General features: G+C 36.3%; 2 protein-coding genes across 2 annotated transcripts; both read left to right on the top strand.

Moving 5' to 3' along the window:
* Nucleotides 1-16814: 16814 nt before the first annotated feature.
* Nucleotides 16815-36541, top strand: LOC113412740 (pancreatic lipase-related protein 2-like). Its single transcript, XM_026668538.2, has 11 exons — nt 16815-16967; nt 17723-17848; nt 18355-18489; nt 19261-19390; nt 26253-26366; nt 26873-26980; nt 28544-28662; nt 30353-30482; nt 34299-34410; nt 35331-35498; nt 36215-36541. Exons 1-11 carry the CDS (start codon nt 16917-16919, stop codon nt 36276-36278), a joined length of 1257 nt encoding a protein of 418 aa, XP_026524323.1. The 5' UTR covers nt 16815-16916; the 3' UTR covers nt 36279-36541.
* A 5511-nt stretch (nt 36542-42052) lies between these two features.
* LOC113412008 (inactive pancreatic lipase-related protein 1-like) lies at nt 42053-69558 on the top strand. Its single transcript, XM_087962579.1, has 14 exons — nt 42053-42165; nt 44380-44447; nt 45924-46078; nt 52880-53005; nt 54733-54867; nt 57172-57280; nt 58612-58731; nt 58823-58942; nt 63075-63190; nt 63394-63399; nt 64482-64611; nt 66149-66260; nt 67874-68041; nt 69495-69558. The coding sequence occupies exons 1-14, from the start codon at nt 42053-42055 to the stop codon at nt 69556-69558; spliced, it is 1542 nt and encodes a 513-aa protein (XP_087818705.1).
* The last annotated feature ends 2531 nt before the right edge of the window (nt 69559-72089 follow it).

Genomic DNA, 72089 nt, shown 5'->3' with positions numbered 1-72089 from the left:
ACTATTTGAAAATGCCAAAACAAGATATGATTTGTCTATAAGAAATTGAAGAAGAACAAGAAATTTGTCTATAGAATATAAGGAAGAAGATATAAAATACGTAAGTCACAAAATTAAAATATTTATGTCACAAAAATCTGGGAGAAAAAATATTTCAGCAGGATTGAAAAAAAAAATCCTTTCTAGGAGGGAGTGGGATTTACTCTTATGTTTGTAAACCATTAGTTTGCCTATCAGCTTTTGTGGGAATGTTCTTGGTTGCTGTTTACTTTTAGTTTGTTTGTCTGTGTTGGTAATTCCTTGATTGGGGTATTGTTTACTTCTTGATGGTTGGTCTAGTGTTAATCTTGGTGTTAATCTCTGCTCATGTGGGTGTTGATTGCTGGTGAGGAGATGTTATGGTCTTTTTTTTTTCCTTTTGGGCTTTTTGCCTCTTTTGAGTAGTTTGTAGATATTGCCTCCAGGAATTCTCTGAGGTTTTTGGACTTGGCTTGATCTATTCTAGGATGTTCACAGTTCTTAGTTGAAACTATGGTTGAGTTTCCTTGAGTCTGTTGTGGTCTTTTTGTTTCCTTTTGGGTTTTTTGGGGGGTCTGTTTTGAATGGCATGTAGATATTGTTTAACTCTATATGGCTGCTAATTGCTAATTTTGTCAGAGTGCCATGGCTTCCAGGAATTCTCTGAGGTTTTTGGATTTGACTTGATCTAGGATGTTAATGTTTCCCAGTTAAAACTATGATTGAGTATATCCTTGTGTTGTGAAATTAAGGAATTTTCATCATGTTTGCTGACAGTTGGTGTTCATGGATGTGCTCTGCTAGTCTTCTGTCTGTTAATAGTTGTTACAGTCCTTACGCTGTATGTGTTGATGACTCCTGTTTTTTTCTTCTGGGGCTGCTGGGTGATTTAGGATATTTTGGAGGCTTTAGTAGGTTTGTGTTCTACAGTGATGCCATGTGATTGTAATAGTCTGTTGGTGGTTTCTGAAATGTTTTTGATGTAATGGAAGTGTTATTCTTTTCACAGCTTTTTTTGTTATGTTATGGTAGGTTGAATGGTCAGGTGCTTTTTGATAATGATTTTGTTGGACGATATTGTAAATCATCTTGGTTTCTTTTTTCTTTTTTTTTGAAAACAATTTTATTAGTTTTTAAAGACAAACAAAACAAACAAAACATAAAAACATCCAGCTTTCTTTCATAAATATACAAACAGTGTGTCGGTTGGTTTACCAGTTTTTGTGCATTCATTTTGTAGTCTCAATTACAGTTACATTACATAATAACTCATATTATCAATCAAAAATTATATACCCTAGTATCACTATTAAACAATCATTTGACTATGATTTTATTCATTCATACTTTGAGAGATAACTATAATTTACTTAATTTATTTTATAACAAATCATATAATCATACCAAATCTATCCTGAAGACATTTTATAAATGTGATATCAAATAAAAAAGAAAAAAAATCTCTTTATATATTCATTATTATCTAAAATTCTAAATATTCTATTATTGTATTTTATCATCCAACCATTGATAGAAAAGGTCCCAAATTTTATAAAATTGTTTATCCTCTTGTTCTCTAATTTCAAATGTCAATCTACTCATTTCAGCACATTCCAATATTTTCTTAATAATTTCTTCCTGCAATGGTATTTTCTCATTTTTCCAGTTTTTAGCAAATACAATCCTAGCCGCTGTTAATACATTTACAATCAGGTATTTCAAATCTTTATTATATGTATCAGGTAAGATTCCCAATAAAAAGATCTCTGGTTTCAAATCTATGTGTTTCTTTGTCATTTTTTCCAACCACATGTGAATTTTAGTCCAGTATTTTCTAGCATCCTCGCAAGTCCACCACATATGGTAATATGAGCCAGGTATCTGATGACATTTCCAGCATATTTCAGATTTATTCTTGAACATTCTTGCTATTCTTGTCAGGGGAAAGTGCCACCTGTAAAACATCTTATACAAATTTTCTTTATAAGCTGTTGACATAGTCATTTTATAATTTTGAGACCACAATTTTTGCCATTTCTCTAAATCAATCCCATATCCAAAATTCTTCCCCCAAGCAATCATAGTTTCTTTGACTTGTTCTTCCTCTAATTTAATTTCCAGTAAATCACCGTATAATTTTTAATCACCTTTTCATCAGTACCTGTCAAGATCTTATCTTAATCAGTCAATTTATCATAAAATCCCTCTGTTTTAAAATCTTCATCATACCTTGAATGTATTTGCACATATGAAAACCAATTCATCTTTATACCTTGTTCCTCTAAGTTTTGCATTGATTTAAGTTCACCCTTTTCATCCAGTATTTCCCCATATCTAACTGTTTGTTCCTTCTTATAAATTATAGGATAGGAAAATGCTTCAATGGTCGATAACCAAACTGGAATTTTCAAATAACATTGTCTTTTGATTTTCTCGATCTTGGTTTCTTTTTTCTGATGTTCATGGTTGCTACATGTATTTGTGCTCATTTAAATAGAGTTCTTATAAAAATTTTCTTGTGGGAAATTGGGTTGTTACTTTGCTAGTAGAGCACTTGGTTGGTGTGGATAGTTTTACGGTAGACTTCTGTTTCTAATTTACTATCACTATCTCTGATGATGTTGTTATCAAGGAAAGGAAATTGAATGTTGTTTTCTTCTTTCTTCATGAAATTTATTCCTTTGAAGATGTTGTTAATAGTTTTGTGTGCTTTCTCTAGTTGGTCCTTTTTTATTATGATAAAGGTTTCATCCATGTACCAGATCTTTGTAGGTGTGGGAGTTTTAGATTCCAGTTGCATTACAGTCTCAGCTATGAGTCCTGAAAATGGTGCTCCCATGGGTATTCCTTTGATTTGTTGATGTATTTGTCCATTCTGAAAGTATGTGGTGAATCACAGGTTGATAAGGTCCATGATTCTGGGTATTTCAGTTTTGGTGTATTTGGTTATGTCAGTGTTCTGTGTAGTTGTGCTGCCATGGATTATTTTGCTAGTTCTGGATCTAAAGATGTGAAGAGTGCTGTGACATCAAATGAGACTATGATTTCATCTGTATCTATGGTCAGGTCTTTGATTCTTTGGAGGCACTGTAGTGGATGTTGATGGAATATTCACTTCTTTCTGTGAGGTATCCAAGCTTATTTGTCAGTTCTTTAGCATTGTTATAGTTTGGAGGGAATAAGCATCTTGCTGAAATACATTTGGTCATCCTTTGAATCAAGAAGTCTTAAAGTACCACCTGAGTTTCCTTCAATCCTTAGCAAAATAAATTTTAGCTACAAATTTTGGAACTTAATTTTTCTTGTTGGAGTAAACAGCAAAAGGGCGATTAAAACTTTGATTAAAGAAAGCTATAAACAGACTAAGGGTCCAGGTAAATTAGAAATAAGATGTTTACATTAATTATAAAGAATCCTTCCCATGAGCTTTTAATTTTTTTAAAAACTAAGGTTTTAAAAATTGGACATTAGAGGAAACTAGAGGGAACTAAAATTACAATTAAAGTTTAAGAACACTAAAACTCAGCTGATAAGTACAGAATGAAACAATATATTTAACATTGCACATATTGAACAATATTTGAATATTTAAAAAATGAATCCAGAAACTAATTTTAATAGGATCTAACTCTATAGATTTATTTATTAAATGTATATTTATGATACATAGTTGGGCCATTATATATTAACTATATAGCTGCCTTTATCGCACATAGCTGACATAGATAGACTGTGTCTAAAAGATATGGAAAAGAAACAAGTTCCACTGGCAAAACTGGAATTGACATAGAAAAAGATGCTACACTGGACATAGAAAAGAAACAATTAAAAGATACATACAAACAACAAACTAAGAGAATGACTGGACAATCTTCTATATGAGATTTACAAAATAATCTTATTAAAGTTTTGAAGATTTTTGTGAAAAAAGACAGACAACAAAGGAAGATAAATCAAGTTCTACGACTTTATTTTAAGGGAATATAAAATCAAGATTGTTAGAAGTAAGAACAAGGTTAAAATAGATATATTATCTCTAACAACCATTAACTGACTTTTTCCAACATCAGAACTGAAATGACTTGTGGATTATAGTTAAGAGATAGGATGTGGGTAGGAGAGATTATTTGTTGTATTTTAATAGAAGGTGATTAGTTATTAAAATTGTTTGCACTTGTGATAAAGGTGGAAAGTCAATTTTTTATATATATATTTTTGTTCTTTCTTTCTGAAATTTCTAATCTTTGTTTTATTCTAATATATATATATATATATATATATATATATATATATATATATATATATATATATATATAGAGTATATATTATATATATATATATCTCATCTGCCATCATCAGGCTTCGTATTGATGATGATGGCAGATGAGATTCTGGAAAGTACAACTTTAAAAGAACAACGTGACGGGAAAATGGAAGAACAACAATACACTAAGTACCTAAACTTAAGAAAATATATATATATATATATATATATATATATGGATCTTGTTTCGGCCGAGATTGGAAGTATCTAGGCCAGATACTTCCAATCTTACGCGGAGAAAACCCGAATAACCAAAGATCCACATACAAATACCATGAGAACCTCAGAAAAAAATATATATATATATATATATATATATATATATATATATATATATATATATATAATATATATATATATATATATATATATAAATTTTAATCTTTAATAAAGTTATTATACTGTTGAATCCATGTATGGGAAGGACTCATTGAATGCACAGGAGGGGGAAAAGTGAATTTTGAAGGTTTTGTTCTTGGTCTTAGGTTTCTTACTGAATAAAGAAAAGCTTCTGGATTGTTTTTACTATTATTAGTCTAAAGTTGGAACAGGTTTTCCCTGATAAGGCAGTCCTTTGTATTTCACAAGGAGCTCATCAACTAACCATCAATTTATTTATATGCATATGCATATACTGGTGAGGCAATATTTACATAACTGGAGTTTAGGTTTGTAGATATGTTATAATTAATTAGGTGGGGTAAAAGAGTTCTGAACTGTTGCATTATCCAGAAAGTTGCTCAGAAAACCCAGAAGCAGTTACAAAATTCTTGTACTACAATTTTCTAATGTACCAACAAAATACTGAAATGGAAATGGAGAATGCTTTCCCTATTCTATCCCCAAAGTACACTCTAAGCTGATTAATTCTTTTGGACTTTGGAATCAGGTATTAGTTAATGAAAGCTACATGAGAAACATGTTCTTTGGTCTTGTAGCTAGACTGAACATCAAACAAATACTAGAATTATAAAAGTACTACAAATAGTAGAAGACCTATATAGGTTCCATTTGATAATATTTTGAATCTCTCTCCCTCCCTCCCCCACCTCTTCACTTTATAAGTATTCTATAAGTGCAACCAATATTTTGAATAAATAAAATAAAACACTTTCATAAGACTAATTAATTCCAGCTAACCTTTAGTTCTGAGTACCTGCTTCTCTTTTTTCCCACATTGCTAATTAAGTTTTATGAGAGCCACTTTGGCCTACTAGCTAACTTAGGGGTTCCCAAACTTAGAACCTGTTTGCTGGCTGGAGAATTCTGGGAGTTGAAGTCCACAAGTCTTAAAGTTGCCAAGTTTGGAGACCTCTGAACTAACTTATCAGGCTAGAAACTGGGAGACCATTAGTTCTAGTCTCACCTTAGGCTCATAGCCAACTAGATGACTCTTGGTCAGTCACTCTGTTTCAGCCCACACTGTTTTGGGAAAAAGGTAATGGCAAGCCACTTCTGAAAAACCTTGGCAAGAAAACTTCAGGAACCTGTCCAGACAATAGTGAGGGAGAGGGACAGGGACAGGGAGAGGGGGAGAATAGAATAGAATAGAATAGAATAGAATAGAATAGAATAGAATAGAATAGAATAGAATAGAATAGAATAGAATAGAATAGAATAGAATAGTTTATTGGCCAAGTGTGATTGGACACACAAGGAATTTGTCTTGGTGTAAATACTCTCAGTATACATAAAAGAAAAGATACATTCGTCAGGAGTCGATAATCATAAGCTATGACACTTAATGATAGTCAGAGGGTACAATAAGCAATCAATCTTTTTGGGATAAAGTTTGATCACAAAGTTCTCTTTAAAATATATCTTTAGGAGATCTTATTGCTGTTTAATAGCTCTTTAAAATTAGCTCTTTAAAGTTTTAGGCAGTCTTCTCCTTATTTTCAGGTTGCTCCAATTTTTATTTTTTTTCCCTCTCCCTTCCCATTCACAAATCTTCTTTTTTTTTTTCCCCTTTGAATATTCAGAAATCCTTGCTCCTTCAATATTCATTTACCTCCAGAACAGATTCCCGGATTTCTCTTATGGTTCCACTGCTGTCACGTTAGGGAGGAAAGTGAAAGGCAAGAAAAGAAAAAAAACTTACTCTTTTGAAATGTTCGCTGCTTGTATCTCTTTCTTGAAACAAAGTATCCTTAGCAGCCTTCGAGGTTACAGGAACTTACTCTTAACTTACTCTTAACTTTATCCCAGTCAGAAGCAACTTCCACAGCTCTTCCCTCTTCCTCCAGCACAAATCTTACCTGGCTGCTGGCTTCTTTGAGGCGGCCATTGCTGACCGCCGCTCATCCACCTCAGGAAAAAGGGGTTATTCCGGCTGGAAAGGGGGTCTGCGTTACCCCCAAACCTCTGTCCGGATCCCCTCTCTCTTCGACTGCCTCTACAAGGCAGCCATAGCCCCCAGACCTATTTAGATTGGGGGCACCTTGGCAGCGAACGCGGCAGGGATCGCAGAGGCGCGAATTCCTGCCGCTACCAAAGCCGCGCAAAAAGAGAAAGTGGAAAAAGAGAAAGTATTAAAAAGAATCAGCTGATTGGACTGTTTGATGACTTTGGATTTTATGAGAATTATCTCAGACTAAAAGCACTTGGGTGGTTGTTTTGAAAAAAAATTTCTCTGTACAATGGCATCAGTTGTGGATGAACTAGAACTTATACATCAAAAATATGAAAGAGAAAAGCAAGAAGGGAAAGATGTTTTTGGCACTCTTTTTCAGTTTATAGAAATGGCGGTCTGTGCTTATGTAAAATCGTATGAGCAGGATAAAGAAGAAGCCATTTTTGAAGAACATGTGACTTTGGTTGGAGAAGAAAAGAAGGAGGAGAAAAAGGAGGAGAAGACTTTAAGACCTGGGAAAACAATCCAAAAAGAGAAGAATAAGGTGAAAAGAGGATATCGTGTTAGGAAACAACAGAAAGAGGGAAAACAGGATAAAAGGGAGGTGGAGAGACAAAGGGGTAAAGAGGATAAGGAGAAGAAGAAGCAAGGGAGAAATGAAGGAATGAGAAGCTTTAATGGTGGGGAGCAAAATGCAAAAAAACAAAAGTTTTTAGAGATAATGGATAGATTTTATTGGAAAAGGGATTCTAGAAGGGTACATAAGATTGCATTTTTATATTTGTATTTAAAAATAATTATAGAAGATTGGAAATAATATGTAATTTAAAATGTGATAAATATTTAGTATAATTTAGTGAAATTTTTGTTAAGAGAGGGGAGTACTTTAATGAAATAATGATTTAAGATCGGTGATGTGGGGGGGAATAATTTTGGAAAGTATAAGAAGTGTTCCCATAAAGGTATGATAATTAATTGAAATGTGTAAAATGTCGAAAGATATAAATGATTGTTAATACCAATGATTAGGCTATGTTATAATAGTGAAACTATTCGTGAAATGAGAGGTTTGAAGAAGGAGAGGGGAACATGTAATGTAATAATGATTCATAATATGTGATGTGGGGGATGGAATTAATATGGCAAATAGGTGCTCCCATAGAAATATGTGATCTAATTGATAAGAAATATGCTAGATGCTTAAGATATGAATAAATATTAATATTAATGAATAGATTTGTATTGGTTTTGATGATATTGTATAATGTTAGAATGTACCAGACAGAATCCCAACGTAAGTTATGTACTTTAAATCAAGTATTATAAATATAGGGGAAAGAGACATAGGCGTCACACTCCAATCAGTGTACAGGAGAAGGTTTTTCTTTTTTTTTTCTTTTAAGAAGAAAGATAAACGGATAGTTGGAAATAGAACAGACAAAGAATAAATATTATGATTTGAATTGAGAGGAGATAAATAAAATAAAATTGAGAAAATTTAAAAGAAAGGAGAAGCTATATAGAAAAATGAAAATGTAATAAGATATGGAATGGTATGTAAAATGAATATGAATTTGAATGTGTGTCTGTACCAATAGTTTTGACCCGGGATTAAGCAACTTTCAGAAAAGAGATTTTTTATGTTTTTATGTCTTGAATTTTTGTATGTTTTGTATGTCTTTAAAAGTTAATAAAAATTTGTTTAAAAAAAAAGCAATCAATCATACCAGGAAACAGTCAATATAAATCATAAGGATACAAGTGACAAAGTTATAGTCACACAGTCACAAGTGGGAGGGGATGTGTGGTAAGGAGTGATGAGAAGATTAACAGTAATAGTAGTGCAGACTTTGTAAATAGTTGGACAGTGTTGAGGGAATAATTTGTTTAGGCAGAGTGATGGCATTCAGGAAAAAACTGTCCTTGTGTCTAGTTGTTCTGGTGCGCAGTGCTCTATAGTGTTGTTTTGAGGGTAGAAGTTGAAACAGTTTATGTCAGGATGTGAAGGGTCTGTAAATATTTTCACAGCCCTCTTTTTGACTTGTGCAGTATATAGGTCTTCGATTGAAGGCAGGTTGGTAGTAATTGTTTTTTTCTGCAGTCCTAATTATCCTCTGAAGTCTGTGTCTGTGTTGTGGAGAGGGGGAGAGAGGGAGTGAGGGATGGGGAGAGAGAGAGAGAGAGAGAGAGAAGGAGAGAGAGAGAGAGAGAGAGATTTAAAAATAAGCAGGATCCAGCCAAAGTCTGCAGAAGACAAAAATCCAGGAAGAATTTTTATCAGGAAAACACACTTGTAGGGGCTTAGATTGCATCTCCACTCTAATCTTCCCTCCTCTTTCTTTCCTGATCAGAAGACTTTATTTTCATAGGGTGGGGAGTGTTTCAGAATTGAGTGACACATATGCAACATTTACACATTTCTAAAAGTTAGAGCAGTCAAATCCTTTTATTACATGAAAATGTATTCTTGTAGTTATGACAGTATTAACATTTAAGTGTGAGTTTAAAATGTTAAACAGCACATAGATGGATGGATAAATTGCTTTGGCACAAAAACTTTGTCAAGCATAAAATCATGATGGTGGGGGAGAGAAGAACTGTTATTTGAATTGTTCATGACTGAAATATTATGACAGGACTATATAAAAGAGAACTTAAAACTGTTAAATTCAATGGCACAATTATTGTGCTGCATGGCTGAGTCTGTTGAAAAGTAACAAATAATGAAACTTCAGTGGGAGTCAGTCAGAGTAAAATCCATGAAGATAATGATAGCAGGAAATATCCAAATGCAAATCTTGCAAATCGCCAGCCCAGCCCACACACAAAAAACCTGCTTGATTAAAATTCACGGACAGAATGCACACCTGCGCATCAATCAAACTCCACTTCCCTAAAAAGTCATCTTACTGCATCTCTTATTCAGAAATGTGCCGAGCAAAGTAAGGGAGGAATAGCACAGTATTAAAGGAGAATATTCTGAATGGAAAACTTCACTGCATTAAGAAATCTTAGAATGGTAAGTGGCTAATAATATAGACAATAGGGATGGGAGGGCAGAATGGACTATTGACTGTAAGAAAATAGAAAAGCTACTGTTTAAGATGCTACTGTTTGGCATGGGGATTGGAAGGAAAGAAACATTGGGGATAAAGACTTTTATCATGTATTTCCAAAAGGAAATGCAAGAAACCATGCATCCTTAATAGGAAAAGGAAAAGTTGGAAATCACCAGAGAGGGTTAGAGAGCAGCTCCCTACATTCATCTAGGAACAGATAAATCCTTTTCTTTCATATGCAACTCTTTAAAAACTCAGATCCTTCCCATCTTTCCATATAAATGTTAAAGATAAGAAACCTTCAGGAAAAAGCAGCAGACATAATTTAGATGGTTATGAATCCATAATCAATTGAATCCAGTTTTTAAAGCTAAATAGTCACAGAGTTGTGCCTGGTTGATCAAATCTGTCTGGTTTCTATAATCTGTGCTGGTTTTCTCCCTCTTTGGGAAGAAAACTGCAAATGCTACTATGTTAATTAATTTAATTAAAAATGAACTAAATGAACTTCTTATTGATCCATAGTTATAGCTTCCATCTAGATTTGGTTTTTATAAAAAAAATTAATTCCCATCTCCTTCCCATTTTATTCTTCTTTACTTCTAGTCAGGTTCAGTTCAGAAATGCACTCCCATAATTTTAAAAGTTGTAAATTGCAACTGCTTATTTGATGCTACCTGCCATTGTGATAGATTGGTTGAGTTTTACAAGTTCAAATCCTTTTGCAACACAAGCGTGAAATTAAAAAAAAATTAAATAGAATAAATGCATTTGAACATCTTTTTCATGTAGTAGAAAGGAAATGAGCAAAAACAGGATATTGAAAGGTATATACAGAGTAGGAAGGGGGGGAAATAATCAGTACCTTTGAATGACACATGAGTAATTAATTTGTTTCTCTCTGCTAAGTTATTCCACAGCCTCACTCAAGAAAACAATAATTTTGTAAGACAACACTTTATTCCAAAGACCCAAATGCACAACCAGATATAAAAAGAAGAAAAACAATCTGAATAACATTTTTTTGTTTTTTTATTTACAAAATTGCTAAGAGATGGTGGTTATCTGTGAAGTGGCAAGAATGAATGATTTTAGTAATTACTGAAACAATATAAGAATTAAAGTTTACAATCATATGACTGATTTTTTTAAAATTGATTTTTATGTCCTGTTCATTTGGTGCAAACATTTGGTAACCATATAAATAGATTTTTATCCTTGATGATCTATCCCTAACCTGGTCTACAGGTCTTCCAATGGTGTACCAGTCTTCCCCAAGCTGTTAATGATGGATGTATTTCCTCCACCCTTGTCTAGTTAAAGGCATTTTCTAATTAATTTCTATTCCATCTGCGGGCCTGAACCCTGACAGCACAGTATCCAGATAATCCATTTTCTCTAGAATATTTGATTCACCACCTTTGTCCCAATAGTTATGCTCAGGTAGATTCACTCCTTGACCACCTCCACAAGCACTCTGGATGTCACATCTGCCAGTTCATCTCCTGCAAGCTCCCAGTAAACCAAATACCATCTAAGATTGGCTCACTGAAAGAAGCTACTGCCCAGAAGGGTTGAGTCCCAAGGTTTTTTGTTTTGTTTTGTTTTGTTTATTCAGAAGCAATAACTATGCAGAATGAACATTTAGGGCTTTATTCCAAAGCAGTATAAGGAAATAAAATAATAACATAACATGAGATAACATTTTAAGAATATTCAGAAATTCTGAGGAATATAACAGGTCAATAATCAAATAGTACTGAAGAAAAATGAAGGCTATACTTTCATCTTTGATTCATTCATTCAAATATATAGAGTCAATCTGTTGGAAAACTGCCAGGCAGGAAAGGATCAAGTGGGGAATTAGCCTTGAGTCATTGCATAGCTGCAAGAGATCTAGGACTGACTACCACCACTCAAATTCCATGGGACATTACCTATTTGTTCCCAAGAGAACAGAAGCAGTCTGGGGATATTCCTGTATCATAGGTAGATTACAATAAAGTAGTCAACTTGAACCTTTCCCATGTCAATCTGGTTGCTTGTGCCTGATACAACCTCACATTTGTGACTAAGACAGCTATCAAAGAACATTCGAGAATATTGAACAACACATTCATACATTCCTTCTATCAGTCAGGGAATCTAAGATATGAAGTTGGGAAGAGCCTTTCAAAACCAGCAAACATGCAACACCATCCCAGTTAGGTCTACATTAAAGTTCCATTCTGTGGAAATTTTGATTAAGTTATACTGGCTCTGAACCACCGTTACTCACACTCCTTTTTGATGATCTCATCTCACTGGAGTTTGCCAAGGAGAAGTTCTTAATAGTTCTTGGAATGCTACTTGGTTGGAATGTTATATCTAGGTCTGCTAAAAATGAGACATTGAAGTTAAGAAAGACTGAATGCATGTGGCCATCTATTTTTTTAAAAGTTTTTGGATTGACAATACAAAACAATGATTTTTCTTTATACAGATGATCCACAAAGGGCAAACCAAAGTATAACTTAACTGTTTAATGACTTAAACAAATGTTTATTTAATTCTATATTACATACTCAACCATTACAAGGGAATATAAAGTTCTATGTACCATGTACCTAAAGGAATCCAATTCATCTTCCTCCCCAGTCTTCATTTGAACATTACAAGGTTATTCCAGAATGACAACAGGAAATCAGGGTTTCAACAGATTCACCTGCCAGATTGTCAGGAAACTGCAAGCACCATCAGAAACCATTGGAATACGTGAGGCAAATCATTTGATTAGATCCAGCCCTAGGAACAACTCAGAAGAAAGTCAATTGCACTTGGACCAGGAAATGATCCAACCATTGCAAAGGAACAATAGTAAAGTTCCACATATCCAGATCACATAAACCTTATTTTTTAAGAAAGGCAAAGTCCAAAGTGTGTTCCACATGCGTTGGACCCAAGAACACCTAAGCCCATGGTAGCCAAGAAAGTCATTAACTTCTGGGCCTAATTGATCCTCAGTCATGGAGATTGAAGTCCTCCAACACCAAAAGACAAGTTCAGCAAGTTCACCAGCAAGTTCACCAGCAGTTCAGCAACTAGGACCAGAGGCCAAGGGAAGAACCCTATTGATATCAAAGAAGCCAATATGCCAATAGGCTCCAACTTGTTTCTACAGCCCAACTTAACACATAAGCATTCTCTCCTTGCCACTGCTGGAACAGAAACAGTGGTAATTGGTAAGTGCTACCCCCATCTCAGTCCTAGTCTCTAGGCTGAAGAGGACCCAAAACCCAGCCAAGCAGATTTCAGAGGCAGTAATACCACTATCATTACCTAGTTGGATCTCAGTAATACATACCAGGTCTCCCTGCTCAACCATCCTAAAATCATGGAGGCGGTTATATGGAGTTCTCCGTATAATTTGATAAAATACAAGAAGATTAATGTTGATCAGTTGATCAGCTCATATTATTTATTAAACATCAGAGTTAAATCCCTTTAATATGACCATTATTTGCAATTATACTAGGCAGGTTTTTCAAAAACAAGTCTATCTCTTCAATGAGATGTAATGCACACAGTATTAAAATTTTTAGAAAAATTATTGAGTGAGAACTAAAATCTAAAACTGGCTGACTTAACTCAAATATTGGCTATTTCAAGGTTTTGTGCAAATTATTTTCTTTCAATTCATAAAAATGATTTGCTTTAACTATGGGCACATAGTTACAAAATTCTTTATAGATCAATCAAAAGTATAAAATATGGCAAACACCTGTAAATTTCACTTTCTCCTTATAAAGCCTTAAACTGTATCTTCAGCTACTTGGGACAAGATACTGTACAGCACCTTGAGTACTGAACAAGAATTTAATATCTATGAGATACATAGCTTTCATACAGCTGAGTAAAAATAAGATGTCTGGACTTTTAAGTTCATACATGTACCTAATAATAATCTACCTTGTTGCCATTCAATTGTGTCATGTGGCATGACAGTCTTAAAGATATTATTCCTATGTTGTGGAAGCTTATCACGAAAATTCCAATCTGTGGACTGATAGTGACAGAGGAGCCACAGTTTGTGTTTTGGAGTGTTACATAAGACATTTGTGTTATCAGTTATTTAATATGTAAATGCTGTGTCCTGAATACTCATATTAATGTTCATTCATTTTAATTCTGCATGAATAATTATGATCCAATGTATGAAGTGCTTTTGAAGTTGCTCACAGAAACCAATTGTAAAGTCAAACAAACTGATCTGGTTTAGCTACATTTCTTCGGAGACTGAATGAGGTAGCATTATGTGAATATTTTTTCTCATTCACTATAAATATGAATTTTAAAGAAGTTCTTTGAAGTTTAAAGCAATATCCTCTGTAGAACTATGTTTTTATACCTAACTTCAACCAGATAGAACAAGAGAAAGTGTTGTTGGAAACTAGGCATGATGTAGATATTATTTCACCAGCTCATACCTATCCTAACTTAAAATGAAAGACGGGCACTTTATGGTTATGACACTGATGAAAACAACATGTAGAACAAGATTTAAAAAGTAGTTATGATTACATTTAACTAAAATCAATGAGATAGGCATAACTCATTTGAATTTGATACAAGGTTAGATAACACTTAGATTAAATTGTTTAAGCAAATGTTTGAAGAAAATGAATTCAATTGGAATGAAGTGCTAATGAGCTTTAGCGAGACTTAATCTATTTATTTAAATTTATTATAGAGTAACCTAATTTGGATTGTTGTGTACTTCCTACTTGGCACAGCAGAAGGTAAGGCAATTTACCATGCTTTATATTTTGCTTCAGAACAATTTCATGTTTACTTTAACAAGGAAGTAGATAATAATACTCTTCATTTTTCACATTTTATATTGATTAATATAAATGAATTTCATTAATTCATATACAATTTTTTTCAGCTATACCAGCAAGTAAATACAACAGCTAAACCTAATGATAGTGTGTGTATTTTGTACGGTTTTAATATGAGTGCAATCATGATGTCATGTATTCGTGTATGGATATGTATGTTTCATTACTGTACGGTTTTAATATGAGTGCAATCATGATGTCATGTATTCGTGTATGGATATGTATGTTTCATTACTGTCTACAAGAATGGCAGAGCTCTTCAATTTTTAGAGACTTCAGATCTTTTCTTCATTTGTGCTTGCTGAAGCACAAATTGTCTTTCTCCAACCACTATAGTAAAAGTTGATGGTATTTTCTCAAAGAGAAATGAATATTGATGGAGCTATGATTTGGCTTCATTGAATTTTAAATTTCCAAGGTTACTCTTGGAAAGAGAATTTTTTGTCTTAACTAGTTGTCAACCACTTAAAATCTTATTGTAAGTTATATAATGTGTGATAAAATTTAATTATCTTATAAATGTGATAAATTGTTGTCCTTCTTCAGTTTGTGGACTAAGTTCATGGTTGTCCCAGATATACTTTTTCAAAAGACAATTGGACTTCCTTTGTTTGTGCTTAAAGACATTTTGCTTCTCATCCAAGAAGCCTCTGCAGTTCTGAACTTATAGTTGGATGAGAGACGAAACATCTTCAAACAAAAACAAAGAAAGTCCAGTTGTCTTTTGAAAAAGCACTTTTGGAACACCTGGATCAGAGCCAAATTTTAGAGGAGTAACATAAAGATATAAGTAGTCCTCATATAGCAACTGCAATTGGTTTCAGTGACTGGGTCATTAAGTGAAGTCATCACTAAAATGAAAATCAGGTGACTGTGCTTACAATTTTATTTCAGCTTTGCTTTGCTTTGCAGTGTCAGAATGATACAACCGCAAAGAACTGGGTAAGCCCAAATGGCAAGAAAGTTTCTGAAATTCAACCCACAAGGAAGTTGAATAAAAGGGCAATCTTATAGTGTTTCCCCCCACACACACACACACACTAGTGGGAATGTTCAGTCCAGAGCCAGGATAATTAGCAAGAAGAAAATTATCTGAATTCATTTTAGCAGAAGAGATTACAAGCGAGTAAGCAGACAAAGAATGGGGAATTCAGATTGAAAGAAGTGTGCCAGTGCCAGTTGTTTCCTGCCTAGGAACAAGCAAAAGCCATCAGCATAAAACTGATTAGAGTATTACCATTTTCAGGTAGCAGTGCCACCGGGCCAGAGGGATCTAATCAGCTAATGAAGGTTAAGCTTGTTAACTCACAGCATTTTTTAGGGATGCACTGCATTGCATATAAAAGCAATTCAGGAAGAGATAGCTTGTTTAAGCAACCTCTTTGCTCTGGGGGATAAGGAGAAAACAGATGAGGCACGGGACAATGCAATACAAGTAGTTGTTGTTTACCAACTGCCTCATTTAACAAGTATTTGTTGTTTACCAACTGCCTCATTTAACAATCATTCCAAGTTACAACAGAATAATAATAATAAAAAGCTTTTCAGCCCTTGCACTTAGGATTATCACAGTATCCCCTAATCATGATTGCCATTCAGACCTTTCACAACCAATGTGCATTTATGACTACTGCAGTGTCCCACGGTGAAGTGATTACCATTTGTGTGCTTCATAACTGATGTGAAGAAGCAGTGATAAGCAAGCTTGTTAGAGAAGGTGGAGTTAGAACCGTAAGTCGTAGTACTGTGGTGTTTCACTTACTGACTGTGGTGTTTCTCTTAACAACTGAAAGGGAAGTGAGATCATATGCCATTACAGTCCATGATGTTTTGCTTAATGACCATAGTACTTAGTGACAGTCCCAATTGTGGTTGCTAAGGAAGGATTGCTATGAATACGTGACACACACACTATACAACATTCGTAAATTATACGTTCATCACCATTGTAATTGAAATGATCATTGTTTGAAACCTGTAGTTGGTTCAATTTATCTGGAAGGCAATATATTAGGGAAGGCTGGTATGAACATTTAAAATATTTTAAGATGAGCTGCCCTAAAGTTATCTGCAGTAAAATATTTATACCTACAAATACCTTAAATGAATGAATTTGGGGGGGGGGGGAAATATGAATGAAATTAATTGTTTTCAGACTTTGCTTTGTATACCCTCTAGCCAAAGAAGTCTGTTATGAAACAATTGGCTGCTTTTCTGATAAACCCCCATGGTCAGGAATACCTGGGAGACAGCTGTTTGGCTTACCAGCATCTCCAGAAAAGATGAATATCTCTTTCTCACTTTTCACAAAAGAAACTGGAAATCTCTCACAAGTATGATTATTATTATTAATATGATTATAATTTAGTTACTTTGCAAATATCTATTTTTCCCCTTTCATATAATCCAGTAACAGGTGGATTTATTTTTTAGACTCTGGATAATTAGATGTATAAAAATGCAGACTGAATAAAGAATTTTAAAATGCTAGTTGTAGATCAATGCAATTAAAGTTATTAGGACAGACATTGTCTGAGTTAATATTATTCAATGCACTGTTACCTAAAATATCAAAATTGGCTAAAAATATTTGCAACTGAGAATAAGAAAAAAGCTAACTTTTTAATAGATTGCCTGCAAGATCTGACCACATGACCTGATGACTGAGGCAAATCAGTGTTTTTTGTTGTTTTCTTGAATTCTGGATAACAGCAATAGAGTGATAGACTTGTTCCATGTGTTAGTCAGAGAAACTGTGAAGTTGATTGGTAAGTTGTCAATGGAAGAAGTCAGAAACATCTCTTTCTAATAGAGTCTATAGTTCAAGATACAGTTCATGTAGCTAAAAGATATATAGTATGTTGCTTCAGACTTTAAGACACAGCTTTTAGCAATGCCTAGACTTGGGAATGAATGGGCAAAACTATTGAGCCACTCATATATATTTATTTCTCATTAAAAATATGGAAGCTAGTTAATTTCGGCTTATGAAATATTAGAACCAAAAAAATATGTTACGTTCTTTGGTTTGAAAATGTTCGACCTTTGAAAGAATTTGTTATATCATTATCTTTAAATTCCCCTGCAGAAAATATTGTACAATGAAATATCAAGTCTCCAAAATTATAGCTTCTCCCCATTGAGGAAAACCCGCTTTGTTATCCATGGATATACAAGCACTGGAAAATATGGCTGGGTTGTGGAGCTGTGTTTGGTATGAGATTTCCTTATTCTGGGGGGGAAAGCAGGCAAAATTTTAATATGCGTCTTTTGCTTAACAAATATATGGTTTAAGTCATGGGGTGGCAAACCAGAGTCCTTCAGGGGACTGCTGTTATTCCAAACAACCCTCCAATGTTTTCATTGGTTGCTGTAAAATAACCATATTTATTTATAGTAATGCCCTTGGATCATTTGCTGGGTTTTATTGTTTTTCTTCCCTTTATGCAACTGGAGTGTTTTTATTTTCATGAGTCATAAGTTTTCAGTAGGCATATCTTACAGATCAGTTGTTGCCTACTCATAAAGCACTATGATGTTTATTATATGTGCTGATTTGCAGGAAATTGGTAGATGAGCCAGGACTGTGTGACTCGGGGCTGAATTACAAATCACTGTGGAACTTAAGAACTCAGTGACCAGGTATTTTTTTTAAAGATCTATTTTGTTGACATTAATCATCCAAATATATATTTTTTATATATCTCTTTGGTGCTATAGCTTCTGGTGGATGTGGAAGACATTAACTGTTTTGTTGTTGACTGGGAAGATGGAGCTAAATGCACCTATTTCATTGCTGGCAGCAATATCCGTGTTCTTGGAGCAGTGATAGCTAAATTTATCATTACTATGATGGTGAGATTTTAAGTTAAATATATTACAAAACATCAAAGGCAGAAATGACATACTATCAATCTATTTACCAATGTATCTGAATCAATTGTACAAAATAACTTAAAGTCATTTTATATATTAAAATAGGAATGTTTAGATCAAGCTCTAAGCCACGAGTCCCCAGCCTTGGCAAATTTAAGATTTGTGGACTTCAACTCCCAGAATTCCACAAGTCCACAAGTCTCAAAATTGCCATGGTTGAATAGCACAATGCATCTTTTCAGATGTTCAAATCTAGAATAAAACGAATGCTAATTTTTAAATGTTTCCCCACATTTATGTAGTGCAATTTTCTGCACTAATACCCTTCTTAAACATTTTGGAAATATTTAAGCACTAAAACTTCTCAAGAATATTTATATAAAAAAAATAAGCCAACAATATCAGTACTCCAAACCAAAGTCTAGTTCTAGCTGAAATTAGAAGCAAACCAATCAGCTACATCCTGGAACGAATATGTAGCTTATTCAATTGGTTTGAGGGCTTTTAAAAAGTCATTTTTGATACACCAGATTTAACTATGATTGAAAAGAAAAAAAAGTGGGTCAAAGTCTGGTTTGTGTATACTTTGAAGCTGAGTAGCTATAGAGAATTGTGATCAATGTAATCAACATCATTATGGTCCTAAAAATAGGTCACTATTATTACAATACATAAAAAATGCTGCTTCATCTGCAAATTGTAAGAATGCTATTTTAATTGCTAATCATTCTCCCCTTTTTGAATTATTAGAAAATCTATCGGTATCGTCCTTCCAACGTCCACCTCATTGGCCATAGTCTTGGTGCTCATACTGCTGGAGAGGCAGGAAGACGACTTCAATATGTTCGCAAAAAATCTCCTGCCATTGGAAGAATAAGTGGTATGCTACCAGAGTTATCACACATTGCAATCTTGATTGAAAGACAGGAAACCTTGAAGCAGAAGTCAATCAATCTGTGGAACTAAATCAGGTTAAAGGTAAAATAAGGATTCTGATGAGTCTCAGACTTCCTGTGACATGTGTAAAGTTTGGAGAATAATGGAGACCAGACATCTGACCAGTGACTTCAACTCTTTAATAACAGTAGATAGAACAGAACAGAGCAAGGCTATGGGCAGCAGTAACCCTTTTATAGGGTTGGCTGCTACCTTATTAACCAATAATATGTGCAACAAGTTCAACTAATACCCAATAAGAAGTGTCCTAATATGGGCCAATCAGGAACTTGCTATGGACCAATCCTTGTTCGTTGTTTAAGGACCAATCAGGTGTGCAGGCTTTCAAAACCCACTTTGCATTTGGGCTTAGTTCTTTTATTGATTCACAACACCCCTCCCCCTTGGGCTCCGTTTGAGGGGAGCTGTAACAAAATCCTCGAGATAGACAGGCCGTTTGGTCTGTCTGGATGATTTCCGTGGTTCCACCGGGTTTGGCCTAAAGTCCGGTTCCGGTGGAGCATTTGGATGATCTCTGTTAAGCTCCGTTTCGCTGCACGGAAATTCCGTGTTGCTTTCGTTGTGGTTGTCCCCACCAATCAGTGTTTCTTCGGGGGTTCGCAGTTCGGTTTCCCCCGTGTTCACGTTCCATGGGAAATTCAACTCCCTCCCTGCTTCGATTCCCGGTACTTCGCTGGGCCGTAGGGTTTCCGTTGGCCTGCTATCTGTCATATCGAAGTCAATTTCCTCGATATTTCCTCCCCCCTCAGTTGGCAAACCCGGGGAGCCATGGGCGCTGGGTGGTAATCTCGAACGGAGTTGGTCTATGTGGCGTTTCCACACCCTCCCATCGTCTGTTAGCAGGCGGTAAGATCTAGGCCCTGTGAGGTGGGTGACGGTTGCGGGTATCCATAAAGGGTTGCCGGAGAAGTTTTTTGCAAAGATTAAATCACCTACCTTAAATTCCCAGCATTTGCTGCTGGAGCCGAAAGGCTTTTCGGGTGCGTATGCGGGGTGGAGCCGGTCAAGGTGCGATCGTAGTTTCCCCCCCATGAGAAGTTCAGCGGGCGTTTTGTTGGTAACGCTGTGGGGCGTGATGTGCTGCAACAATAAAATTCGATTGATTTTTTCATTGATGGCGCCGAATTCCATTTTGTGGAGGGTCTTTTTTACAAACTGTACCATGCGCTCTGCACGTCCGTTCGCCGCAGGGTGCGCGGGCGAGGTTAGCGCATGGCGGATGCCCCGGTCAGCAAGATATTGTTCAAATGGTAATGCTGTGAACTGTGGGCCATTATCCGAGACGAGAACGTCCGGAAAACCATGTGTGGCAAATAACCTGTTTAATTTGTTGATAACTGAGTCCGTTGTAGTTGTGTTCATTCGATGGATCTCGAGCCAATTTGAATAGGCGTCGACTGTAATAAGGAAAGTGTGCCCTTTTGTAGGCCCCGCAAAGTCAATATGAATACGGGACCATGGTCCCCTCGGAGTTTCCCATTCGGTTGGGCTTGCTTTAGGTGGGGCGTTGCTGACGTCCTGGCAACGTTGGCAAGTAGCGATCCAGGCCTTGATTCTTTTGTCGATTCCCGGCCACCAGGCGTAGCTCCGTGCGAGTGCTTTCATCCGCACGATGCCCGGATGTCCGTCGTGCAATACCGCTAAAACAGTTCGTTGCAGTTTGCCCGGGATTACGACTCTATCGCCCCACAAGATGCAGCCCTTTTGGGAAAACAGTTCGGTTTGGCGGGCTTTGAAAGGCGCCCATTCAGGTGATAGTTGTTCTGTTGGCCAACCACGTTCAACCCAGCGTAGGATGTGTTGCAGGACCGGATCTCGTTTTGTTTCGAGGGCAATGTCTCTCGCCGTCAATGGCGGCGCGTGTAGAGTCTCAATTTGTAGCGTTGTGATGGTTGGGGCTGGATCTTCAACCGATTCTGGGAGCGGTGTTCTGCTCAATGCATCAGCGTGGAGAATTGATTTCCCCGGGCGGTGTTGCAAGGTGTAGTTGTACACCGCCAAGAATTCAGACCAGCGGGTCATTCTGGGGGACAATATATACGGGGTTGGTTTATTACCCGCAATAATCCCCAGTAGTGGTTTATGATCAGTAATTATTGTAAACGCACACCCATACACATATTCATGAAATCGTTTAACTGCAGCCACAATAGCTAAAGCTTCTTTATCCAGCTGACTATAATTTCTTTCAGCTTTAGCTAAGGTTCGCGAAAAAAACGCGACGGGAGCTTCTGCTCCGTTCGGTAAGACGTGGGCCAGGATTGCTCCAACCCCAAAAGGTGAGGCGTCACAAGTAATAGTTAACGGCAGAGTTTCGTTGTACTGCATAAGTACAGAATCAGAAGTTAGCAATTTCTTTACTTGTTGGAAAGCGTATTGTTCACGTTGTCCCCAAACCCACGTTGCTTTTTTGTCTAAGAGTCTATGTAATGGTTCAGCTACCGTTGCTTTATTGGGTAAAAAGACGTTATAAAAATTGATAAGTCCAAGGAACGCCTGTAGATCTGCCTTGTTCCTTGGAGTGGGGGCCTTCTTAATTGCCTTTAATTTGTCCTCAGTGGGATGGATTCCTTGACTGTCCAGGAGGTATCCCAAAAACTCTACCCTTTCGGTACATAACTGGCATTTATTTTTTTTGACTTTGAGGCCGGCGCTTTGGAACCTTTGTAAGACTATTCGGAGTCGTTTTTCTAGAATGTCTCTGTTAGGGGCGGCGATGAGTACATCATCGAAATATGGTACGACCCCTCTTATTCCTTGTAACAGCCTTTCCATTAAACTCTGAAAGATTCCTGGAGCGACGCTCACCCCAAACTGGAGCCGGTTGCATTTAAATGCGCCCCTATGCGTGACGATAGTTTGCGCCTCCGCGGTGGCTGGATCTACAGGCAATTGTTGATACGCCTGCGCTAGGTCTAATTTAGCGAAAACTTTCCCGCCGCCCAGGGAATGGAGCAGGTGTTGCACTACCGGCACTGGATATGCACTTTGCTGAAGTGCGTGGTTTAGGGTGGCCTGGTAGTCTCCGCAAATTCTCAGTGACCCATCAGGTTTGATAGGCGTCACTATTGGGGTTTCCCACCGGGCGTGGTCGGTGGGTTCCAGCATGCCCTGTGCTATTAGTTTATCGAGTTGTTCGTCGATTTTAGGTTTTAGGGCGAACGGCACCCGACGCGGCTTAAGGAGGATGGGTGCTACCTCAGGGTTCAGGTTAAATGAGATCGGGGTCCCCTTGTACTTGCCTAGTCCGTTCGCGAAAACGTCTTGGAATTCTTGCACGAGGGCTTCTTCCCAATCATTGCTCTCGGCACGGTGGACTCTGGCTACAGTGATTCCGAGCGGTCTGAACCATTGCAGGCCTAAAAGACTAGGCCGGTCATGGTCAACGACAGTCAGTGGCAGTGCGACGGTGCGGTCCTTGAAAGAGACTTGGAATCGGCGGGACCCGACAACGGGAATTCGGTTACCCTGGTAATCTTTGAGTATAACCCTTTGAGGGTTGAGGTCTTGGCGGCGAATCGTCGGAACGAGCTGTTGGAGCGTCTTCCAGGACACCATCGAGAGAGATGATCCTGAGTCCACCTCCATTACACAAGGTTTGTTTTCGATAGCGACCTTCACTCTGATTTTCCCGGCATCTAGGGATGTAGCGTGGCCTATGGTAATCGTCTGGTGGGTCTCTTCCCGCCTGGTTTCTTCCCGCCTGGTGGAAGTGGTGGACGGTTTGTTTCTGTAGGAGTGGCTTCCCCATTGGTGATTCAGTTTGTCTCGGGGTGTGCCGTTTAACCCTGAAGACTGGCATTCGGCCTGTCGGGGTTTGGAGTTGGAGTTTTGTTTGCTTCTGCAAACCTTTGCGATGTGACCTCTTTTCCCGCAAACGCGGCAGAGTGCGTCGAGGAATTTGCAGCTGGATCGTGGGTGATTCACTCCACATCCTGCACAAGGTCGAAGTGAGCGTTGTGTGAACTGGTCTCGTTCAGTTCGGAGTCGGTTGACCTCTTCCTCATCACTATCTGACGGGGACTCTAGGTCTTCGTGGTGAGTCGATACCGGTTGTCTCTCTGAGCGAGGCGAGGTATCATTGGCGAGTTGACGTAGCGGTGCGCTGGTGCGGCGCATTCGGGCTGCCGACTTCTTAGTTGCTTCTGCTGCAGTGGCTTCTTTAAGGGCATCGGTGAGGCTGATGTCCCCCTTAGCCGTGATTTTGCTCTGGATCGTGCAGTCTTCTAGGCCCAAAACTAGGCGGTCTCGGAGGGCTTCTTCTAAGTTAGAGAATCCGCAGAGGCCTCCAAGGTTTCGGAGGTCTGCGATGTAGTTGGCAAGGCTTTCGCCTTTCCGCTGGACCCTCTGGTAAAATTCATGCCTTCTGACTAAGGTTGGCACGGTGGGCACGTAGTGGGCCCGTAGCAAAGGCTCGAGGACGTCCCAGTCCATCGCTTTTACTTCGGCTGGCTTGGCAAGTGATTTTGCCATTTTAAACACGGTAGGCCCGCAGTGGGTTAGAAATACAGCTCTTTTTTTGCTGGCTGTTGCATCTTTCAAGTTGTTGGTCTCCAGAAACATCTGGAACCTATCCATGTACGACTCCCAGTCTTCGGTTTCTGGGTCGAATGGAGCGGGTGGTACGGCACCGCTGGCCATGTTGCCGTTGATAGTGCGTGTTCGACCACGTGCTCTGTTGGTTGCTCTGTAGATCAGTCAGCTCTTCGGTCTCCGCATCCCATCCTCGTCGCCAGTGTAAAGTTTGGAGAATAATGGAGACCAGACATCTGACCAGTGACTTCAACTCTTTAATAACAGTAGATAGAACAGAACAGAGCAAGGCTATGGGCAGCAGTAACCCTTTTATAGGGTTGGCTGCTACCTTATTAACCAATAATATGTGCAACAAGTTCAACTAATACCCAATAAGAAGTGTCCTAATATGGGCCAATCAGGAACTTGCTATGGACCAATCCTTGTTCGTTGTTTAAGGACCAATCAGGTGTGCAGGCTTTCAAAACCCGCTTTGCATTTGGGCTTAGTTCTTTTATTGATTCACAACAACATGCATTAAGCATCCTGCTTAAGAAATGCTGCTAATGTTTTCATAATCATATTTTCCATTATCCATTTTTTATATGTTTATAATGTGCCTTTTGAAATTGGGCATGTTGGTTGCAATTAATGCTGTCATGTGTGTGTTTGCACACACACATATACATATGCATACATATATATATATATATATATATATATATATATATATATATATATATATATATATATATATAATACAGATACATATACAACAGCATTAATCGCTGTTGTGGTTTGCCAGTGGCCTATGCAGATGGCAGCAGAATTGGACAGTGGGGAAGAACGGGAACCAGTCCAGAAGTCTGGCGAGGATTTGGATGAGGGTCCTGCATCAGATGCAGAGATGGAGGCAGGACCATCTGGAAGTGGTGTGCTGACTCCAGAGCCTCCAGAATCTGGCAGCAGCGAGGCAGAGGAACAAGGGGAGCCTGTTCCCAGTGCGCGTATGTGCAGAGCTGCTAGAAGGCAAGTGTAACTGAGACATAAGGGGTGACTCAGGAGTAAGGCTTGAAGGTGATTGTCCCTCCCATAAGGTATAAAAGACATGCAAAGGTAAAGAAACCTTTATAGGAAGCAAAGTCATTCGTTCTGTTCAGATTAATCCTTAGAGCTCTGTGTGGACTTTGTACTTCAGTTGGTTTTTTATAGTTCATTTGGCACTTTAGTTGTTGGCAGCAATTCAAAGGAGAGAAAGGTGGGTGCTTATCTCGAGGGGACTGTTTGGGACTCATTACAGGCTGGGAATGAACATAATTCCCAGCATTTAAATAAAACAAGGGTTGTTTTAACTAAGTGTGTGCTTAATTATGGTCTCAGGAAGCCATGGTCAGAACAATTGCAGCCAACATGCCCAATTTCGAAAGATAGCATGTAAGAGCCATGGTGGTGTAGTGATTAGAATGAAGCACTGCAGGCTAATTCTGCTGACTGCCAGCAGTTTGATTCTTACCGGCTCAAGGTTGACTCAGCCTTCCATCATTCCAAGGTCAGTAAAATGAAGACTCAGATTGTTGGGGGTCAATATTCTGACTCTATAACTGTAGGGGTAATGATCTGTTAGGTAGCTGCATTTTCTTTTTATCTATGTATTTTGGATATGTTTTATAATTTGATATAATCAATTGACTTAATAAAGTTCTTCTATTTTATCTTATACAATTTTATCATATTCTTTCATTTTAGCTTACCTACTATATTTTATTCTATTTTATCTCATGATAGCTTCACTGTATAATCTCACTTCACTGTACCTTATCTCATTTTATTTTATTTTACTGTGGCTTGTGCTCACATTTAATAGGGTCAATTGACTAAACAATAAAGTATAGCATATTTAATAAATAAATAAATTGTAGTCAACCTGATCTACCAATACTGTGTCACTGCAGCTATGATTTTAAAGTTCAGTAATATAGTTCTATGTACTTTATTTTAACTGAAGCAAATCCTATGGAAATGTTGATAGATTTAACATTGCCATATGAAAAATGTCAAGTGTTTTGATGATTGCACATCTTGTTTCTTATGCTAAATGGAATTAATCAAAATGCATTGCAATATAATGGACTTCTGTTATGTATTTTTATAGATTATCAGTCTATGGCAGGACTGTTGATGTGCATTTTGAATCCAAGAAGAATATGCATGCATGTCTGCATATATATTCCAATTCATTGTGGTGTTATTATTATTTTTTCTCGATTTAGGTTTAGACCCAGCAGCAATTGGTTTTGAAGGATTCTCTAAGATGGTCCGGCTTGATCCTTCTGATGCTGGATTTGTGGATGTCATACACAGCAACGGTGCCCGATTTCCTTTAGGTAAATGCAGGGATGGGATTCAAAAATCCCAGCAATTGGTTTGCTGCCTGGTTGCTGGGTAGGCATGGCCATGGTAAGCATGGCCTACTGGAACTTCCAGGAGGGACCTTTTTCACCCTTCCAAGAGTCTGGAGGCTTCCCTGGGCCTCTGGGAGGGTGAAAACGACCCTCCCCAGGTCCTGGAGGCCCTCCGGAAGCTGGAAACAGGCCCATTTCCGGACTTCTGAAAGGCCCGTTTTTGCCCTCCCAGAGCCTCTGCATGCACTTACCTTAATCAAAAATAAGCCATGTGAAGACTCCTGGGAGGAGTGGGGTGGGGTGGGCAGGGCCAACTGGTCAGTTGAAATACTGGTTCGGTGAACCAGATGAAAATTTAACATCCGGTTCTGCTGAACCAGTCCGAACCGGTAGAATCCCACCCCTGGGTAAATTGGCAGATACAACTAAATTTTGTGATAGAAGCAATTACAGTGATTAATCATGTAACATATTTTGATTTATCACAGGACTTGGGATGTTTAATGCCACTGGTGATATGGACTTTTATCCCAATGGTGGAAAGTTTATGGTTGGATGCAATGATGCAAAACAGGAACAGGAACAGGAACAGGGAGGTAACCCTATCCTCATTTTCCTAAAGTTAACCCTCATCTTCAGCATTTACATTCATAAGCATTATACTGCCAATAAAACTCTAATCCAGACTGAGTCTTTTCGGATAGGGTAGATGAATTGCTCTGTTCCTGCCCATCAGGATTGGGTTGCAGGTTCTTTTGGATTCAGAAGCAATGAGCATATCAGTATGAGTACTTAAGGCTTTATTCCAAGGCAATATGAGAAAATAGCATAATGTTCAGAACTACTAAAGGTAAGAAAGAAAAGAAGAAAGATTGTAGGCCCCTTCTGCTAATAAGGGAACTCCAAAATGATAACAGAGAGCAAACTCCTTCAAACCAATGACTATTCAGTGCCATTCCAATGAAGTCTCCATCTCATGGGGGTTTCTGACAAGTTAATAACAAGTAACTTCATCTGATTTGGTTCAATAAGGATACAGAGGAAAGGTTTCCCTTACCTTGTTCTTGAAGTGCTGTGCCTACTCCTGCCAACAATGAGGCCATTCTAAGGTTAAGGAATATTTATTTATACTAGGCAATTTATAGCAAGGATGAGACAGATCATTTCCCTCTACATGGTGCTTCATACCAAGGACAGAAACAAACAGATAAATGTTTAATTCTATAATACTGTACATATTCAAACATTAAATAAAACTATGACATTCTATGCACCATGTACCAGAGAGAACCACTTTCCAATTCCTCCCTATCAATCTTGTAACAAAACCACCATTACTACACTGGATATTCACACCTTAGAGGCCTCACTGACAATTAGCAAGAGAATTTACTTGACGAATAATGAAAAACAAAACGAAATAATGGGCACAAATCCCCAGCAAACTGGAACAAATATCATTTGAAACAATAATCTTCTAAAAAATAAAAAATGTTTTGGGGCACTGAGCCTGTACTCTTTAAAAATATTACTTTGTCTGCCAAGGGATTCAGGACATGACCTATGAAATCATCCATGGAAGAAAAGATAGAAAGAGATTTATGTGTTATAGATATTTGAAGCCTCACCAATTTAATTTCATTTTCCACTGAAAATCAAAGTGCTATTATTTCAGTTTGATGGCATTTTGGTGTGACAATCTTGAGAGGCTCTGGTGGTCCAACAAAGAGGGTGAAAAGGCCACATTTAGCCTATTATGCAGCACATAATTTTTACTAAACAAGTTATCTTGGACGTTTATCGGGCTCTCAACCAATAGCTACCATGATATTCCATTATAATTCTTTCTCCAACTAATCTATTCATGCTCACAATTATGGACGCATTTGATTTTTATTCCACCTCTTCTTCATGAACTTAAGGTGTTGTACATATCAGTCCCTTTGTTACTTTTATCCTCACAATAATAACCCCTGTGGCGTAGGGTGGGCTGAAAGATAGTAAATTAGAAATGAGAGTTTTTAATTAAAACAAGTCACTTGCAGCAGACAAAGTAGAACAAAGTGACATTGTGCTTAACTTTAGCATCTGTTTTCATCCTGAATGGAATCAGGTTTCCATTATATTGCAAGCAATTAAAAAGTTCTTTCTTTTACTAGAGATTGCTTCGGTTGGAAATTGCCATCACTCACGAAGCTACGAGTACTACAAATACAGCATTCTCTACCCTAGTGGGTTCCTGGCCTATCCCTGCAAATCATATAAATCTTTTCAAGCGGTAAGCATGCTATTCTGCTGTGGTTCAATCCAATTAGCTTCTTTAAATAGGTTCATTCAAGGTATAAGCATAATACTATATGCTGGAGTTCATTTGTATTAAAGTTCAACATAGCTAAAGAACAAATCCACATTTTTAAGGAAAAAGAAATCCATAACCTCTAAGCTTTTGTTCTTGGAATCAGGCCTCAGCTATGTGACATGCCACAAAGTGATGAATGTGTTCACACAAAACATTTTTATCACCGTCAAATAACCACCAGTTCCAGGTTTGAGTAGGAAATTCCTCTCAATGAATTACTTTTCTCTTGCACACCATTATCTTCTTGTAATGGCTGTTTCTTCTACTCAGTTCCAGAAAGCTGGACTGAGTTAGTGTGCCTGCTACAAATGTAAAAGGATTAGCTGCAAGCCACGGACAATCTAGTGGGCAACAATGGATATCCTATCAAAAAGGGGGTGTTGGCAGGTGTCATCACCACTTTCCCATATCTAGTATCTGGAATAAATCTATCTTACCAGGGGTCATCCAATCTTGGCAACTTTAAGACTTGTGGACTTCAACTCCCAGAATTCCTCAGCCAGCTTTGCTGGCTGAGGAATTCTGGGAGTTGAAGTCCACAAGTCTTAAAGTTGCCAAGGTTGGAGACCCCTGTATACAAACCACCTTCCTGTGATCTCATGTTTTAGAAATTAAACCTTCACCTTAACCTTTTCCTGCTAGTGGGTTAATGGGAGGGGAAGGGAGGCATTAGTAATAATGAATAAATAAAAACAACCCAGGCAGCCAACAGAGCTGAAATACACATAGTCTTCAACTTACAACAGTTCATTTAGTGACCATCGAAGTTACAACACTGAAAAAAATGACTTATAACCATTTTTCACACTTGCAGTGTCTCCACAGCCACATGATCAAAATTCAGGCGGTTGGCAGTTGATTCATACTTATGACGGTTGCAGTGTCTGGGGTCATGTGATCTCATTTTGTGAACTTCTGACAAGCAAAGTCAATGGGGAAGCCAGATTCACAACTGTACTATTAATTTAACAACTGCAGTGATCCACTTAACCATTGCGGCAAACAAGGTTATAAAATGGGGAAAACTCACTTAACAACTGTCTCACTTAGGAGCAGAAATTTTGGGTCTTAGATGAGGACTACCTGTAATCACATATAAGAATTGCAATTTGAGGTGCTAAGCCAGGATAGCAGTGCATACTTGAACTTACAATAAAGATTATAGTGGGAAAGACTTGTCAAGACTTAAAAAAAGCCCAATCATTAAAAAATAAAGAATCCTTAACCTATTATAACAATTGGAATCCTAGGTACAATTGACTAAATCAAAGATAGACTACTTTGAGAAAAATTGTAGCCAAGGGCTACCTAAGCAGAGTGAATGAAAAGTACCGCTGACGATATACTTGAAGAAGAAAGGATCTTACAGACAGTCACAAAAATATGGTTTTATTTTAACTGTTTTCCCCATTCTATCCCCCACTTCCCTTACCCTTCCCTCTCCTCCCTCATTTGCCCTTCTCTCTTTCCCTCTTGGCCTCTGCCAAGGCCTGTTTGCTTTCTCTTCTGTATATAATTTGTAGATGTGTTGTTTTTAATGGTAAAATTAATAAAGTTTTTCTTAAAAAAAAAAAAAGCCTTTGGAACCAATCTATTTATTTTATCCTAGGGAAATTGCTTTCCATGTCCCACAAAAGGCTGCCCAGTAATGGGTCACTATGCTGATCAATCCCATGATAAACTGAAGAAAAGCAATCAAAACTACTATCTAAACACAGGGTTTAAGGAGCCCTTCACCAGTGAGTACATAAAGTATATGTGATATATTCCATGTAACCAGCAAATCTGCAAAGAAACCTACTAATTTAGGATTGATGCAGTACTAGGGTCATGTTTCTGAAATTTAAAGCTGTATAAGGAGCTATAACTTTCCATTTGTTACATGTAGTACGAAATGCATGTTCATGCTGACAAGATTGGAAGAAATTGACATGTTTTCTTACCTGGATGCCTTCATGGACATCTCACTTCTGTGTTTGAGGTTGTAAGGAATATATGACTAAGTTTACACCCAATTTCTTCTGACCAATCTGGAAATTTTAACTACAGTAAATGATTAACTATCACACTAGAGCAATTACTTATTCTATCTGGTCATATATGCAAACATAGCATACATATATTGTAGGAGGCAGTTCTAGTCTCTAAATTTGGAAAGACAGACTGTCAAGATTTATCATCCAAGGAAAAAATAATCCTATTAGAATTTCAAGACTAAGCAATTAATCTTTTTATATACAGGATGAGTAATAAACATGTTTAAGGAGAGTCCCAAAAGTGCTTTTTCAAAAGGCAAGTGGACTTTGTTTTTTCTTTGAAGATGTTTTGCTTCTTATCCAAGAAGCTTCTTCAGTTCTGACTGAACTGAAGTCAGAAAAAACAAAGTCCAGTTGCCTTTTGAAAAGCACTTGTGGGATAACCATGACATGGATGACTGAGAATCCCCATAGACATACAGATTTAACAGATAATCAGAATTGGAAGGGACCTTGTAGGTCATCTAGTCCAACCCCCCCCCGCCCAAGCGGGAGACCCTACACCATTTCTGACAAATGGCAGTCCAATCTCTTCTTGAAAGTCTCAACTGATGGCGCTCCCACAACTTCCAAGGGCAAGCTGTTCCATTGGTTGATTGTTCTCACTGTCAGAAAGTTTCTCCTTGTTTCTAGGTTAAATCTCCCCTTGTTCAGTTTCCATTCATTATTCCTTGTCTGGCCTACAGGCACTTTAGAAAATAGCTTGACCCCTTCCTCTCTGTGGCAGCCCCTCAAATATTGGAAGACTGCTATCATGTCTCCCCTGGTCCTTCTCTTCACTAGACTAGCCAAGCCCAGTTCCTGCAACCATTCATTGTATGTTTTAGCCTCCAGTCCCCTAATCATCCTGGTTGCTCTTCTCTGTACTTTTTTCTAGAGTCTCAACATCTTTTTTATAATGTGGTGACCAAAACTGGATGCAGTACTTTAGGTGTGGTCTTACTAAGGCTTTATAGAGTTGTATTAGTACTTTCCTTGATCTTGATTGTATCCCTCTGTTACTACAATTTAGGATTGCATTAGCTTTTTTGGCTGCTGCTGCACACCGCTGGCTCATATTTAGCTGGTTGTCCACTAAGTCTCCAAGATCCCTCTCACAGTTACTGCTATTGAGCCTGGTTTCACCCAGTCTATATGTGTACTTTTGGTTTTTCTTGCCTAAGTGTAGGACTTTACTTTTCTCTACATTGAATTTCATTTTGTTAGATATGGCCCAGTGTTCTAGTCTGTCAAGATCCATCTGGATCTTGAGCCTATCTTCTTGGGTGTTAGCTATTCCTGCCAGCTTAGTATCATCTGCAAATTTGGTAAGTTCCCCTTCTATTCCCTCATATAAGTCATTAATGAAGATATTGAAGAGTACTGGGCCTAAGAGGGAACCTTGTGGCACCCCACTGCTTACTTCCCTCCATGAAGACCCATTAAGGACTACTTGTTGAGTACGGTTTGCCAGCCAGTTGCGAGTCCATCTAGTGGTGGTGCTATCTATTCCACTTTTTTCTAGCTTATTAAGAAGTAGGTTGTGGTCTACTTTGTCGAATATTATGTCCACAGTATTTCGCTGGTCTACTAATTTAGTCACTATGTGAAGAATGAAATAAGATTGGTTTGGCATTATCTGTTTTTAACAAACCTGTGCTGACTGCTAGTTATTACTTTACTTGTTTCTAGATGTTGGCAGATCTGTTTTTTTTATAATCTTTTCCAGTATCTTCCCAGGTATTGATGTTAGGCAGATTGGTCTATAGTTTCCTCGGTCTGTTTTTTTCCCCTTTTTTGAAGATGGGAACCACATCAGCTCTTTTCCAGTCCTCTGGTAGTTCCCCGGTGCTCCAGGATTTTTGAAAGATATGGTGCAGTGGTTCTGAGATGACCTCTGCCAGCTCCTTTAAAACTCTGGGATGTAATCCATCAGGCCCCGGTGATTTGTTTTCATCAAGATCAGACAGGTGTTCTCTTAGTATTTTTTTGCTTGTTTTAACTTTTATTTCTGGTCTGTCTTTTACAGTTATGTTTTTGGTGGGTTGAGCTATAGTTTCTTTTTGCGTGAAGACGGATGCAAAGAATGAGTTAAGCAGTTCTGCTTTCTCTCTGTTGCCTGTTACTTCCTTGCCATCTTCTCTCTTTAGTGGACTGACTGTTTCCTTGATTTTTTTCTTGTTATTTATATGTTGGAAGAAACTTTTTTTTATTATCTTTGACTTTTGTTGCAAGTCTTTGTTCATTCTGAGCCTTTGCTGTCCTGACTTTGTCTTTGCAGATTCTAGCTATCTGCTGATATTCTGCCTTAGTTGTATGTCCTTCTTTCCATTTTTTGTACTTGTCCTTTTTTTCTTTCAATTTGCCAGAGAGATCTTTGTGCAGCCATGCTGGTTTCTTCTTGGATTTCTTGTTTTTCTTTCTCAGTGGTATTGGGCTTCTATGATCATACTTTTTAGAGTTTCCCAAGATTCTTGAGTTGTTTTCCCCTTTAGGATTTTCATCCATGGAATCTTTCCCAAGTTCTCTCTGAGTTTATTGAAATCAGCTCTTTTAAAATCCAAGACTCTGGTGTCATTATGTTCTGTTGCTTTGTTTGTGTTATGTTGAATTCTCGTATGACATGGTCACTCTCACCCAAGGTTCCTGCAGTTTCAACTCCCTCTATCACTTCTTCTCTGTTTGTAAGAATTAAGTTCAGTATGGCTGTCTCTCTAGTTTCACCCTCTACCTTTTGGACAACAAAGTTGTCAGCTAGGTTGGTTAGGAACTTATTTGATTTCTCACTTGGTGCAGACACACACACTCACACACACACCAAAATAGTATATTTTTCTGTATGAGATCCGTAATGGCTTGTCTATAAGAGATTCTTACCTTCTTCAGAAAAAGAAATTCCTTCCTCATTGGAATATTCTGCTTGGTGTCCTTTATTGAAATCTCCTCTGATGCCACACTGCATTCTTTTCAGTACTTCACTATTTCCCAAGGCAATTGAAATTTGAATTCTGAAGAGAGAACTATCTGGCTTTACAACATTTTTATGGTGCTAAATATCTCATTTTTATTTCAATTGTGCAGAAATCCACTTCTGAATGAAGGTGTAATGTTTAGTTTTTTTAAAAAATGTTTATTTTAATAATACATAATTAAAATCTTGTTTTCACATTCCAGCCCATTTCAAAGTGTTATAATTGAGGATGAGGAAAGATTTTAAATTGAGTTTGTGACTAAGATTACCATCAGTTAAGACAAAATAGGTAATATCTTCTCTTAAAACTATATTTCCTCTAGGATAATCTGCCAGATGGGATGTACTGATAATGAGCTGGAGAAATTAAAGCCCTGGAAATATTATTTATTAAAATATCTTAAGATTTTTTAAAATTATAAGCTTTTTAAATGATTATTTTTTTCTTAGTTCTTATTTTCATTTCATTAACAAAAAAAATGAATATTCCTGCCTAATTGTATTTCATGCCTAGCCATTTTGCATTTATTTAACTGCTGCATTTACAACATATATGTCATATTACCTAGGTTGGCGATATAATATATCTGTCAAACTAAATGGAATGAAAAATGTGAAAGGAGAAATATATATAGTTTTTCACAATAAAAATGGAGATATGAAAGAATATCCGATTATGAGGTATACTTCATGCTTTCTTGTTGTGCAGATTTTTAGTTTTGCTAATTTTAGGAATAATCATATCAATAATTCAGTTAAGAATTTTTCATATTTGTCACATATAGAATACTTCCAAAGACTTCTATACATCCTAACTCTTAATTCAAGGATTAGGTCTCTTCTATGAAATAACATATTAAAAAGGTAATAACATACATTATATATGATGTACAAAAAAAATAAAAGAGGTGTGAAGTGAAGAAGTTAGGAATGCTGTCCTTTTTCAAAAATAAATGTAGTTTGTAAATTTGGCTTTAGAGCTGATGAAATGAGCTACAGAATCAGCTTTTAGGATGGGGACAATGGAAATGGAAAAGCTTTCATAGTGAACTATGACGTCTTATAAGTTACAAAACAAATTGTATAGCTTTAGCAGATTGTTTTATAAAGTTTGTTGTGTATTGTCAGGGAATTGTGGAGCAACATGAAATCAGAGACACTGACACCAACTTGTAGTTTTATATAAATAAATTTATATTTACAGCAGATAAGATAGTCAGGAACACAAGAACATCATGAGGTAAATCAAATGGCATACAGAGCACACACGGAAAAAAAAGGCGGAGGGGAAAATGAAATTCTCCCTTTATACCCACAGCAACCAATCATAGTGTAGATTGCCTCATGCATGAGCCAGCACTCTCCAATCAATCAATTACAATCGTGTGTTCTGGCACATTGTACACTTTATGGTTCCAGATACTAAATTAAATATCCTAACCCTCATCCAATCTGAATTATCTGATTGATATAAATTGTGAATGAGCAATATTAATACCACAGCATAATTAATTGTGATTACAATTAATTATAATTAATTAATTGTAAAAAAAAACAACCTGTCCAGATGCTCTGTAATTTCTTCAATCACATTTTTACAGGGGCAGCCTTAAGCAAGAACAAATCTATTCAAAGCTCACAGATGTAGAAATTAATCCAGAAAATGCGTCAAGAATTGAGTTTGTTTGGCACAAGCAATTATTTACTTTCTTTTGGGCTCAACTAGGAGCAGAAAAAGTAAATCTTACCCGTGGGCAAGATGGGCGTAAGTAAGTATAGCCATTCTGATACTTAATTTTCATGATTAAATTCATTTGATAATCCAGGAAGAAATCATTTCTATCTGAGCAAGTCTGGGACCTGAGCAAGGATGGATTTAAACATACTGAAATCCACTGATTGTGGTGGAGGGAGCTATTGATCTGCTGTTTTGAAACGCAAGAGTGAATACAAAAGCATGAACTACATGCCCTCTTGCGATATATGCAGTGAAACTTCTTTTTACTTTGTTTATTTGTTAGCTGGTTATGTTCAAGGTGGGTTATTGTAATGATAAAAATATTGATCGATCGATAAATAATCAATAAAATTGAGAAGCAACATCTCTGAAACAATGCAAAATAAGAACAACCTATACGTTGTAGAGATTTTCAGTCCAGAATATATTTCCAATAATTTCTCCTTTGTCACCTCCCAAAACATTTCTAGAGTTATGAATGGGGAAGAAGGCTCAGAAAGTTTAGCAAGAAGGGTTCAGAGAACCAAGTTTTCTTCTGATAAAGTAGCCTAGACTTTCTGTCATAAGAACCCCCTGAACATTTTGTAATGTGCATTGTCGCATTATAAATCTTTCTTCCTTTAGTCCTGTCAAAAATCTAAATCTTTTCACCTTTGTATACAGACATGGATTAAGGGATGGAAAAGAGATGTTAACATAGCAAATGTAGATTCATATAAGGATTTTTTTTTCTTCCCCTTCTTCCAGGACTTCCTTTTGTGGCCATGGAACAGTAAAATATGAAGTTCCTCAAATGCTTACATCTTGTTGAACACAATAAGAATCATAGTCATAAATTGTAACAGTAACGAGGAACAGCTTCTTCATGTGGCCTTGATGGTTTAAAGTATGACTTATTAGAATAAATCTTCTGTCATTTTTTCATCATCTCAGCTTAGAACACAAATCATCATAATTGTTTTAGGTATAATAAAACAATAGATATAAATATATTATAAATATTTAGGTATCAATTTCTGTCTCAAAAGAAATAAAATAGGCATAAAGTGTGTGTGTGTGTGTGTGTGTGTGTGTGTGTGTGTGTGTGTGTAGAAGGGGGTGGAAACAAACTATGAACAGAAAAAAATAATAATGAATGCTGCTTAGGGTATGGAGTATCTTTACTTGACAAGATACTTCTATGTAACTTTGCTTTTTGATTTTATCCATAGATTCCAAGACGTTATGTGCTCTGATGAGTTTATAAGGTGTAATGTGAACAGTGAGAATTTGCATCTTTCTGTTCCTTCTCAGAGGTTTTGTTTAGACTCAGGTTGTTGGGGGCAATATGCTAATTCTGTAACCTGCTTAAAGAGGGCTGTAAAGCACTGTGAAGTGGTAGATAAGTCTAAGTGCTATTGCTATTGTTATTTCCCTGCTTCATAGTACAAAGAATGTATTTATCAGTTTTCTTCATTTAGGTATACATAGCAAATAAAACATTAAAAATTGGATTCATGGTTCCTTCTACCTATCCCCAGGCTTATTCCCATGCTTTCTTTTTTTAACAGTTTATTTATATATTTTCACATGATATACATAGGTGCTTAGTGAACAGAGTACTCTGGGTCATTTTATTTATATGTAATAATACTTTTCCCATTCCTAATTTCTATCTCTACTATCCAACCATTTGTAAGAAAAAGTCCCATGTTTGAAAATGCTCTGTCTTCTTTTTCTTTTATTTTTAGTGTCAATCTGTCAATTTTTGCACAATCTAATTTTTTTTTAATTACGTCTCCTTTGTAGGTGTTTCCTCATTTTTCCAGTACTGTGCAAATACAATTCTTGCTGCTGTCAAAACATGTAATATTAAGTATAAATTCCCTTTATCATACTTTTCTGGTATTATACCTAACAAAAATATTTCTGGTTTATAATCTGCAGTATGTATTGCTTTAACATTTTTTCGAACCATGTATGTATATCCAATATGTCTTTGCTTTTACGCATGTCCACCAGATGTGATAATACATATCCAATGTCTAGTTACATTTCCAACATCTGGAGGACATGTTTTTAAAGTGGCCAGTGGTAAATGCCACCTATAAAACATTTTATATAAATTTTTCTTATACATAATTGCCACTGTCAACTTACAAAAACTTAACGTTTTTGACATTTGTCTAGTTCTATAGTGTATCCAAAAAAATTTGCCCAAACTATAATTGTCTCTTTTACCTGTTCATCTTCCATTTTCAAGCTTAGCAGAAAATTATACATTTTCTTTATCAACTTTTTGTCTACCCCTGCTTTCTTTTAAATCTTTCCCATAGCAGACCTTCCTGACATTAAAAAAATTGAGTCTTTAAGGAAGTTTTCCAACATCAGAATCCCTTCACTAATACTTGATCTTCTATGTGATCTTAAAGGGCAAATTCAGTGAATCCTGTGGAGAGCTTTCTAAAGCCACAGGATTCTCATCTTAATACTTATTGTGACTTTTAAATGTCAAGATACTTTGCTTTAGATGCCATGGACTTAAACCTTGTTTTCTTATTCATTTGCACCTTCAAACTAAAAAAACCTACGACTATTGCAATCTTTTGTCTGGGCCTCATATTAAGCTCTAGTTAGACTTCTGGGTCACTGCATTCAGGGAAAATATGTGCCTGACATTTGGATACAGTTGCGTAGCTATTGTAATGGTTAGGCGGCTCTGAAATAATAATGTGTCTTGCCTTCCACCTATCTCCCAACAAGAAGTTGGATCAACAAATCAGCATGCAGGAAGGGCAGCTCCACACATGGAAGATTTGGAAGTGTTGACCCATCTGCAATCATCTGCAACCTACGCTTACCCATCAACCCCTTTGCAGCCTAGGTATGCGTTGACGCCTCTGTGCAGTTGCAGACAAGTCTAAATCAAGCTTTAGAAGCTACGAGTGGTTGATAGCAAATGTAACAACTTACAAGAAATTATTTGCTTTCACACTTTGTTATTCTTATTTGATATGTACTACCTTGTTGGATTTTAATAGAAAGTCCTGACAGAAAATAATTTCTCTCTATACCAGAACTAGAGAAAAGAGTAGGTATGTAGCATGAATATTGTTGTCACTGTAGAGAATAAAACTAGTATAGTATTATTTCAAAATCTATGTGAATTACAACAGTCCTGAAATTCCAGACTGTCCATGCTCCTATACCTGCCTCCCTACTGCAACTCACAAGGAAGCATTGAATATGTCAGTGTTTTTCAGGGTGGAACCACACCTTCAGATTGGCCAATCATCAATGTGGGCCACTCACTGAACAGAAAAAGATGATGTCATCCATCTTAAATGTACTGATCACAAATGAGGAACAAACACAGGGATAGTGGGACAGTAGGTACGGTAGTATGTAAAGAACTTCCTTTACTTAGCTCTCAGCATTTGCCCTATGGTCAAAAGACTCCTAATGTTCAAAGAGACAATGAGTCACCAACATTTTTTCGCAATGATAATCTAAACCACTCGTGTCCAACCTGCAGCCTACAGTCCATGTGTGGCCCTGGAGAATTAGAATGCAGCCCCACAAGATTGTCGAAAATATTTTAAAATAAAAGAAGTTGTTATTTATACACATTAACAATAGTATATATTTTATATATATTATACTGCATATAGCCCAGGACAATTCCTCTTCACTCAATGTGTGTTGGGCACAAAGTTGGACAACCATTATCTAAAATCTGGAAAACATAACATACATAGAATGATAATAATTTCAGGTCCTGCAAATGTCAAACTTGCCAGGCATTTTCAAGGTTGCCACATACTATTTGTACTCATTGCACTGCAACAGTTATGCATTGAATTACTTCAGCTTTCTAAATGGCCCGTGATATCATTTTTTCAAGAAAAAAGTGTCACTTTATTTTGTTTTAAATTTACCTGTAATGGCCAAGCATTTGAAAATATGCAGTTGGAACAGATTGGAAAAAGCTCACATGATCAGAGGTGGTGATAAAATGATATCTTAAATTATATAATAGATGAAGCACTCTTATTTTGTGAATGTTGCCATAGGATAAAAGCTTCTTGAACAAATTAATAGGTGTACGGATAGATTCTGGACTGATTAGGTTCGGTTGAATGATAGAATCACAGAATCATAGGGTTTTGAAGGTCTAGGTCAACTCTCTGCCCAGAATAAATGATAGTCCTTTAAAACAAAAAAACATCTTCTGATGATGGACCACAGTCAGGCTCACATTCAAGTTAACATTTTACTATGAATCAGTACTTCAGGAGGCAGGCTGTGTTCCATTGCTTAGTGGCTGTCATAGAGCATGACATTTCATTGTAAAGCTAAAGTTTGGATCTCTCACTGTAAAGCTTCCACCTATTGGTTCTTATCCTACCCTCCAGTGCTATGTACAATAAATCCACATCCTTTTCTCTGTAACTTCCCTTCATTTAATGGAAGAGCAACAAAGATGATTAGGGGACTGGATGCTAAAACATATGAAGAATGGTTACAGGAACTGGGCATGGCTAATCTAGTGAAGAGAAGGACCAGGGGAGACATGATAGCAATGTTCCAATATTTGAGGGGCTGTCACAGAGAGGAAGGGGTCAAGCTATTTTCCAAAGCACCTGAAGGAATAATGGATGAAAACTGATCAAGGAAAGATTCAACCTACAATTAAAGAGAAATTTTCTGACAGTGAGAATAATGAACCAATGGAACAGCTTACCTTCGGATGTTGTGGGAGCTTCATCTCTGGAAGCTTTCAAGAAGAAACTGGAAAGAAATGGTGTCAGAAATGATGTAGAGTCTCCTGCTTGGATGGGCAGTTGGACTAGATGACCTACAAGGTCCTGTCCAACTGTTATTCTGTAAGGAAGACAGCTATCATGTCTTTCCTTAGACTTCTTTTCTTTAGGTTTAACATACCATAAATGTTCTTTGTGGGATATAATCTCCAAACCCCATGACTATCTTTACCATCCTCACTGACCTTATTGTATTTTGGCAACCAGAACTGGGCACAGTGTTTCAAGTGTAATCTGAACAGTGCAGCATAGAATTATACTCTCACTTCCTGTTATGTTCCTGTTATGACTCTAGACTTCTATTAATGCAGCCCCAAATTGCACAGACTCTTTTGGGAGCTATATCACATGGCTGACTCATGCTAAATTTGTGACCTCTCAAGACACCAGTTCTTCTCATAAGTACTATGTTCTTGTACCTGGCTCTCTGGTTTTTCCTGCCTAAGAACAGAACCTAACATTTCTCATCACTGAACATTTAGTTGAATAATCATGTTCATATCTGTTAAGATCCTTTGGAATCTTGAAAGTATATTTCAGAGTGTTAGTAATTGCCCCAGCTTTGTGTCATCCACAATTTTATGAGACTCTTTATTCCCTCATTTAGATCAAGAGAGGATGTTGAATTAAGGTATTAAAGAGTCCTGGACGCAAGACCAAAATCTGAGGCATCCCACTGTACACTTCTGTCCATATGGACATACCGTGTTTCTCATATAATAAGGCCGGGTCTTATTTTTTTTGAGCCCCGAAAAAATGGCTAGGCTGTCTTTTCGGGGGTGAATTAATTCTCCCCCTTGCATCTTCGGACAGGCGGTGACGGCTTGGATGTTGACCTCGGCGTTGGTGGGGCACTTCGTATCAGGGTCAACATAGGCAGCACCATATCCGGGTGTGCAACAAAAGTACTTCCTAACGGCAAGCCCCCCACCAATCCCCCCATTTCGCATGTTTTAATATAGGCCTTAATTTGGGGAGAGGGGCTTAATTTCAATTCATGCCTATAAAACATGCTGGGACTTCCTATTGGGGGAGGCCGTATTGTTGGAGAAACAGGGTAGATCCTTAAAGTACCATGCATTCACTATGATTATCAAGCCACTTATGAACCCATATAATAGTGGACCATCGATTCCAAACTTTTCAGTTTTTCAAAAAAGAGTTTATGACCAACCTAATGAAATCTAAGTATACTTCATCTTCAACCTTCTGTTGGTCCACTAACTTATTCACACTATCAAAGAAAACAATGTTTGTCTGGCACAATCTGTTCTTTTTTTTTTTTTTTTAGCAGAACCATTCTGGTTTCAGGTAATCATTTATAAGTTCTTGCAAATCCACTGCTTGATTATTTCCACACACACCCCAGGATTTTCCCTGGTGTTGGCATTTAGAACCATCTGTCATCAAGCAGATGACACAGACCCTGAATGATCTCCAAAATCTGCTAATGACTTTCAGACAACTTGGCAGCTTCATTTTTGTGTACACAGGTGATGCCCTTTTGTGTTTTCACACACAGAAGAATGAAAGAACTAAAATGTGCAGAGAAATATAGTTATAGCATATTGCCTTTGTTGTATGAAGTTTTACTAATCCTCAGTGGTGAAATAAAAGCCTTTAAAGAAAGAATCCTTTGATGTGTATTGACCCGTTTATTCCAAAGTTAACATTTTACTAGTTTATGAGTAGGTATTTCGTTTGTATACTGCCTCTTATATTGCATAGACAACATTACATCAGACATATCCAATTTTACTCAATTTTTTCAAAGTTTAACAGGATGCATGTGCAAGTAAACATCCACAGGATTGTCACTAATATTGCTTTTAAAATAACTATTCTCAGTTATATCCATGGGGACCTGACCCTCACCACAACACAGACTGAAGAAAGGTATGGGTGTCATGTCTCAGTACAAGTTTTTCCCTTTCACACTTTCATAAGCAAGTACATAATGGATGAAGTTTGGTTCATGACATAATTCATATTTCTAACTTGTCTACACCTTCTTTAAAACCTAAAATTATATGTTCGGCTTATCCGATAACTTTAGGAGAGGATTATCACAGCTGGAGAGTTATAGTAATAAAATAATTATTAGATAATAAAAGACAGAATACAAATAAATAAATAAATAACCTATAGGTTTTTTACCATATCAAACATGGATCTATATTTCTTCATTTCTGAGGGGTCATAGTGCCAGCATTCTTTTCATACAATTGCTTTTTATTGGGCACACCTCAGTAATACAGCCCATCAAGGCCTGTATTTAGAGCATTTTCTAATGAGCCCAATGTAGCATTTCCATTGTGGAAAAGTCAGCAGAACTTGAAATGCCACATATTATGCTGTGAGCACATGCCAAAGGTAGCTATGGGTCAGAAGAGCAAGAAGTCACACTGTCAATAAAAATGGCTTTGGAGCAATTAAGGCTCGGATTTTTTTTTTCCAGGAGAGGCCCATGATTCTTCTTAGTGTGGCAGAATGAATTGCTGTGATAAGGAAAAAAAAGTTATTTACAGAATCCTAAATGTCAAGGTCAAATGTTTTCTTCCCAATAGGTGAAAGGCCAAAGCCACTGAGACATTTATTTTAAAAAAGGTCTTAGGAATTCCTGCAATCTGGCTCATATAATCTGAGTATATAAGAATGAGAATAGTTAGGCTGTAGTCAAGAGGGGAATTCTTTCAGGTCACAGCTGAGACTCACACATCTTCAAATTGCCAAGTTTGAAAGACACTGGTCTTCTGTTGGTGAAAAGAGCAACTGGAAGAGCTGAGGATACCAAGAAGGTTGACAGCTGCAGACCAGTAAGAGGATTGAAGAAAATCCACAGTTGTCTGACAAAGATTTCAAATGAAGCTGCTGGAAGGAGAGACTGCCTGGACAAGGAACAAAATCAGCTTTATTAGCAAGGCAGCCCTGTTCTAAATACTATTCCAAAGCTTGCTAGATTGGTTTAGGAAGAAACTTTGAGCCTTTTGGCTTTCTAACCCTCCACTCTGTTACAGTCTGCCCCTTTTTCTCCCAGGAAAGTGAAAATAAGACTAACTAACATTTTAAAAGGGAGGCTTGACTGGTTTGTTTAGTTAGGCTTACACTTAAGTATTCACGCTAGAATTAGGCCACTATAATAACAACAGTTATGGGTGGTATTAGTTTGAATATAGCAATACATTTCACTTTAATTAACATCTCAGCCTCAAGAGTGGCTGGATTGGTTACTATTCTTAGCCACTCTCCCACATGTATCTCCTTGTCCATTTAGGCTCCTGGGTACAGCCTTAACATTTAATAGAATGACAGTTGTGCCAGAGTGCAATGAAAACTAACCTGGAAAATGACAGTAATAAGATTTCCTGCCTGAAATCTATTTCTTCCTCCAAGTGGATAGGGAAGTTGCAAAGTATGGTTTCTCATGGTAAAAATGAAGTTGCTTGTTGTACAGAGCAACGTAACAACAGCAACATACATTCATTCAGTGTTTCCCAACCTGAGCAACTTCAAGAGGGTCTAAGACAGGGGTGCCAAACCCAAGGACTGTATGCCGGATCCAGCCTGTGGGGTGTTTAGATCTGGCCTGTGGGGTTGCCCTAGAAACAGCAAAGGACTGGCCTATGGTACCTCTGCCAGCGAAAATGGAGTTCTGTGTTCACTGGCAGAGGACTGCAGGAGGCCGGTGCAGTTGAAAACGGAGCTCTACCTGGTATTGCCTTGTTCTGCTGGAGACAATGGATCCCCCCTGCCCCACCCGGGCCTCATAGGTGCCCCTGATATGAGTGATGTTGAGCTGGCCATGCCCACCCTGGCCATGCCCATCTGGCCCCCTGAGATCAAACACAACCCTGATGCAGCCCTCAATGAAATCGAATTTGACACCCCTGGTCTAAGACAACTCGCTGTGGCCTCAGCCTGGCCAACTTGCCCGGCCAATTTGCTCTGGCCAACTCACTGTGAAACAATTCAACTCAGGATAACTCAAGAGAGGGACAAGTGAATTGCAGCAGGCCTTGCTTTAGGATTGAACATTCTGAAGTTAGAAGTCCTTGAAGGTGAGGTGAACTGCAATTCTACTTGTCCCTCTCTTGAATTATCTCGCGGCAGGTTGTCCTGTGGCAAGTTGGATGCAGTGAGTTTTCCCACAGAGATTTGGCTGTGGAAAGATGGCCAGGGTGAGTTGTCCCATCCCATTCCAAGATTGGTGGACTTCAAGTCAGTCAGTCTGAATTTTGGGAACTAAAGTCATCTTAAATTTGCTGAGGTTAAGAAACATTGCATTAAATAATATATTCAGTTTATACTTATACTCAAATTTTACAATCTTCAATGAGAAAGTAAGAACCAGCAAGTGTTGAGATCCAATAAAATATTTCAGCTATATTCCTGTTTAGATTATGAAATGTATATTAGAGTTACTGAAGGATGTTTGGATTCTTTTCCTCCCTTTTCATATACATATTATTTAATACCTAGTGATCAAGTAACGTAATGTAAAGAATTTTATTGCCTTTAAAATTATTATATAGGGAAATAAGACTTCAGGAATAACCTTAACTAAGCATTTGTTCTAGAAGTAACATCAAAAAAATACTTCGATTAGTTCACCTAGTTTCCATTTTCACTATATGATCGTAAGCTTTGTGTATTTATGATAACCTTAATCTGAAACATACCTGTTTACTTTCATGAATAACCCTCAAGGGTATTGCACTTTATAAAAGGGCCATGCATGTTTAGCTTAAGATTTGTCTGGAATTCAAGCAAAGGCTAAGCCGTAAGTCACATCTTATTTCATCAAGTAAAATTCTTCAGTTGCTAGATTTGCTATAACTACTTTAGATGTAAGTTAAAAATTAATATAAATTATTCTTAACATCCATTCATCTATTTTCTTTCTTTTTGTTTTAAAAAATATTTTAGATGTTTGCCTTTTGGACCACTCTGCTTTTACTGTTCCTGGCAGTTAGAGGTAAGATCTGATTGTTTTATGTAACAACTCCAAATTGCTGTTGGTTTATTCGTGTTTTGTATCAGCTGAAGTGTTAGTACCAGGGAATTGTATTGTGAACCATTAAATGTCAAGCTGAATGGTCTTGGGATTCCAAATTTCCTTTCCTGTACTCCTAAGTAGAAATGTTATTAGTATTCCAGTCCTTTTGCAGGGTTTGTGCATTTATGCACTTCCAGAATTGCTTATCCATACCACTTTCTTACCAACAGACAGGGGAAACAAAGAAAACCTAGCCAAAAGGGATTACAAACAACATTATTACTTGCAAATAAAACTGATTTTCATGCAGCAGAAATTAATCCATGTATCAGAGTGATGTAGATAGCTGAGGACCTAATTCCTTCCCATACAGTTTGCAAATTGCTTTCAGAAGTCTTTTGACTCAAGGTTAGATTAAACCATATTGACTTCAGAAGAGTTCCCAAATGACAAAGAAAACATGGAGAAAATGAATGACTATGTAGTTTGATAAAGGAATGGATACCCTGCTGACATCATTACCAGAGAAGATATGCTACAGAAGGTAAAATATGAGCTTTTGCTGATATCATTACCAGAGAAGATATGCTACAGAAGGTAAAATATGAGCTTTTGCTTCAGTCACTGATGCCTTAATTATCTGACACATATATAACAGGCAAAGAAGTTTGCTACGTCCGCCTGGGCTGCTTTACAGATGACATCCCATGGGCTGGAACAGTGGAACGGCCCATTGCACGACTCCCTTGGTCACCTCAAGAAATAAATACACGCTTTCTTCTGTATACTATAAAGAACCTTGACAATTTTCAGGTGAGATCTACCCTCCCTCAGTTAAATTTTAAAACATTGGGGAAAAAAAGAAATGACAGCATACACAATGAATATTTGAAAAATTAATTCTTAAAGGGGGGAAAGAAACTTCTGTCTTAAAAGCATAAATGTATATCCATTATATACCATATTCTTTTTACTATATACAGTTTATAAACAGAAAATGAACACATATTGGCAATTCAGACGTGTACATCTGGGTTACATTGTGTTTCCACTTAAAGAGTATGTTTTTTGTTGTCTTCCCATGCTTGCTAAGCCTATAGTTCTTCAAATAATGATGGGTTCTATGTACACTTTCAAAAATATAGTCACATCTGCCTAACCTCTGCTGTTTGCTCTACATGGGGCTCCCTTTGAAGCAATCCAGAAGTTTCAACTAATCTAGAATTGCAGGTGTTGTCTTTCCTTTGCTGCTCAAATATCTAAAGAGTACGATAAGGTCAATTTTAGTACAGCTGTATTAATTACCAATGTGTTTCTGACTTCATTGATTATTATTTATAAAACTCTTTATGGATTGAGCTTCCTTAGATGACCCAGGTAGATCTGCACATCCAATCTATGCAGGTCCAAAAGGTAGCCTGATGATTCCTCTTCCACAAAAGTCAAGGGGAAAGGGCTTGAGGCATTTGGCCTTTCAGGTGGTACCCCCTCACTGTGGAATGACTTGTTCCCTGAAGTTAAGTTGTCTCTTTTCTATTGGCTTTCTGAAAGACACTCATCTACCACTGGTTTTTGAGATACAACTACATGACTTCTAGAATTATTCCCGAACTATTTCAGCAGTAGTTATACAACGTTTCTCTTTTTTTCTTGTAACAAAGTAGAATGTTATGTATGAATGTTTTCCTGCTTTTCTCTCAGGTTGTATCTATTTGTGTTCATGTATGTGAGCAATGAGAACCACAGGGCAGACTACATATACTCTGCTATGAATCATATATTCAAGAGTACAGAGGAATATAGGTTGTTGAGTAGAGAAGCCACTGCCCAACTATTTCTGCCATGGGAATGCTCTTGGATAACGTTTTTTAGAATTTTCTCTATGATCCCCAGTCAGATTCAGTCCTTTTCCATATTTGATCTTGGTTTTGCCAGCTACTTCATCCATACAGAGTCTCCTTGTAGGGGATATGGGTGGCGTAGAAATTTAATGAATGATAAATGAACTAAATAAATACTAAATTTGGTTCCATTCTGTTCAATCTTCGGAGCATTGTTGTGCTGATGGACATTATAGATGGACAGAATCCCGAGCCACTTTACATAATTTATTTCCAACATTTCAGTGAGATGAAAACATTAAAAAAAATCATTATATACATCTACAATATCAAGACAAAGGAGTCAGTATATGTGTTATACCACAAAATTAAAAAGAAAACATTCATAAATAGATTTTTCTTCTTATTTTCATAGCTTTGTAGGTATAATACTTTAGCAAGAGAAGTCATAGTAGTTTTAACCATTCCATCATGTTCAACTCTTGGCAAGTGCTCTCCATACTTTAGCAAGAGAAAGGCCCAGCTAAATAGACAGCTTGATGATATGTATTCAAAAGGAAAGCTATATAATATAAATGTTTATTGATCATTTTCTTGGTTGTATTTGGTTTAGTAATGTACAGCCAATGTCCAGTATACCTTTAAATAGTTGATATACTGAATCTTAACATTTGTTTTACCTTGTTGCCTTTAATAATATAACTTATTATACTTGTTCCAGATGAGAGATTTGTGATGTATTTGATTCAATGAGTAAAGTATGAAGTGCATAAAAAGAATGAAGTTCAGATTTTGTTCTCCTAAACACTTTATATAATTAGAGTGATGGTTATCTTGGATAAGAGCTCATATGCTTTTTTCATTTTTTCATTTTTAGTTTTTTGGGAAACATAACCAATAATATAATAAATTGTTAATTATAATAAGCAATAATCAGAAAACAATACAATTGTCTAATCAAGGAACTACCAAGGAGAAAACTACAGCCCTGGCAGGGCAAGCTATTGTGTAGTAACAAGAAGCAAACCCCAGGAGTCCGGTTTGCTGGGCTTCGGAGGCAGCAAGAATCCGCAATCATGCGTGGTTTCAGCTTGCGCTCGCCACTGGAGTGCCCTGAGCCAGCCGGCTTCGGGGCTAAAGTCACCCCATAGAGGTGGCTGAAGACAGGGGAGACCCGGCAGGGTTTTGAGGGGAGTCCGCACCTCCCCTCCTCAGCTGGCTTAACTCCCTTTTCCGAAGGCGGTAGAGTGGCAGTCAGAAATGGCCGCCTCAAAGAAGCACTCATCCGGAAAAGAATGTGCAGGAGGAAGCTAAGAAGTGAAAGTTTCGGCTGACCGGGATAAGAAGCAACATTCAAGATATCCTGGAATTTAAAGCTCAAAAAATATTCATCGTTCCCAAGGAAGATCCGGAAGCAGTGAATGAAAGTGAAAAGGGAAAGTTTGTTTTTTCTCACTCTCCTTCCTTACGGTGACAGCAGATGAATGAGAAATTGGAAAAACCCACTTTGGCATCAGCAGGTAATTAAACTGAAAATCAAAGCCAAGGGGATAATAAACATTTCTGAACATTGAAAAAACTTTTTTTTCTCTGCAAGTGGGAAGGGAGAGGAAAAGAATAAAGAGTAAGATTTGGCTGGAGGAGATTGCTTGGAATTTAAAAGAATTGAAAGTTAAATTGTAACAAGACTTCTAAAAGATACATTTTAATTGGAACTTTGTATCTGAATTGTAACCCCAGGAAGAGAAAGTGAAAAAAGAGAAAAATGTTAAATGAAACAGCTTGTGTGTATTTGGACTGCTTGGTGACTTTGGGACTTTTGGAAATTATATTTTTATGATTAAAAATATTTGGGTGGTTGTTTAAAAATCTTTTTTATAATGGCATCACTTGTGGATGAACTGAAAATTGAATTTAAAAAATATAAAGAAGAGGAACAAGAAGGGAAGGGTTCTTTTGGCTCTGTTTTCAACTTTTTAGAAATGGTGATTTCTACCTATGAGAAACTACAAGACCAAGAAGATTGGGACAAAGAAGAAGCCATCTTTAATGAACAAGTAACTTTATCTGGGGAAGAAAGGGGAAAGAGGGGAAAGAGAATGGAGAATTTAAGACCTAAAAAAACAACCAAAAAAGGGAAAAATAAGGTGAAAAGTGGATATAATGTCAGAAAGCAACAGAAAAGAGGAATACAGAAGAGGGAAATGGAGAGGGAGAGACAAGGGGGTAAAAAGGGCATGAAGAAGCAAGGGAGGAAGGAAGGGAAGAGAAGCTACAAGGGTTTGAAACAAGATGTAAAGAAACAGGATTTATTTAGAGATAATGGGTAAAAATATAACTGAAAAAGAGATTCTGCAAAGGTACATATAGACTGTATTGTTGTATTTGTATTAGAAATAATGTTAGAAAATTGGAACAACATATGATTATAAAATGGGATAAAATATTCAATGTAATTTAGTGAAACTTTTTCTTTTTGAACAAAATAAATGAAATGAAATATGAGAGAACTGAATTAAAAAGGAATGGGAACATTTTAATTACATAATGTTTTATAGAAGGTAAAAATTTAAAGCTCTTTGTTACAAGTGGGAAGGGAGAGGACAAAAATAATTTATATTAAGATCTTGTTGGAGGAGATGCCTGGAAGATTTTGAGACTAGAAGTTAATTGCAATAAGGCTTTAAAATACAGGCTGGTTTTTTTTTCCAATTGATATTACCCCAGGAAGAGAAAGTGCAAAGGGAAGAACTTTGTGCTCTGTTTGGACTGCTTGATGACTCTGGGACTTTGGGGAACTGTTTTAAGCTTTGAAATATCTTGGTTGTTTTAAAAAGAAGAAGAGGGAAAAAGAAAAAAGAAGAAAAGGTTTATAATGGCTTTATCTGTTGAACTAAGAAAGGAATATGGAAAAACAAAGAAAGAAGGCAAGGACGCTTTGGAAGAAGCCTTTCACTTTTTAGAAATGGCGCTTGCTATTTATCAGCAAACACAACAACTGATGGAGGAAGCAGAAGAAGCAGAAGAAGAAGAAGCCATCTTTAATGAATCCAAAAGTTTGATTAAGAAAGAAAGGAGAAAGAGAGGAAGGAAAATGAAGGACTTAAGACCTAAAAAACACCCAAGAAAGAGAAAAATAAGATGCAAAATCAACACAATGTTAGAAAGCAAAAGAAAAGAGGAATATAACAGAGAGGGGAAGCTAAAAAGGCGGGGGTTAGGAGAGGGGGGCGTAAAAAGGCCAGGTGGGATAAGAAAGGAAGGGAAAAGGGGGGAAAATGCCACAAAGGTATGAAACAAGATGGGAAAAAGCAAAAAAAAATTAGGGATAAAGGGTAATGTATAATTTTTTTTAAAAAAAAAAGATTCTGCAAGGTACATAAGATAGTACTGTAGTATTTGTATTAGAAATAGAAAATTAGAATTTTATAAGATCTAAAAAAAGATTAAAATATTAAAATGCTTAATAATGATAGATTTTAAGATTTAATAAAATATTAAAGGGAATGTTTAAAATATTTAGTTCAATTATAGAGTTTAATTGACTATTGTGTTGATGTTATTATAAACTTATTATTGCAGTATTTGTCTTTGAAATAGATAATTGGAATGTTACAAGATTTAATATTTAATTATGTACTTAATTATTTTATAGATTTACTATTTTCTCTTTTTCTTAAAATTTAGAATGTACTAGCAGAATCAGATTGGGAACTAGGTATTATTTTAAATGTCAATTTAGGGGAACGATAGAAAGGCATCATACTTCGATTAGTGATTTCAGGAGAAATCTTTTTTTTATTATAGGGAATGAGATAAATGGATAATTGGAAAAGAATGGACAAAAGATACAAGTATAATGATTTAAACTAAGATGAAATAAATAAAATAGAATTAAGAAGAGTGAAAAGCGGGGAGAAGTTATATAGAAGATATAGAATGGTAAATAAGCTAGGTAATGGTATATAAGATGAGCATGAATTTAATTGAAGTCCGTATAAAGAGTGGTAATCCGGGGCCAAGCCACTTTCTAAAAAGAAGTTTTATGTTTTTGTGTTTTGTGTGTTTATGTTTGTTTGAGAATTAATAAAACCTTGGAGGAATGTCAGATGAGAATAATTGTAAACAAGTCAGAGGGAAATATGAATATGATGACTATAAAATGGATAAATATAGAAAAGAAATGTAATTGAATAAGAGTAAAGAGAAATAATGAGAAATTTGCTAAAAGATATTTATGTGTCCATATGGAAATGGGATAGATTAGAATTATGTTGTATAAAATAATGTTTTATCTGCCTTGTAAAAATTTATAATGGAAAGAGGTTTTATGTGTTCAATGTTTAATGATGTTTTGTTTGTCTTTAAAATTAATAAAATTTGTCTCAAAAAAAAAAATGTTTTAAAATATAAGTGAAATGGGGGGGAAGTAACTACGCAAAATTGATAAGGGTTCCCATAGAAGCATGATACTTATTTGAAAAGGAATGTGTAAAATGTTTAAGATTTAAATGAATATTAATTTTAACGATAGAGTTTAACTGGTATGGATTGTTGTTTTAATTATATTATATATGTATAATTTTTTCTTTTTTTAAAATATAATGTGTAGCTTTAGAATGTACTAAGCAGAATCCGAATGAAAGTTATGTATTATATAAAGTGTTAAATTTAGGGGAAAGATATAAAGGCGTCATACTCCAATCAGTGATTACAGGAGAAATTTTGTGTTAATGAGAAAAGATAATAGACAGTTGAAACAGGACAGACAAAGGACATAAGTATAATGATTTAAATTTAGATGAAATAAATAAAATAGAATTAAGAGAGTGAAAAGAGGGGAGAAGCTATATAGAAAATCTAGAATGGTAATAAGATATGGAATGGTATATAAAAGTGAGCATGAATTTGAATTTATGTCTGTACGAAGAGATGTAACCCGGGATCAAGCTGCTTTCAAAAAAGATGTTTTATGTTTTTATGTTTTGTGTTTGGTCTGTATGTTTGTTTTTTAAAAATTAATAATTTTTTTGAAAAAAAAAAAAGAAGCAAACCCTACACTCACTAGCATTGATTATGTTACCAAGTTGGGTAAAGAAATGTTTGCATACAAACAACCAAGCTCATAGTGCACAAAGGACTCCATAGCATAAATAATAGTGTGACTATGTACATGCCTTAGAATTTCAAACAACCAATCCATTTAGATGATATCTGTAAGCAAAATTATTTAACTCTTTTTACATCTCCTTTATAAAATGTAGATATTTTAATAAAGCCATATATTTAAATAGCATCTAGAAAAAAAATGAGATGACTTATAGTAGTTGATAATGTTATTGGAACAGCATTGGAAATAAATACATTACTCTCATTATATTTATTAATGGATTCAATTATGGTCTGAAACATCAGAAAATACTCCCGTAGACAATAACTCTTATGTAGCACTGAGAAAAAGAAAATATATTAGTGCTGCAGAAAATTGAAAAATAATTTACAGCATATATATTTGCAATACTTTGGTTATAAAAAGATTAGGTGGGTAATATTAATAATGGACCCAAAAACCTCCATCCATACTTAACTATCTAATACATGAAATATTAATATTCCCAAGGTGCTCATGAGTGAAATAAAATTGTTTCAGTTATGACAATGCTTAAGAGTAGCGGGGGGGAAAATAAATGCTCTGTCTGACTGTCTCTCTCTCTCTCTCTCTCTCTCTGTCGTTCTCTACCTAATATTTATGTAGATTTTTATATTATTACAGGAAATCACTGCAATTCATCCAGAAACAATTGACTACTCCAACTTCAATGCCAGCAAAATAACTCGCTTCATCACCCATGGATTCATAGATCAGGGGGAAGAAAGATGGTTATCAGATATGTGCAAGGTACAGCAAACTAAAACATTTATATTATGCCTTTGTTTTGAAATCTCTTAATACCCAAAAAGGTAACTAGGAAAAGCATCACTTCTTTGTGATACAGGTGTGCCTGCTGGAACAATTAAAAAAAGGAAACTACGGGCAGACCTCATTTGGCTATGTCACTGAGATCTGAAACTCCATTGTTAAGCAATGCAGTCATTAAAAAAAATGTTTAGCAATGGCAGTTCCATGAGTACAAAGCCTGATCCTAACTGCCAGTAGTTCATTGGCATTGCAAATTCAAATGGTCACTGAACAAGTGGTGTTAAATGAGGACCACCTCTAAGAACACACAGTTAAGAGTGAATTTCAGAATTGGTTTGCCCCAGTGATTCAAACTGGAAGGTTTAAACGTCATATCAGCCAAGATCTATGAAATCATACTGTTGCCCTCATCCTTTAATTCATAAAACTTAAAATAATATTCACATAATATTCACACAAAGAGCTAGAGATTTCTGTTAAAGAAACTCCAACATGTGGCCTGGCTTCCTTATGCAATATGACAAGAGGATCTCACCAAATTTTGCAATATGAAATGTTTCTGTTCAGAGTTCCAAGAAGCCGGCCATAATATTTCTCAGGATACTGTATTCCGAAGGTGGAACTTTGACTGTGGAATTCTGGGAGTTGAAGCCCACAAGTGTTTAAGTGGCCAAGTTTTAACACAAGTGTTAAAGTGGCCAAGTTCTACTCCATTCTTTTTCCTTAACCTCTCTCCAAGATCCTTTTAATATGGTATTGTCACTCAGCATGCTCAATTCTCATTAAACTGTTTTAGCAAATTATACACATAGGTTTTTCTTTCGAAATATATTTGATATTTGATGCTTGCTTTTGGGATATAGGAGGGTGCCATTTTAATTGAAGCATGTCTGCCCTTCAGTTGCCCCAAACAACATAAAAAATAGTGACATAAAGAACCCAAATATCTATAATCTACAATAAATGGCAAAGGAGCATATCCAACACATTCTTTTCCAAGCCAATGTCTGCCAATTATGTATCAGACTAACATTCCCAGCTTTCCTTAAGTAGCTCCAAAGGACTCACTGTATGATTCATGTGGTACAAGTCAGTGGTGGGATTCAAATATTTTTACTACCGGTTCAGTGGGCATGGCTTGGTGGGCGTGGCAGGGGAAGGATGCTGTAAAATCTCCAGTCAGAGGTGGTATTTGCCGGTTCTCCAAACTACTCAAAATTTCCGCTACTGGTTCTCCAGAACTGGTCAGAACCTGCTGAATACCACCTTTGGTACTGCTACATGGCACACTGCACCTGAAGCTGCTCTTCCATTTCTGCATCTGACTCACATGCACAATTGCTAATATCTGCATCACTCCTTTCAAGTTCTTGTCAAAATTCCCCTCCTCCCTGCCAGTCTTTAGAGAGATGTCCAAGCAACAGTAAGAAAAACTCGGTATAGATGGGATAAAAAGGAGGCATGAAAAACATGGAAGGAGCAGAGGACTTCATAGTGACAGGTTAGGGCCCAGTCCAATCTTCTTTCCCTTTTCTGTTTGCCACTTAAAGTGGCAATTTTATCTTGCATATCAGTAGTATATCTACTGACATTGAATAACTGGAAGGGAAAATCTTTAGAAAAGCTATTTATAGGACCTAAAGAGAATTCAGGGTGTGTGGTGGCCCCATCATTTCCCTCAATTTTATTTGTGTGTCTGTTTGCAGAGAATGCTTCAAGTGGAAGATGTGAACTGCATTTGCATAGATTGGGTCAAAGGTTCCAGATGTGCATATACCCAGGCAGCTAACAACATCCGTGTGGTAGGAAGTGAAGTGGCTTATTTTATAAATATCCTTAAGGTAAATGAGTTTTCAGTGATTAATTCATGGTTATGAATCTTATAAAAAAATGGAGGGCTTTAAGTTTCTGTTTATGGCTAAATTTTCAATACTATTTCATTATCCAACATGGAATAGAACTACAGGTAGTCCTTGGCTTACAACAATTCATTTAGTGACCATTCAAAGTTACAACATCACTGAAAAAAATGACTTATGACCATCTTTCACACTTAGCATTGCATCATTCCCATGGTTACATGATCAAAATTCAGATGCTTGGCAACTGACTCGCATTTATGGCGTCTGCTGTGTCCGGGGATCATGAGATCCCCTTCTGTGACCTTCTGACAAGCAAAGTCAATGGGGAAGCCAGGTTCACTTAACAACCGTGTTACTAATTTAACAAGTGCAGTGGCTTCGCTTAACAACTGCAGCAAGAAAAATTGCAAAATGAGGCAAAATTCACTTCACAAATGTTTCATTTAGTAACAAAAATTTGGGGCTCAATTATGGTAACAAGTTGAGGACTACCTATAAATTGTTAAAATTCAATTATTACAAATGTACTTTGTTGGAGAGAACAAGGGTTTATAACATCTACAGCAAATCATTGTGGATATTTACTGTATTTTGGCAGGAAATAATCCTGAATTCAGCTGTAAATATAAAATGTTGCAATTATACCAAAAGCTTTTGTTAGAGGATATGCTCTTGAACTTAAGCAGAGTGCTGGAAGAACACTGAAAAGCTAAGTAAGAGAACACTCCATTAAAAAAGACAAAGATATTGGTTGCAAAGTAGAAACCCAGCTATCAAGAAATACTAGTTGACATTCACTGTAACTGAAGGAAAAGCTACTTTAGGAAATACACAAAAATAGAAAAACTTCCCTTCTAAACCAGTGTTTCTCAGTCTTGGCAATTTTAAGATGGGTGGACTTCAACTTCCAGATTTCCACATTTTAAAGTTCTTAAGGTTGAGTAACACTGGTCTAAACTACAACTTGAAATTGGGGAAACATGAGACAGGGAGAAACAAGAAGAGTTCCAACACTCATTAACTTAATTATAGGCCAGTGAGAAAGTTCATTGCAATTGGAATGTAGGAAACCTTTTATCCTATAGGTGTATGGATTGATTAGATACCTTCTAATATTCCTAAACTGAACAGATAAGTTATAGAAGGATGGCTGGATACTATCTCTTGATAAGTGATACTATCTCTTCTTAGTGTCTACTGGCATCTGGTTATCTAACTTCAAACAAGTTTCGTAGTTAATTTCCAGTGCAAGGAGAGGTTACTCTTATCTTAACAACTTTTCTCTTTCATTCTTCTTTGCTGTGTTAACTATAAAAAGAAATTTAAGATGGGTTTTAGGTTCTCCTTTTCATTGGGAGATGCCACTTTGTCAGGGTACCCTAATAAAGTGCTTTTAAATGATATTCCAACTAGGTTGTTTATTGGGAAGGTAAACTGAGGCAGAACCTAGGGCCAGATTTGGCCATCAAGCTCAAACTAATTTGTATTATATGTGGGAGTGGCAATATTTTGGCAGTTATCTCAGACTCCTCTACGTCTTGCTTGGTCTATCAAAAAATCCATATTAGTTACATTGCAATAAGAGCAAATGAGAGATGGAATACTGTGACCTAATTGAAATCTGTCTTTATGTAGATTCCCATTTGTAAGGGGATTTCATATGCTACATACAGATAACAATGAGGAGAATTAAGCTGGTAACTCTAGACTTTTAATAGAGTTGGGCAACTTATAAAATTAATTAATTAATTATGTTCTTGTTTTGTGACTTTGGACTCAAACTAAAATGCAACTGCCTGTATGATGATTTGGCAGAGATTTGGTAAACGGTTTGCATTTTGGTCACACTCAAAACAGACAATTACAAAATCCAATAATTCTTTTATCAGTTTGATCCTAGCCTGTCCTAATAGCTTTCTAGGAATCCCGTCTTGAATTTCCGTTCTTAAACAAGCTATGAATTTTAAATCTAAAATGGTATAAAAGTGCAGTGATAGGAACCCCAGAGATGTGAAACTAGAATTCTTTGTCCCCATGATCCTACCATATTTGTACATATTTGCTTCTGTGCTGGGTGTCTGTGCTAATGTATCTTTCAGCTGATTCTATGCTAAATTCAGCACCTGCAGAATTGTACTTTAACTTAGAGCTAATTTGCAATCAACTGAGGTTTTAGAAACTACTGCCATCTATGATTTCATGACTGGAATTGCAAATCACAGAAATGCACTTACAGAGCTAACAAAATATATGATGTTCCTTTACAACTGGTCTTATCATTAGGAGAAATATGGATACTCTCCCTCCATGGTACATTTCATTGGCCATAGCCTTGGGGCACATGCAGCTGCTGAGCTGGGAAGCAGAATAAAAGGAATTGGAAGAATCACTGGTAAGTTGACCAATGTAGTTCCTATTAGTATGAAGGCAACTATTGCTGAATCTGAATCTAAGCTGGTGCAAACTCTGAGAAATGACTGTAGATAATTTTACTGAATTGAAAAAGTGAATGTGAGAATGAGGCTACATTTAATAATATGCATAGTTATATATCTTTATATCCTTCCATGTTTTCTGTAGAATAGCATCTATAAGCTTACGAGGATTACCCAGTCTTGTATGATAAGTTGTACTGCTAATTAATGAAAGAGATTTTCTATTATACAGGGTACAAAGGCAAAAGGTTTAAATACAATTAAAATGAGTATCCTAGATGAAAGAAATGATCTGAGAGGCCAAATGGAAACTATTTTTACACAGACTGTTTCCATTGTCTTACTTGGTGCTTGATTATTACCTTGATTCTCAAACAATAAGGCATCATCATATTGAAAGTCACATGGTCTTTTAAAGCAAAGTTCTAACCAAAGCATTTTACCATAATTTATACTGTAATTCATTGCTCCCAGTCCCTGTAACTGAATTTCTCAATTGGGATTCTGTATTTCTATATCTCTTCAAAATATTTCTATCAATGTGCAGAATTTGCATATCTTGTTGCTTTTTTATATATATCCTTGCTCTGGAAACTCCCTTTTAGACAAACTTATCTTAAAATTCCTGGCATTATTTGCTGAGAAATTAATCAATATGGTCTTCTAACTGGCCCTTTTGTCTTCCTTGGCATATTTATCTTTTTTAAGACAGAATCTTAGATTGGGGGAAATAAATAAGTTTATTTTTGATCCATGAACTATTTCACATATAATGTCATGCATATGGACTATTCTGATTCTTTCCAACTTGTATTTATTGGCACATTTATTGCAAATGGGATTTATTTTTATATTGAGATTTTCTAACTTACAGATTTTTGATGCAGCATTATATAGTATAATTTTCCATACTATCTCTCCCCCCCCCCCCTTTTAGCCAACAACTGCATTAAAAAAGTTAGAAAACGTTTTAAATAAGTTGTGCTAATTACTGTTTTTGCTCTTGTGGAAATGAATTTTCATTATTCATTTTTCTCACACAGCATTTTTTACTTCCATTTGGGAAAACAAATGTATTGATTATATTAAAATGAAATGGAAAAAATCCTTGGTGTTTCTCTTAATGGCCAATAGGCCCTATAAGACTTTCTAGCTACAAAAGTTTGTGAAATTCTGAACTGATTTCAAATACTACTACTAGGTGCATTCTTTGATAACTGTAGGCTGAGTCCAGAAATCTTCATCATCTCCTCTTTAAATCATTTATTTAGCATTTATACCATTACAGGACTAGACCCTGCTCAACCTTACTTTCAAGGAACTCCACCTGAGATCAGATTGGACAAAAATGATGCTGAGTTTGTTGACGTGATTCATACTGATTCAGCACCAACAATTCCATTTCTAGGTAAGCTGACTACAGAATACTGTAGTACATAACATGCAAGAGGCAAGCATGAATCTACTCAAACATAACTCTATTTTTTATCAATTTTCAGGGTTTGGGATGAGTCAAGCAATTGGACATCTTGATTTTTATCCAAATGGAGGAATATTGATGCCAGGATGTAAGAAAAATCCTCTTTCACAAATAGTGGATATTGATGGCATTTGGGAAGGTAAATATAATCTCTGCAAAGAAATATTCAACTGTAGTACAGAAGTGCACATCTTACTCCATTGTATCCTAGTGTATCACACTAGGACAGAATCCCAAGCTGATGTTGTTTTGATGTGCTGGAGCTACTAGAATTTCTAGCCAGAATGGCGATTATAGAAATTTGGAAAGTTCTAGTTTCTACCCATAGCATGGCAAAATCAGGGTACTCGCATTTCCAAAATAATAAATCACAAAACTAGAAAAGGTGTAATAAGCATAACAAAGAAACGTGACTGCTTTCTTTATAAAAAGGCTAAATAATTCAGAACTTTTTATTCAGTAAAGGCAAGAGTGAGGGATGAGGGATGGAACAGATACACATAAAAGTCATTATAACTTTTTTTAAAAAAAAATTATGCATTGTACAGAGTCAACAACAACGGAGAATAGGATTTGACTGTGCAGCTGATCAGAAATGGATTTTGCTTGTATTCTCTCTAAGGTTATTTTTAGGGAAATTCTTACAAATGGTCAGTGAATATATGTTCTTTCTTTGTACAATAATTTCTCCACCAGTTTGCAGCTTTTGTATAGGAAGATCCCAGGATGGGCAACTATCCCCTGAAAAAAACATGAAAAAACTAACCTATACAATTATCCAGCCTAAATGTGATAAATAATTTCTAAAGACCATTTGTGTCAAGTTCTAAGTAAATTCAGGACGAAAGAGAATTCTCTATGTCGTGTGTTTTTTTACACTTCCTATAAAAGAGGTGATGGACAACAGTTTAAAAATTGACTTCATCAAGGATAGATTAACAGCAGCTCTAACTCATGACAGCTAGATATTTTGCCCAGTGGGCTCACATCAGAAAGTGGCCCTCTATTGCTATAAAGACTAAGTCCCTTCTCAATGAATTGGAAAGTCACCCACATCTTTTAGTATGAAATCAACTTTACTATAATTTAGTATCACCAATGTCACAGACTGCAAGGTCTGCTGGAACAGAAGGTAGGTTGTCAAAGTTGGACATCCAGATTCAGACACCCCTAGACACTCTGCTACCCCAGCAAAACCCTTAACCCTTAACATTAGATACATTCTTAACCATTGGGGTTAACAGATTAACAGAGTTGGAAGGGACCTTGTAGGTCATCTAGTCCAATCCCCCGCCCAAGCAGAAGACCCTACGCCATTTATGACATTGGTCTTAATAATTAATGAATCTTTAACTTTCTTTTATTGAAATTCAAATAGAATGAGAAAATAAAGCATATAATAAGGTATTTGGATTTCCAGAGTTCCTAGGTTTTTTTTTTTTTTTATGCCATTTACCTTCTAAATACAATTTATAGGAAAATGCTTTTTTTTTCAAGCGCATTCAGGCAGAGCAATGGAGCAAAACACCAGATGAAAGTTTTGCTTTAGTGAGAAGCTTCAGCCTGTGTGAGGCTGTAATACCTATGGAAAGCCAAGGTACAGGGACTTTTGCAATTCTCTTGTAGTCTTGTTTGCATCTTTTTCACGGGAAATATATTTCATTCCAAGTTAATTTTTTGGCATGTAGTTATGACAATTTTTCAAAAGATTTTTTCCTGCAGAGAAATGTTGCATCTGAAACTGCTGATATAAATTTCAAAATTCTCAATCTATACACAGACGTATATGAAAATTAATATAATTAATATTTATTTACTTATTTTATGTATTTGTCTTCATAGTTAACAACATACTAAATTGTACAGTTTCGTTTCAGAATATAGTATCGTTATCAATTCTTAATTCTGAGCTTAAACTATAAAGCCCTAGAAACTAGGAGAGTGTGAGTTCTAATCCTGCCTTAGGTATGAAAACCAGCTGGGTTAACTTTAGTCTCTCTCTCTTTCTCTCTCTCTTTCTCTTTCTCTCTCTCTCTCTCTCTCTCTCTCTCTCTCTCTCCCCAACCTACCTCACAGGGTTGTTGTTCTAAGGAAAAAATGGAGGAAAGAGATTTAGTATGTTCACTGCCTTGAAAAATAAATAAAGATAGGATAAAAGTTTAAATAAAAATCTGAATAGTTTGTTACTTATTTTATTACTATGAAGCCAATTTGCCTTCTGCTCTTATTTAAGTATTCCTAATATTATTATCCTTAGATGTTTATCCCACTTTTATTAAAACCCTACAGAAATAGAAATGGTTTAATCCATATCTTAAACTAGAAAACAAAACAGCCCAGCAGACTTTCAAAGTAGCCGTTTTTATTTTGGAATAAGTTGTTTCATCTTGTCATGAAATGAGTAGGTCAAGATTTCTGAAGCCAGTTTTACATCCTGGAAAATGTTATGCACCATGTCAGATCGTTAATAATCCTAAAATGCTAAAGTCTTGAAAGAATAATATATGCACTCAAGATGGATTCCAGCAAACGATAAACAGCATAGCTTGAACTAGGTATGTTCCAACTGTGCTTTGTGACTGATATTTTTCATTTATTTGTAAGGCTCCCAGAAATGATGAAGTACAATAAAATAGAACAAATAAATACATTGCTATGAAACAACTGCAATTACTAAACAATTTTTCCAACCCAGAAGAAAACTTTGTAGTTAGCTAACCTAATCGCTAAGTAACAAATGCATACCTGTCAATTTATTTGGTTCTGAAATAAAGACTTTCTTTTTGTTCCACAACCTACATTTACCATTCCTAAATGACTCGCTCTCACAAAACCAGTACCACAGGCTACTGAATGAAACAATGAACATAGCCCTCTCCCAAGGCTAAAGCACTACAGTGGATTCCATAACTGGATTTTGAAATGTATATTTCTTAGATATTTTGTGTCCACTAGTTTGTTGACAATATCATTAATATCACCAAACACCCTGAAAGAAATTATTCTGTCTTAACTCTTGTGGCAATCAACAGTTTGGGCAGACTGGACTCAAAACACTTGAGCACTAAGAAATTCTTAAAGTCTGTTGCGTTTCCATGTTTGCCCTAAGTCCTATATGCCACCTTACATTATGAATCTAGCCATGGAATTCAGAGCTTACATTTCATGAAAACGTCTGTATTTTCTTTTCCATGTTAAATATCCTTGTACTCAGTCAAATATGAGACTATTAGCTTCTAGCATCCTGGGCTAAGAGTTTCAAATTTATACTTTGACTGCTCTTTTCCCAATGTCTTGCCGACAACTTTTTTCTCAAGTGGTGAAAATATTCGTGCAACCTAACCAGTTGGGGAGCTCCTGAACATGCTTTATTCTCAGGAACAACCCAGCCCATATGCCAGTCTGCTGCAGTGGTGGGATTCAAATTTTTTTACTATCAGTTCTGTGGGCGTGGCTTAGTGGGCATGGCAGGGGAAGGATACTGTAAATCTCCAGTCAGAGGTGGTATTTTCCAGTTCTCTGAAGTACTCAAAATTTCCACTACTGGTTCTCCAGAACTGGTCAGAACCTGCTGAATACCACCTCTGGTCTGCTGCCTATATTGCTTATCCTAACATGTTGTTCATGAGTACTGAAAAACTGAGATTTGCTGGAGCATTTTGTGTCTGAAAATGCCAAATCATGACTGTTCTGTTCAATCAAGGACAGTAGATAGGTACAGAATTGTCAACAAATCTTTCCTTTGTTAAGATAAAACCATCTTAATTATTAAGTCATATATACTAGATCGGACAACATAGTAAGAAAAATGAAAAGTTTCTAAAACAGTGTAGTTCCAGAAGTCTAATATTTATATGCACTAATCATACAATTAATTGTTCACTATAATTGCCATTACTACTAAAACAGGATGCTACTAAAAGGATAATTTAATACATTCAAGATGGGGCTACTTCACTCAATCTGTCTCTTTTAATTCATTAAACATCAATTTCAAGAATGCTTATTCTTTAAACTACTACTTTTAGTAACTGCTACTGATCTTTTGCCTGCACTTCTCCCAACCAAAGTATTATACATGTCCAACCTCTCAAGGAACGGTTTTAAAGAAATGCGTCAACATTTGGCAAAGGTAATAAAATGATGAAAAAAGGTTGAGAGAATGGCCTTGCTCCAGAACTAAGGAGGTCAGTGTTAATTTAATCTTCTTTAAAGCACTTGATAGGAAAAGTCAAGAAGTATAGCATCTAACATTTCTTTCTGCTCCACAGGAACCCGTGATTTTGTGGCCTGTAACCATCTACGGAGCTATAAATATTATTCAGATAGCATTATATTTCCAGATGGATTTTTGGGTTACCCTTGTGGAGCATACAACTCATTTGAAGTATGTTATTTGCATCACTCCAAAATTATTAATAGAAGAATGTAGTGTTTTGACTTTTTTCTTTGTCAGAGGATACAAGGGAAAAAAGAAAAACTACGAGACCATCAGTTTACAAGAGCTTCTGTTCACATAATATATCCACTGCTTCACCCTTCTCCAGTTCTCATGGTGTTGCTTAATTAGTGATGTTCTCTTTTTTTCAGCAAAATGTAATTTACAATTATGGCTATAATGGCTAACTGCAATTTGCACCTGCTTTCAAAACAAATGCAAAAAAAAATGCATGTTTAATCCTGATTTGGCAGTCAAGGGGCAATTTATGGGTTGTCCAATTGGATGCATTGCAAACTAAGTTATTTGGCAGAGTGAATGACAGGAGTGTGAGCATGTAGACTTGAGCCCCAGATGTGTACGGCTGAATTATATGAACATTAATATCATTTTTATTTGGGGGGCTGTGCAGAAACCTGGATTCTGAGAATAGAAATATGATTTGGGAGATGGAGAGAGTATCACATTGCATCTCTCAGTATCCCCTCAAATCAAATTGCTTTGTGAGCCTAGAAAAAAAATCATCTTTGAGAAGTTGTTAACAAGAAGAAAATGTTAAGTTCCATTCCCTTTGCATTTAGCTCTTTCCATATTCTTAGTCCAGGAGTGAATTAACTGAAAAATCATCATGCTAGAAACAATGTACAGGAGCAAGTTGATAAGAACTGTAGATAGTTCTTCAATAATCACCTAACATTTTTGGCACTCTTTTTGAGAAGGGGGTTGTAGGCTTCATAAAACACTTATATTTCATGTTTTTTTTTTCAAAATCTAAGGCAAGAGTGTCATAATTCAGCTTTGCAGAGATTTGGATTCAAATAATAAATTGTGATTTGTATATGCATTTTGCATCAATTGGGAACATCACAAACCAAGTACTTCTTTTCCAAGATCAGCTGGTGATGAGAGATATTCTCAATTCATAGAGATGAAGAATAATCAAAATTTAGAGAAGATGAATTATGCTGAATTTTTAACTTTCAGGATACATTTAAAGTTTGTACAGCTGGAAAGGAGAGTGTTTAATAGTCCTATATGTTTTTTTAAATAAACATACAGATATATATCTCTTGTAACATGGCATAAAATTTATTTAACAAGGAGAATTACTACTCATTTAATAGTACAAAGGACAGGGAAGGGAAAGGGCAGCGTAATTAGCTAACGTTTTCCACTAGTACAACAAACATAAAGCAAATGAACAGGATTGAATAATTGTCTCTATATATGCTTTTGTTAGGACGGCTGCTTCCCATGTCCAGCAGATGGATGTCCTCCTATGGGTCATTATGCAGATCGATTTAAAGACAAAATCACTTCTAAATTTACTAAGCTGTATTTGAATACTGGAGAAGCCAAAAATTTTACCCGTAAGCACAGGGCTGGGAATTGGGGACTATTAAAGTTTGTCTTCTTGCAACTGTGCATGTTGGTATCTGCATATATTTGTGTATACATATACACAAGTACTTTCATCACTGTGAGAGAAGAAAACCAGATTACCACCCAGATGCCTAACCAAGATTGGTTTGGGTTGTTATAATAAGGATAAAATGGGTTGTAATAAGTATAAAATGTAATAAGGATAAAAATGGGAAGGGGAGAAAGACAGAAAGACAGACAGACAGAGACTTTGGGTGGCCACTTCTGTTCCTGGGAGAGAAAATGAATGTCTAACAATAGCTCTTCCCTAAAAGGAATGAAAGCTAGCCATGTTATATGTTTCTTCTGCATATTAGGTCACTAAACATCAGTTTGGAAGTTCCAAAGTTGCTTTTTTCAACTGGACTTTCTGGTTTTTCTTTGAAGACGTTTCACTTCTTATCCAAGAAGCTTCTTCAGGTCTGATTGGATGGTAGGCAATGGAAGGATTTATATTCCTTGCAGACAACTGGTCATTTGTATTCTTTTAGAGACTTACTGAGGCCACTTGGAGGTTTATCTGTATCCTCAGGATCACCTAAGTGGTGCAAATGGGTGTGGAGCCTTCAAGAACTTGGAACTTTCACCAGCTCCATGAAGGTTCCACACCCATTTGCACTATTCAGGTGACCTTGAGGACACAGATAAACCTCCAAGTGGCATCAACAAGAATGCAAATGACCACCTGTCTGCAAGGAATGTAAATCCTTCCATTCCCCACTATCTAGTCAGACCTGAAGAAGCTTCTTGGATAAGAAATGAAATGTCTTCAAGGAAAAACCAGAAAGTCCAGTTGCTTCTTGAAAAAGCACCTTTGGAACAATCATGACCTGGATGACTGAGACTTTCCATAGACATGTTAGGAAGCTATAAATTGTATCTGTAGTTATAGATGGAGTGCTGAATATCGGCCTATGCAATTACTATAGGAGGTAGAATTGGGGTGAAGTTGTATGTCTTTTACAGATACATGAAGCAAAATCCTATGTGATTAGGAAAGCTGCGCCCCACCCTATCTTAAGATTCACTGAAAAAAAAATGAATGCAAACAGTGCTCAGGGACCTGTCTTTTAACTTAATAAGAGCCCACAAGGCTGAGCAAAAATTTATCAGCCTCATGGAACAACATACAGGTTCTGATTTTAATCTTCAGTTATCTACATTTTACTTTGAGAGAGTTTTGTAATGACACTATCTGAAATTGAAGAAAAGAGGAGGAGGGGAGGGGGGGAAAGGAGGATGATGTGATGACTGGTATTATATTGCCGCTTCTCTACCTCCACACTACATTTAAGCTATTTTGTGACATTGTGGAGAATCCAAGTTATAAGCAGATAGGGTCTTCGCTCCTGATTAAAGCTAGTTGGTGTTTTGGGTCTTCAAAGTACAGCTCATTTTGTGAGTTTTTTTTTATAAACAGTCAATTTTATTAGCACTAGAAACTTGCTTGATTAAAACCAAATTCTCATTAATGGTGGCGTGTAGGTTGGAGGTACAAGTCATCAGTTACACTGTTTGGAAAAAGAAAGGTCATGGGATACATAAATATTGCCCTGTATGGGAGCGGAGGAAACACAAGGCAATATGAAATTTTCAGGTAAGTTTTCAGAAATACTACATCTGAAAGTAAAATTTTAAACTTGTTAGTTTTGTTTTTCTGATTTTCTTTCTTCATCTGAGAGGTGTATCTTTAAGAATTCTTTGGAGGGTAGTTTATTTATTGGTCAAATTTAGTTTCAGTATATAATCCAACCTTTTGCAAAAAAGCAAAACACATTTAGCCCAGTATAGAAGCATAACAAAAACAAAATGTAAGTATGTGGGCCTTTTGTGGATATGAGATGTCCGGATTTATTCATTTTTAGAATTTATATCTACAGGTGATTATATACAGATTTTTCTGACATTTTATTGTTAGGTATATCTTTAGATTTTAAATTCAATTTAATATACTATTTCATATAGCTGGGATCACTTTATTTTTCCAATACCAAAGAGTACTCAATCAATAATTTTGCCAAACTGGAACAAGAAATTAAGTTTAACCAATGAATAAAATAGAATATAATGCAGCTAGAGTTGCAGAAGACACTGAATTTTCTGCTATAATATAATACCATGACTGCATATATTTATTTCTTTAATGAAGGAACCCAATAGAAACAATAAATAATCCCAATCTATATTGCCACTATAGATGCAGGTGGTCTTTGTTTAGCAGTCACAATTGGGACTGGCAACTTGGTTGTTAAGTAAAGTATTTTTTTTAAAAAAAATTCAAGTGATATGTAGATCTTTTATAAGATTGTCTCTGCCATAGCTCCCATAATTTCTGGTATTCCAAATGGTTGGAAATTCAGGAAGTGTAATTCAATTGATCTGAACTGCATTTATTTGAGGATTTCTCAAAAATTATTTTAAGCACATTGCATTTTCATTTTAGTATCTTCATGTTTTTCCAAAGGATTTTTAAAATTACATTTTCCAAATTATTATGATTTTAAGTTTCCACTTATCATTTGCTGTGGCTGTTTGAATTACAAGTTGTATTTTAATTAGACAAATATGTCACTTGCTACTTGACTAATATTTAGCTCAGCCAATAACATGTTATAGTACCAGACAGCAGTTTTACTAGCTGGGATGTATTGAATGGTTATGACATGTAATTATTTCCATTTAGATTGCATTTAATCTGACTCTTGCACGTTAACAAGGGGGAAAAAACATACCACAATATATTCATACACAAATCTATATACTACTAAATAAAGTTTTGAGTCCTGTATTCATGTATGTGTAATTTTCTTTCAGATGTTCTTTCAGGTGCACTAAACAAGTCATTTGGGCCATTAATGTTTTGGTAAACTTCACAGAAACTATAACCTCAGTAGATAGATCAACTAAGAAAAAATCTTGATTAAAGTAAATATCACTCATACAAGTGTAGAATATTAATACTTATGAAAATTGCTTAATCTATTTTTTAATGTTGGAGTGTTATGCTAAAACCAAAAACTACAAGATAGATAGATAGATAGATAGATAGATAGATAGATAGATAGATAGATAGATAGATAGATAGATAGATAGACAGACAGACAGACAGACAGACAGACAGACAGACATAGACTGGGGAAAAATTGATACATGTATGTGTAAAAAAATAACAACATGACTTTATCTGTTTTATGTTGTTTTGTTTTTAAGGGGGAACCTCAGACCTGGTGAGATTCATACCAAGCTAATAGACGTAGAACTTAAGGTTGGAACTATTACTAAGGTTAAATTTCTTTGGAACAACGTTTTTATAAACCCAACTTTGCCCCAGCTAGGAGCAGCAAAGATTATGGTACAAGATGGAGAAACTGGGAATGTGTACGTATACCCTCATTAATTCAAAGAAAGTAATAAAAGAAACAAAATTAAGCTTGCAAAATTATTTATGTCCTACATATGTGGGCCTTACAGTTTTACATAATATCTTGTATGTTTTTATATAGTACATACCAAATTATTGTAAAGCTAGTTTAGTGGGATGAACATGGTTGAAACTCTCAGCGATCATAATGGACACTAATTTAACATTGGTTTTAAAAGATTCTATAAATTTATTGAGAGGAGGTGATCAGTGACTACTATAATTGATTATTGCACAACTTCTATATAATAAGCAGCATATTATAAATAGCTGATTCTATGCAAGAACTGCACACACACACACAACCTTGTCACAGTAGGAATTGTCACAAATGCATCTGTTTGATCACGGAGTTAAAGAGAATGCTAAAGTAGATTGGCCCATAGCCTGTTTCAGCAGATTTCTTATCATTCTTACAAAAAGCTGCATGTATCTGGACACAGGGGTGTTACCTAGCTCAATCCAGTCCTTGTGGGATTCTTTCTCTTTGTCAAAGAAAAGTTGGATGCCCAGCAGGTTCAAGTAGAATGAAGAGTTCACATTTTTTAGGAGCAGGGGTCAGCTGTTCAACTCCACATTCTCTCACTGTTCATTGCTTATGTTCTCACTGCCCCCAGTTTCTGTACCAGCTGCTTTTTCTGAAGCCATGATGCCTACTGGCATGTATAAGATTTGGGAATGAGGTTCATCTCCCTGGAGAATGAGAGTCTAACATTCTGGGATAAAGAAAAGAGAGGAGGAACCAGGGCAGCATTAGTTATTGCCATTGGACCCAACTTTTGCCTAATTTGGATACTTAAATGAATGGTCCTTGCTCACTGTTTCCCAGAGCTAATTTTCTTTACACTGAGTTAGACAAAGTTATATGTAAAGGAGACCCATTGAAAACTTTGGGGAAAAAGTCTATATTAGGTCTTGTTGATCAGGATTCTAACATAGTGATCTTGATAAAGGTCTTTTGTTAAATTGTGTGAATTGGGTGCCATGGGTATGAGAAAATTGTAACAGTGTTTGAATCTATGACAGAGTTTGATGGGAAATCATCAAAAAAGAGGGCGTAACAGTCTGATTGATTACAATCCATCTTAAACACATAGTTTTCTACATCAATGGGCACAGAATTGTAGCCGCAAATATCTTCTTTGAATATTAAAAATGGGCAATTTTCTTACTCTTACTCACTTTCTTTTATAATTTTGGACTAAGTACAAAAGTTATAAAAACAGAGGTACAAAACTAATCATATACCTTTTTATTGTATACCATATAAAATGCCTCAAGGGTGATTTTTAATTGATTACATTTCTTGAAAGTCAGTGATACAACATTTTTAAAGTTCATGCTAATGCAAGAGTGATATCAAAGTGTATACATTAATGCCTGCTTCTTCTTCTTTTTTTAACTCCCCAGATTCCATTTCTGCGGCAGTGAAACTGTGAGAGAAGATGTGTTGCAAACACTCACACCATGCTGATCTTGAAATGTGGAAAGCTTTTGTGCAAATCTTAATAAAAAAAATAAAATTTCAAGCACCTTATATATTCTTCTGCCCAAGTGATAGTACAGGGGGACTTTAATTTTAAAGATACAGGAGCTCTTTTCCTTCACTGCCCTTTCTCCCATTATGCCAAAGGATAGAGTTGCTGTCACTCTAGTAAGAAAATGACATGCAAACCCTTAGGAGCATTGGTGCTCAAGTAAAGTTAGAGCTTATCCAGATATTTTGTTAGCATATGGGACTGGTCCAAATTATTGTATTGCATTAGACAAAGACAAAAGACTCACTAAGACCCGGGTGAAAGTGAAGTGAACCTGCAACTGCACCTTTGCTTAATAGTGGTGAAAGAAGAACATCCATCACTGTATCTAAAGGGTGAAAGGAAAAGTAATAGCTAAGGGGGTTCAAAGTAGACTTTTTATTTCTAAAATAAGGTCCTCAAGCTTGATGCTATCTCTGTGCACCCAGACCGAAGACAAATTGCATGATAAAAAGTATGTGATATGTACTTAGGATGTTATGCTTTTCTTCTTCCATGGACTTAAACATTTCTTGGCTATATGAGAAAAAATATATAATCAGCAATACTAATCTCAGACCATTGTCTTATTTGGAAAAGTTACTCTTCCTGGATATAAATTGCACATAAATTGTTGGTGTGGTTCCAACTTCTACCTCTTCCGACAACTTGCCACAGCCAATTCACCATGGGCAATTTGCCATTGCCAACTCACCACAGCCAACTCACCACGGGCAACTTACCAGAGGGCAGCTCTCCCTGGCCATGTCGCTGCTAAATAATTCAACAATTCAATTTAATTATTTAAAATGATTAAACAAATATTTGGTTTTTTGTCATTCCCATTTGATTTTGTCCCTCCTTTGGCATCCTTTCTTTAATAATTATATTCCACCATTTCTTGGATAATAGTGTAACTCTTATTCTGAGACAAATTGTCCCATGGCGAGTTGACCATGGCAAGTTGTCCTGCAGCGAGTTGGCTGCAGCAATTCATCCCATTCCACAGCTAACTTGAAGGCATACCTTCCTAATCTTGCCCTTTAATTTCTGAACAATCTTTGGATGTTGGTAATGGACTCAAGTAGAATTTTTAAAAAACAATGTTCTGTTCTGGGAAGGATTTGAAACTGGAAACAAACTCTTGCTTGCTCCATGCTTACAACTGCTTTGTGTGACTACTTGCCATGTCCATGCATTCATAGTTAACAATGGGTTTCCATCAAACACCCTCTTTTAATAATGAAGTGAAGCACCAATCACTTTGTTGTGTGGTGTTTAAGCAAACTACATTTCACAGCTATCCCATCAAATGCAAAGCTAAATGAACACCAAATTATTGTCCATTTTCCTGGCTTTCAGTGCTAATGGACATATTTTTGTGACCTTTTTCAATGCTTACAGTTTTAAAATAGTAGCAACAAAGAGAACTGCTGTTTGAAATGCAAGTGGCTGTAAACCATATATTATTTATAAGTACAGCATATTCTGAAATCATTCATTTCAGTGTCTCACTAAGGCCTAATTGGTATATATTTTGGTTGACATATATTGTTCTCTTGTAAAGGTGTCAACTTCCTCAATAACAAAAGGACTGCAGTTTGTGATATATAAATTAGGCTCCTGGCCATATAATCAGGCCTACTATCAATTAGGACACTATTTGCAACAAAATATGCTCAAAGTGCATGTAAGATTGATGGGTCTTTTCAGACTTTAACGCTGTACTATTCATAACAAAGTTTGTGATCAGCATCATATCAATTAAGAAACATTTGACTTGTGAAACTGATGTAGCTTGTTCAATAGAGTTTGGCAGCAAAATTCAGCTTTTGCTACCAACATTTGAAAACACCCTGACACTTCTGTAATGAAACACAGTGCTGGGGTAGTTTAGACCAAAATCTGTAATGCATCTCCTTGGTGCAGGGCTATATTCACTAGGATTTAATATCCCAGGAATAGCAAAGGGAAACAAAAAAGAAGAGAAAACCTTCTATTAACAAAGGACTTTTCCATCTCTCGTTGCTAGGTAAAACCATATCAAACAGGTTATTAATTTTGACAATATGATCTAAAAGTAAACTTTCTAAACCAAGTAAACACTGAACCTGTTTTGGTCCCTCCTAGCAAGCTGAAAAAGGGTATAAGCTTTTTCTTTCTATTATACACATAATGATGATGGCAGGAAATTTATTATTAGCTTTGGGTTTCCCATTTGTTTTAAGCTATTATGACAAACAGATCTCCACCCACAATTAGAACTAGATAGTCCTTGAACTACAATTGAGCCCAACATTTCTGATGCTAAGCGAGACAGTTGTTAAGTGAACTTTACCGCATTTTACAATCCTTCTTGCCAGTCGTTAAGTGAATCTCTGTTTTTAAGTACCATGGTTGTTAAGTGAATTTGGCTTCCCCATTGACTTTGCTTTTCAGGGATGATCACATGACCCCAGGACACTGCAACCCTCATAAATATGAGTCA

Source organism: Notechis scutatus, chromosome 4 (assembly GCF_049901735.1).
Source record: "Notechis scutatus isolate UNSWTSFEM ecotype Mainland chromosome 4, rNotScu1.2, whole genome shotgun sequence".
NCBI classification, from domain to species: domain Eukaryota; kingdom Metazoa; phylum Chordata; class Lepidosauria; order Squamata; family Elapidae; genus Notechis; species Notechis scutatus.
This window is presented reverse-complemented; position numbering and strand designations above follow the sequence as displayed.

Coding starts and splice junctions, on each gene's coding strand:
- LOC113412740 (XM_026668538.2), top strand. CDS start 16,917: ATGAATATCTCTTTCTCACTTTTCACAAAAGAAACTGGAAATCTCTCA. Junction 18,490..19,260: donor AATTTATCATTACTATGATG/GTGAGATTTTAA, acceptor TTGAATTATTAG/AAAATCTATCGGTATCGTCC. Junction 26,367..26,872: donor CGGTGCCCGATTTCCTTTAG/GTAAATGCAGGG, acceptor GATTTATCACAG/GACTTGGGATGTTTAATGCC.
- LOC113412008 (XM_087962579.1), top strand. CDS start 42,053: ATGCATGTGCAAGTAAACATCCACAGGATTGTCACTAATATTGCTTTT. Junction 53,006..54,732: donor GGTTATCAGATATGTGCAAG/GTACAGCAAACT, acceptor GTCTGTTTGCAG/AGAATGCTTCAAGTGGAAGA. Junction 68,042..69,494: donor GATGGAGAAACTGGGAATGT/GTACGTATACCC, acceptor TTAACTCCCCAG/ATTCCATTTCTGCGGCAGTG.